Genomic DNA, 72,089 nt, shown 5'->3' on the forward strand with positions numbered 1-72,089 from the left:
ATATATTGTTTATGGTTTTATTTAAAATTTATTATTTGATTGTAATTTAGTAATAAAGTCAATAATAAAGGGTAATTTCATCAACTCAAAAGTTTCTTTAAAATTTATATTTTTATATATTTTAGTTTTAATATCACATGTGTTGCACGTGATTTTATGTATTTTAAATTTAGTAACTAGTCTTTTGAACATAACTAAATCTAATGTTACATGTGGTGCGTGTGATTTTATGCATTTAATATTAATTTTTTAATATTTTATTTTTAATTATGTAATTAGTATAAAATGATAATTCTTATTTGAATTATTGAATATGGTTAAAATATATTAACTTATCATTTCAAATATTATAATATAAAATTTTCAAATAATAATCAAAAAATTTTAACATATTCAACATACAATATAGTTTTACTTTATGTAATTATTGCAAAGTAATAAGTAATTAACATAATTAACTTTAATATTAATTAAATGATAAGTAATATGCTTAGAATTCTATTCAAGGAATAACTCTAGTTTGCATTAATAAAATTAGCAAAACTTTTAAACTAATAATTGTAATTTAAATTCTAATTATTTTTAAATATGTAATTGTGCCAACTTCTATTAAATTATAATTATTTTTAAATGTAAATTTAATAATATGATGGAAAATAAAGGATATTCTAGTTAGTTCAAAAATTTTCCAAACTCATATTTTCCATATATTATAGATTATAGATAAAATATAAAGCTAAAGTGTTTTTTTTTTTCATTTCTAACTTTTGGGTAAATGATGAAAGGATAATAATTTAAATAAAAATAAATTCGATATAAATTTTATTTATTACAGAAATTCATTTAGCAAAAACAGAATTATTTTTTAACCAACTATTTTAGTAAAATTAAAATTCTTATTTATAAATTGATAAATACTATAAATAATAAAAGAAAAATGATCTCATACACTACTTGCAGAGTTTTTAGACTTCACAAAGGAGTTTAGGGTATGAGTAGCAAAAATAATAAATAATGTGACACTTATCACACTTTCAACCCCACTTGTAGAATCTAAAAGAACTCCACAAATGACAAAATTAGTAACACAAATATAGATACAACATATACATATATAAGATAATAATAGAAAGACTGTTATTTTATCTAAAAATTATGCTTAAATTAACCTTTTATTTAATAATTAGTCTCATGTTTCGTAGTGTATTGGTACAAGTGACAGAAAAAGGAATGTGGGAGGGATCCTTGTAATTAGGACTAAATTGAGAAGTTGATATAAAAATGTATATATATTATCCGAAAGGAAGAAAAAGGATTGGAGGACTTGCTTTGTGAATTAAATGCATACACTTTTTCTATTAAATACAGTCAAATTCTTGTGGGGCTGCTTTCCATCTCTGCATTTCTTTGTTTTCATTCATTGTATGCCCTGCTCAACACGCTGCATCTAACCCACCCTCACTCATCCATGGTTAACAATACCAACCTCCCCCTTGCTTTCCCAAAACAAATCAAATTTGATAGCATTCTTAACGTCTGTGAATCAAAACCATTTTCAACAAATCCATATTCAGAGTTCGTGTCACAACAATGTTATCTCCCCAGTTCTAAAACCCCACAGCTTTTCCCGATTATCTTGAAAAGCAAAGCCGCCCTCCCTCTTCTTCAGTCTAAGACAAGGAGAAGTTGTAAGGGGGAGATGAACCTTATTATAAGACCCAAAAGCTTACTCTTGTAGCTATATGTACAATACATGAAATGGCCATGAACCTTATTGTGAGACCCAAAAGCTTACTCTTGTCGCTATATGTGTGATAGATGAAAACATCATTACTATCCTCGTATGGCTGCAAATTCAAAACAATATATATCACATTATTTAGATAAACCTACTGTGTTTCAGAATACGTGAATTAAGTGACGTAATGCATGCATACCCTTTGCTTCTTCTTTTTTCAAAATAAAGTAAGCTAACATGAATCATTTTTCTTCATGATATACTAATTACCAGAAGATTAATATGTTTTTAAATCATTACCATTGAAAACAAAACCCTGCAAATATATATGGACGTGTTGCCCGAAGCTTTAACCAATATCCTTATCCAAAGCATAGCACAATCACTATCCATTCTTGCTGTCCTAGTTTAACGTTGTTGGATCCTTCTATGTAAATATAACATCAATCCGGCCGATGCGCCCTAATTCACTAATGACTTGTTCGACTAAATGAAATGAAATTTGATATTTTTTAAGAAAATTTTAAATTTCGGATAATATAAATATATATATATATAAGTGTTGATTTGGGATTCAAATTAGAATTTATTTTAAAATAAGCGATGCTCAAATATGATTATTGGATATTTAAAAGAGAAATATTTGGAAAAACAAGTGGATCAAAGCCATCAGACTATTCATCACCATGAGTAGAAGGCTAACTTGTCAATACATTTAGACATTTATTAGAAGAAGAAAAAGGAAATTTTTCCTCAAATAAAAATCATTCTTATTTGTGGTATTTACGACCTCAAGGACTCATTGTCACCCAGGTATTTATAAAAACCGCTTTTTGGTTCATTGCATGTGAACTGTTTGGACCACTAGAAAATTCAGTGGATGCTTCCTTTCGATGCAACTAATCACTTTTGGTTTATATTGGATATTTGGACATGAAAGTAGTGTAAACCGAAACCAGTTCATGTGTTCAAGTTCAACGTCTCTTTCCCTCTCTTTGAACATTCCTAATAATTCACAGGGCAGGCGCCTGCACTTAGTCAAGTTGGCGGCACTTTTTTTGTGGGGGTGGGGTTGCATTTTTATGGTACGGGCGAAGATCTACCTCAAAAGTCGACATTTGGAGAAATCTGAATTGGAAATGTCAGGCGCTTCGCTTTCAATGGTTACCCTCATAGATACGGCACGCTTGAGGCGATGGCTGCACTGCTACTATTCAAACAAGCTGCTGCAAAGGCAAGAATGAATTCCCCCACGCTATCAGCTATGCCTATGGGGGTTTATACTGTTCTGTTAAGATTCAATGACATCAACCTCAACCCATGATAAAACTTAGGACTCACATCAAAAAACCAAAAAGGTTAGGAGTAGAAAAAAAAAAGAAAACCAAAAATCGTTTTAAGTTTTACTATATTCAAATCCATTTTGCTTTGTTTTTTTTTCTTTTTAATATAATAGAAATGCGGCTGTACATATATAAATTTTGTAAATTCTCTCTTCCAAAGTAAAATTAAAAATTTAGATTTTAATTAGTAAAACCACTATGGAATCTCTATATTAAGAATCAAATTACATTTTTCTTCTTTACTCAAAAATAGATAAATTACTCTATGTACATTAGATTAAAGAGTAAATTAGTCAAATTTGTTAAAAATTTCATTCATTTATACTATTAAAAACTGACATAATTGACAGACTAATTAGACAGTGACATTCGATGTGCCATGTGTACCTTATGCTAACGTACATGAACCACTTTTTTACAACAGAAATGGATAGAATTTTTAATAGAAGAACCAATTTTTTGTTTGGTCTAAAGTACATGAACTAAATTACCCATTTTTTAATAGAAGGGACAAAATACAATTCGACCCTTAATACAAAAATCTTTATGTTACTTTTATCCTAAATTTGAGGTTTAATTTGTCAAATCAATTTTAATATTCTTATATAATATTTAAACAAATATATATTGCAAGCCTGAATCTTTGTTTTTTACTCAAGTCCAACTAAAATCCTTCATGCAGAGGAAAGACAAGAACATTGATACAACATCACCTCTTCGTGTTTATTCAAGAGAAAAAAACATAACTTACGTAATATGTACAAGAATAGTCGGTCAATTATGTTATTGGTTTTATTTTACTTATCCAACTATTAACTTTTTTATTTAATCATCCCTTCTGTTAGTTGCTGTTTGATGAATGACGAAAAGTTAATTTGAGCTTTTTTTATTGATCTAATAACAAATTTAACTCGGGCATAAATCTGGTATGAAAGACCAAATAAATTTATATATTCTATCAATTTTATCATGTATCTAAAAAGTAGACAAAACTTACTGCTAGAAACTTCAAGAATGCATCCCATCTTCCATGTCTCACTTCCCTCCTACTTGAGCAAACTCAATAAATCTCACCAGCACCTTTGCCTGTTAATCTCATCCTTTCACCTGCTAAAGTTCTTTCGCATCATTGGATCATAGAAGCTGGTGTTCCAACCATACAACTTCTAAAGATCGTCCTTTAGAAGTCTGGAGATTGAGGACAAGAAGCATTTCCAAGGGGCATCATTGAATTTGTTTGTTCTTTTAATAAAATTTCTAGTCTTGTTGTCGCATTCAGCCTGTATCAAACATTCTAGTCGATTCACCAAGTTGCATGTCTCCAACAGTTTTAGTTTTGGGTTTGAGTACCCAACATGATAAGAGAAACTTAATTGAATCATTGTTCCCATGGCTGAAAGCACTTGTTTTAGTTCAATCAGGATTTATCACAACTTATACAACATTTCTCAGTGTCTAAAAGACGTTCACATGTATGCACCATCATCTTTGAAGAAAGTTAGAGTCACGACATGTATAAATACAAACAATAATCCAGGAAGAAAACATGCCAATGCAATGCATTCATATACTTGATATGTTCTTACAGGAAACTGCATTTTACAGCCAGAGACACTGCATAAAGCTTCAAAAAGAACACATCCGATCTATCAATATTTCTGAGGTGGCTGCTGGGTTGGCAATAAGCCAAAACGTTTCTTCAAAAGAACTCTTTGTCTGGAATATTTGTCATCAGGGGAGAATCGAGCTGCACGAATGTTGGGGAAAAAAAAAGTAACTATAACCCATAATAACACTCTCTAATAAGATCTCTACGCAACTTTCACATAATCATTAAAAACAAAAGATCATACAACAACCTAACATGGATTCAAGCCAACATCATCATCCACTATATTTGAGTGCCATAGATGGCAAAATTTACTAGCAACTTGCCAGTAAAAGCAGAGAATGAGTAACAGATGGGTAATGACCATGAAATCAGAACAGCACTTCTGATTCTCGGCCAAAATGGACCTCTTTTCTTGATTTTCAGATTAAACCAGACAAAACAACCATATGCAGATCAAAGCAGCCCTCAGAAAGGCAATTATATATTTAAATGTTAAAGCAACCAATAAGAGTTTGTTCAGACGCCTCATTAAAACATAATGAATTCCTAAACAGCAGTGTATGCCGGAAATTATATAAACACATCAGGCCTTATTACCTGGATGAGCAGACTGAGTAGGCATACCCACCGGTGATTCTTTCTGCATATAAAAATCGATATAAATGTAATTATAGAGAAAAAAAAAACTGTTGGAATATTGATTATACATAAATTAGAAACCAAAAAAAAACAAATACCAAAACCTGATTATATGCTGAAAGCCAAAAGGTAAAGAGATTAAAATCTAATCCTAGTATCAATTTTCACCATTTAATTCATTTTTCAGGACAGGTTAAGTTTATTCAGCCATTAACTCCCTCAATAATCATGGAACAGAAACACTACCAAGAGAAAAAAAATGAATGAAGTTCTCAACATTTCAAAGAACAAGTCTCAGTTGTAGTACTTGTTTAAGATCAAACTAAGCTAAAACCTCAGCTTTTTTTTTTTTTTTAAAGTTATAAGTAATAGTTCCAAATTTGCTTAAACCAAGTTCTTATAAATCTTATTCATAGCTTAGAATCTGTTTCTAAAGGTTAAAACCTCAGCTTTATACGTAAGATTTATCACTAAAACCTTAGGTTTGATTCTTTTTTTAAAGGTTAAAACCTCAGTTTTAGATTTTCATTATGGCATACAAAGTTGTCTTTACCAAGTCTTAATCACCATAAACGATATAAAAAAATTGAGGGATTAACACGAACCTCAGATAGTTTCTAGTTTTAACTAATTGTTATCAGTAAAAAAATTAAAAAACGAAGAAGAAAAATTATGGGACTTTACCTTAGTGGTGTAAACTTTGTCACCATTATCGTTAATGTAGAACTGGAGATACATCTTATCCGAATAAAAGGAACAACAACTGCAGAAAGAGAAAAAGATTAGAACCTTTATGCAATGAATAGAAAACCATGCATAAGGAGAAATTTGTCACTTTGTGATCGGAGCCGCACCTTCTGAGATTGGGGGAGGTAGGAGAAGGAATGAAAGAAATTTGAACTTTTAGGGTTTTAGACTTTCATAGCGGCAATGGGCCATTACAGGCTTAATAACAGCTATCCTTGAAATTGGGCTTGTTTCAATGGTTTATTAGGAGTTTTTTTGGACAAATAATTTAAAATTTTTAAGATTTTTAAAATGTTAATATTTTAAATTTTATTTATTTAAATGTTAGTTATTGTAATTGTTTTGTTTGGAATTAAAATTTTATAAATTATAAAATATTAAAATATTAAAATAAATAATATAAAAATTTAAAATGAATATTATTATATTTATAAATATTATAAATCTTTTAATAAAATAAAATTTAAAATATATATAGTAAAATTAAATAAAAATGATTTTTGAAATTTAAGTTTTTATCTTATAGTGAGACTATTGTATATTAAATAAAGTTCCAAACGACTTATAAATAGGACTTTCAGTTGCTTGCGTAACAGGAGATTTTTAGGTTTTTCTCTCGTTTTTTGTCTGCCGACAATGGTAAAGTTGGAGATTTTCATCCGATATACTAAAATGATTAGTTTTTATTCTAATACATTCAGGATCTATCTGCAGCGTCAACTTAAAAATCCATGTAGGAAGAATTGGCGAATCTAAATATTGCCGAAGAGGAAGAAGAACTAGTCTACGATCAACAGGATGTAGAGGAAAGCGAAGAGGAATTCAATCTATGTCTAGTGGGGAAGGTTCTAACAATTAGTGCAGTCCACTTTCCATCAATGAGAAACATGCTCACTGAACTTTGGCATCCTATTGAAGTAATATCTATATCAGAAATAGAGGATAAAATGGTTCTTTTTCAGTTTTATAACGAGCTGGATATCAAGAGAGTAAAAGGAGGGATCCCCTGGTTTTTTAATAGACATTTAATTCTCTTTCATCGATTGGAAAGAGGAGAAGATCCGGTTCAAGTCCCTCTGATTTTTCAAATTTCTATGTGCAAATTCATAATCTACCAATAGGGGCTATGTCAGAAGGGATGGCAAGATAGTTGGGTAACTTCATTGGGAAATTCTTAGAATATGATGCTACAATAATTACTAGGAGCTTGAAAAAAATTATACGTGTAAAGGTAAATTGGATATGTAAAGCCCCTTAAAAAGAAATAAGCACATCATATATAGACAAGGTAAATCCACCTATGCAATTTTTCAATAGGAAAAACTCTCTTTGTTCTGTTTTTTGTGTGGACGATTAGGGCACGGAGAAAGTTTCAACCCACTAAGATTATCTTTGGGAACCCAAGAAGTAACCTTGGAACCGGACAGTTCATTACGTTCGCAGCCAAATAGGGCACTGACGGTGAAAAGTAGACGGTTACGTGAGGAACCAAAAGCCATGGTTAAAGGTGGATCGAGCGACAAAGAACAAAAAGAAAAAAAGTTAGCAGAGTACACAAGGAATAATTGAACACTTAATTTGCAAGAAAAAAGAATACACAAAACATCATTTGTAAAGGGCAATGAAGAGGCAAGTAGGAAGTCGAGCCTCCGTTTTAGTAGCGACGTTAGTATGGATTATAATAACTTGTCAGAGGAGGAAGCAATTCAATAAGACAACCCAGTTGGATTGATTGAAGGAAAGAAAAGGCAACGGACATTACAATTGGGGGACAATATTGCAACACAAATGGAAACAAAATTTGACAATAATATATCGACAGCTGTTGAAAAGTAGGCCGACCGGTCGTAATAAAAACCCTAAGCTGGAGAGTTCGTAGACTGGGACAACCATAAATGGTGAGACGTCTCAAAAATATGTTGAGACAATATCAGCCCCAACTTATGTTCCTCATAGAAATAAAAGTTAGAACGAGGAGGATGGAAAAGATACGTAGGAAGTGTGGGTATGAGTATAGAATTGACATAAGTGTAGATGGCTAGAGGGGGGACTATCGTTAGGTTGGAAGGAGAGCTTATTAATGAATCTAAGAAGCTATTACAGCTCTCATATTGATGTGGAAGTAGATGAAGAAAGCATAGGAGCAGTATGGAGGTTTACAAGATTTTATGGATCCCTAGCTGAACACTTACGAAAGGAATCATGGAATAAGCTTCGAAATCTAAAGGAAGGAAGCCAATTACCATGGGCTGTTATGAGAGATTTTAATGAGGTGATGTATTCATTTGAAAAAAGAAGGGGGAGACCACAAGAAGAAAGAAAAATGGCAGTTTTTAGGGATGCATTAGAGGAGTGTGATTTAAGCGATTTAGGATTCTCAAGTCAATAGTTCACATGGAAGAGAGGCCGATTGGCAGAAAATAATATTAGAGAAAGACTGGATAGAGGTATGGCTAACTCGGAGTGGTGGACACGTTTCCCAGAGTACTTGTTGCACCATCTAAATCATAGTTTCTCGGATCATTGTCTGTTTCTTTTAGACATGATGGGGAACCGAAAGGGCTATGATTACGAAGGGAATATCCATTCAGATTTAACGAGGATTGGGTGCTAAAGATGATTTTTGAGAAGTTAAAATGGTTTGATATTCGAGCAACATGGAGCTTTTGAAAAAAACTTTAGTCATTAGGAAGATCATTAAAGGAATGGCCAAATCGAATAGAGAGAAACAACATGAAAAAAGAAAGGAATTGACCCTAAGACTAAAACAAGCTGAACAAAAAAGATCTAGATGAAGAATACTTGGCAGAAATCATGAAAGTTAAATTGGCACTGAATATGGAAGCAGACAAGGAAGAGATTTATTAGGAACAATGAGCATGAGCAAACTGGCTTAGAATGGGTGATCGTAATACAACTTTCTTCCATAATTTTAAAAATCAACGCAAAAAGAAAAACTTAGTGATGGGCCTTGAAGACGAGAATGGAAGATGGGTTGAAAGGGAGGAAGAATTAATGGGATTAGCAAGAATGTACTTTATTGATGCTTTCTCATTTAAACTAGTCTACAGTTGCGAAAACTTACAATCGAAAATCCAACCATGCATTTCTAGTAGTCTGAATGAGGAACTTTATGCCAATTTCAAAGAATATCCCGGTTTCTTTTATAAAAAATTCTAACATATAGTGGGGAAGGATGTAACGAAGTTTTGCTTAGAAATTTTAAACAATCATAAAGAACTTGGATAGGTGAACAAGACAAATATTGTGCTCATCCCTAAAGTTTTGGTTCCTAAAAATATAGGATAGTTTTGACCCATTAGCCTATGTAATATCCTCTATAAGATCATATCAAAAGCAATTGTTAACATATTTAGGAATGGACTTAATTATTGCATAGAGGAAACTCAAGGAGCTTTCGTGCCAGGGAGACAAATTACTAACAACATTCTAGTGGCATATGAATTATTGCATTATTTTAAAAAGAGAAGATATGGTAAAAGGTCTTTTGCCTTAAAATTAGACATGGGCAAATATTATGATACAGTTGAATAGGAGTTTGTGGAAAAAATGATGAGAGGCTTTGGCTTTTGTGAGGGATGGATAACTTTAATTATGCATTGTTTCAAAAGTGTTTCTTATTCGGTGATACTCAATGGAGGAAAATGAACTGAATTCAATCCTTCAAGAGGCCTAAGGTAAGGAGATCCACTAAGCCCTAGGACGACGAAAGAAGAATGCCTTTGTTGAAATCAAAGAAAGATTCTTAACAAAAATAAAAAACTAGAGCATTTATAACCTATCAATAGGAGAGAAAGAGGTATTTATCAAATCTATTTTACAGATCATTCTAATTCATGTAATGCAGTGTTTTAATTTTTCGGTTTCATTATGCCGAGAGTTGGAAGTTTTAATGTGTAAATCTTGGTTGCGCAACATAAGAACTAATAAAGGAATTCATTGGTGTAATAGGAGCTTATTGTGAACCCCAAAGGCACAATGGGGAAATGGATTTAGAGATCCATCAAAATTTAATAATGTTTTGTTAGCAAAACAAGAGTGGAAACTAATAACTAGTCCTACCAGTCTATTGGCACAAGTTATGAAAAGTAAGTACTATCCGCGAAGTGACTTCATGATTGCAAGTTTAGGATCTTACTTTTCTTTTACCTGACGAAGCATGTAACACCTCATACCTGGCCTAGACGTTACGATCGAATTATGGAGGTTACATCGTACAAGCAAAAGAAACAAATGTTTAATTTGAAGGAAACTAATTTTCAGCAGAAAGAAAATTAATTTGAATAACGCTTTAAATAACATAGCAATTTTTTTGAAACCATAATATCTAGGGCGAACCTTTTTGTTGTAAGCTCGCATCATTTGCTTTTGGTACATTTGACCATGACGGATAGCTTTCAACATTTTCTCTTCAATCAAATTTAACTGATCATATCGGGTTTGGATCCATTTTGCTTCATCCAAATTCAACTTTGACAAGACTCGAAGGGAAGGAATCTCAACTTCGATGCGTAAAACTGCCTCCATTCCATAGACCAATGAGAAGTGAGTTGCCCCGATAGATTTTTTTTGCCTCCACTGCACCGTTCATTTTGGGGCGATATGATGTTAATCTTGAACAGACTGCAAACTTCTGATATCATTCTGTTGTTCAAATTTAGTGCATTATCAGATATGATCCTTTTTGGCATTCCATACCAACATATGTTTTTCTTTTTTTTTTAAGAATTTGCTGACTGTTGACTTTGTAAAATTGGCATATGAAGCAGCTTGCACCTACTTAGTGAAGTAATCGACGACCACAAAGATGAATTGACGACCGTCAAAAGCTTTTGGCGAGATCGGCCCAATGACATCCATGCCCCACATAGAGAAAAGCCATGGATTCCATTGATTCTTTGTAAGGTAGGATCTGTTTCTCATCTTGCTCTACTATCTTTAACAAATCAAGAGATAAGCTACAGTCTCGGTCATCTTCAAAGTCATGAGATCCCTCCAGACATATATCTCGTTCAAAAGGAGATTCTGGGTCTGTAGCAGCATCGCTCATGTCGTTGATATCTGAAGACCTGTTGTACGCACGAAGGAATATCCAAAGAATAAATGAATCTAAGAACAGTTATTTATGTAGTATGAATATGTATTTTTTTATTGAAATAAAGATGTTGGACACGAGCCTATTTCACAAAAGGATTCTTATTGCTTCTAGGCTTAAAGCAACAAGCGTGTTTTAAACATTACTCTGAACCAGCTCTAAAAAATACAAGAATCTCGTCCGTAGTCCAATTGTTCAGAATACTTCCAGGCTCATAAGGGTAAATGCCTGATAAATTTTCTCTTCTAATTCCTTCTTCAGATATAGCATTGATGCTCTAATTTCTGAACATTCCTTCTGGGCCTTCAGTATATTCAAAGAATTCTAGTTCCTTATTATCCATCAGGCCTTGCACCAAGGCTCTGAATTCATTGCACTTTTGAATCTCGTGACCCTCTTCATCATGGAACTCACAGTAGTTCCTTGCTTCTCTAGGTTTCTCTCCTAAATCCTGTGTGATTAATCCTCCTTCTACCATTTTTTTCCAAACCTCCCTCATCAGGGTTTTCACTTCTGCTGCATCTGTCTTGATTCAGCTCCCGGCACTCTCGATTATCACGTTTACCTTTTTGTCAGAATGGTTGGGTAACGAATTTTCTGCACTAGATGGATCATCGAATTTCACAATACCCATTTTTATGAGTCTTTCGATTATCTTTTTGAAAGTGGTGCAGTTCTCGATTGAGTGTTATGTAATTCCCGCAGGGTATATTTAGGGTATGAGGGCTGCATAGGTTTTAGGTAGAAAGGGGATACCACATGTACATTAAACAAACTTTGGTACAACTCCCCATACGTGGTTGGGATGGGCGTGAACTAGAGTTTTTCTGAGTTCGGTCTTGGATTGGGTTCTTGCCATGGGGGGATCTGATGGCTAGTAGTTGTCGTCCTTGGTTGGCTTACGGTAATCGGCTTTGAATAGCCTTTGTTATACATACTCACATTATTCACCTTATTTTTCCTCTTCCTCGGGACCTTTAAAGTATTGATTTGGGAGCTCCACTCTCGTCCTTTCCGTTTGTAACGATCTTCAAATTGTTTTGTGAGCTTCACTCTAGCCTGTTTTGTTTCTTCTAGATCATCCAAATCAAGGACAACAGGATTGGTTAGATTATCCCCCAGGTTAGAACCTAAACCTGTCGAAAAGTTCACTGGTGTTGAGGTACCAGTCTGGTATTGCGGTCTGATGTTAACAGACACCCTTTGTGGATACATATTTGGTTGTGCTTAGGTGTTTGTTGGGGTAAAGCTTGGAGGATAAGCAGTGTCCTCGTTATCGTCCCCGGAATTGACCATAGGGCTCTTTCCTTTTTCTAACCCTCCAGTCAGCAACTGGGTTAACTGACTCATCACATTTCTTTGGAATTCTAGCATCTGATCCCTCATATCTTGTTGAATTTTAGCCAATTGCTCTTGTATCTATATTTACATTTGCTCTAATCTCTCCAACCTTTGGTCTATTTCTTTAGTTTTTCCTCGTGTATCGATATTTCAGGATAACTGTCAAGATTTTAGGGTCATTTTTGTAAGATTTAATGCATATGATGCAATGCAATGCTAATGCATGAATGCAATGAATGCAAAAAAAGAGGCGTTGGTTTTGATTCAATTATATTAGAACAACTCTTCTAGAAAATAAATCTTTTTATATAAAACAGATATTTATACGACATTGCCCTCAGACTCCAGACAAAGACATCGATCCCTTTCTCCATATCCGGATGTTAAGATCAAATCTCGCAAACTTTTGCCTCTACTAGCTTCTTTTTGCTTGATCCAAGTTGCGGCCCATTGCTCACTCATCCTCGTGATATTCGTTAGCTTCTTTAAGAAAGCTGAGACGTTGACGGCTCTCGAATAAGCTTTGTCGGGTTGAATCTTCGGGCAACGGAGTAAGGTCATGTACTCATTCATCAGACTATCACCTTTCCCTCGTTATGCTTTTTTAGACCATATTCAAACGACCACATTGTCTTCCACTTTATCAAGAAATCCATTTTCCATCGCAAGCTCTCTATTTAGCCACTAAATGTGAATCAACACCTATTTTCTATGATGAAAATGTAATGTAATCATAACTAAAACAAAAGAAAACACGTCAGTACAAAAACATAAATAACAAAAATAGCACCTATTTGGATGACCACTAGGGGTTTGGAGTGGTTTTACCTAGGGTGGGCTCTTAAGGCTCGCTATATGAGGTTCAATTCTAAAGTAAAGGTACCCGAACCGGCAGATTACTCGATCCTCACCCATTATAGATTCATATGGACTGAGTTCAGTTCAGGGGAATACATTTCCCTATGGTTGCACGGAGATGAAAATCTCACGAAGACATAGGTACGGATGTATCCCGAAAGCGATCCACTATCCTGCATGGAGGTGAAGACCTCACGAAGGAATAGTTTCTCACTCCCACTTAAAAGAGTAAGATTGATTGATCATGCGATGCAATGTGCAGAAAGATACCAAAACTTAAACCAACATAGCAATTAAACCATAATGATGAAGATCCTAATAAAGACAGATGAAATGCAACAAAAAGATCGTACATTATAACCACGTTTTCAATTTTCGACAAAAAGACAAAAAAGTAATCAACTCGTGGCTTGACTCTCTTATTTTGGGTCCCCAGTGGAGTCGTCAAGCTGTCGAAACCATTTTTTTTAAAAGAGTCGACTTTAATTTTGGAAATGAAACACCAATCCTTTTTTATGAGGTGTGATCGAGTCACCTCGAAAAGTAGTTATTTTAATAAATGATTTGATTTATTAAAACAACGATTTTGGTCCACAAAATTTAAAAAGATGGGTTCGGGAGTCGGTTACGTACGAGGAATGATTAGCACCCTCGTTACGTCCAAAATTGGTACATAGTCGATTAATTAGTGCCTTAGTGTCGAAAATTGATGACTTTGAAGAGATCTAAAATACAATCCTTTGTTAAAATATTGAAAATTTTCGAGAAAGATGCATATTTCATGTTAATCGAGGAAGAGAATTACGTCCCGTAAGTTAGGACACAATGTCTAAAATTCTCGATACGAGAACGAATGCTGAAAAATTTACTTATTTGAAAGATATTTGATTATCTCGATTTTAGAAAAGACCATATTCCGTAAGTTAGAACACGATATTTTATTAATTCCCGAGATTATTAAAAAACATATGTTTAAAAAGGATTCGTGTATGTGGATTTATCAAAAAAATCAAAACCACATAAGTTAGGGAATGACTTTTTGAATCTCAAAATACGACATATCATTTATTTAAAAATTTATGTATTGAATAAATGTAACACTTAATTGGTAGAAATAAAGTACGATGTTAATATGCATAACAAAATAATAATAAATGCGATAATGTAAATAAAAATAATAGAAGCAAAAACAAAAATAAGATAAATAATAAAAAATAAGACAAACCAATAATAAGTAAATAAACAAATAAAACCTAGCACTTTTTAAAAATAATGGACACATAAATAAATAAATATTAAGTAAAACAGTTTAATAAAAATAAAATATAGAAATGAAATGAAAATATAAAAATATATGTAAAAAATGATAAAAATGAAGATAATTTTAAATACTAAAGCAGCAAGAAATAATAACTATGTATTAAAATGGATAAATAAAAATAGTAAAAATATAAAAATATAAAATAAAACAAAAAAAATATATAAGGAAAATAATAATAGTAATAATAATATTACATTAATTAATTTAATAATAAAATAGCAAAAATAACAAAAAGGACTAAATTGAACTTTAAAATAGAAATTTGGGGCAAATCAGAAATAAATAAAAGGAACAGGACCAAATTGAATGCTCGAATAACAAGGAGGGAGCAAATGGGCAATAAACCCCACCCTCCAAAACGCATAGTTTCAAGGTGGACCAAATTGAAAATCGAATTAAATTATAGGGCAAAATTAAAAAATGAAAGAAACTTCGTTGTAAATAATGAAAAATGAGGAAGGGCTAAACACGCAAAAAACCCATTTGTCAAAAACACGTGGATCCTCCTAGGTGGGTCGGGCCGGCGCGCAGGTTGCCTCAAACTTCCAGGTCGTTTCTAGATGTTTTCCTGACATTTTTGGGCTTCATCTGCGAAATAACTTTAGATATGTCTTTCATTTCCCTTTGAATCGGTATATTATGGACCTAAAACGAATGTTTGTAGCTAAAAACCGCAAAAACTTACCAAAAATAAACTTTAAACTCATTTTTCTCCAATTATTTTCTAAATCAATAATAAATAAAATATAAGTATAAATAATATAAATATAATTCAAGAGAGAAAAGATGACAAAATGCTAAATGTTGGAGTCTAAAATATGTAGCCTATCACCTACGTTATAACTTTTCTGCAGTTATAATCTATGTAAATTGCATCCTGAGTGGAAACTACTAAGCTTTTGGGTGCCTTCAATAGAAGGTTCACTTGGAATGTTTACCATCCGTTTAAGATGGGTTTATTATTTTTGCAGCTGCACTTTGTTTCATCTCAGAGAGCAACTGGGGATGCTCCAATACTAAGGCAAGCCAAATTTATTTTGCTTTTCGGAGAATATAACATTAAGAGTATTTTGCTTTTATGCTATCAGTTGGGAACTTAAAAATGTATGAGATGACACTTTGATTGGCAACTGATGTTCCTCCTGATTTTGATTATCTTATGAATGGGTTTAAGTGATATCTAGGCTGCTACAAATCTGTTGATAACCAATTGTTTAGTGCTGCACACTTGTCATTTCATGGATTTTGAAACTATTTTTTTAAATAATAAATAATAGTTGCATTATTCATAATTTAAATCCGACTTAAATACACCCAATGAATTTCCAGCCGACCATGGTTGACTGAATAGGCAGGCAAGGTCTGCTAACATTGCGAATAATATCAACCTCAGATATCATAATACCAGTTTTCCCTTCCTTCACAAGGCAAGGAGAGCAACTCTTTTGAGTCCTTTCCATCAATGGAGAAAAATCCAACTGACAAATGGCACACACCAGGCTGGTGCCGGCTGAGATCGGAAAAGTGAATATTTGGAAGCTATTGATCCCAACAGAATGCTTATCTGAAAACTATCTCCTTTTCCAATCAAGCTTTGCCACATAGAGATCAAAAGGTCCCCCCACTCTAGACTCATCTCCTGGACACGTGTAAGTAACATCATACTTTTGCAAGTTATTATCAGCAGTAATTGGCGGTACTAGGAGTTAAAATTCCATTAAGAATGAACCACCACTCTCAATGTAAGCCTAAACCTTGTTCTTATAAATCTTATCCATAACTTTGAGTTTATTTTCTTATAACTCATGTTCCTCCTTGGGGTTTCCATGTTTCACCCATTTCCTTCTTCATTAGCTCCTAAACATGGCCAGTTCGCGTCTCCCGAGGTTGTTTATGGAGGTTGCTCCACCACAGTTTGTTACTGTCATGAGGCACAGAACGAGAAAGATGTTGGATACTATCAATGAAGAGGATAGAGATGGTAGCAACGATGATAATTCTCTTTCTCCGACGTTGAAGAGCTCACCAACTGCAATCCCTGTGAGTGCCACCATGGTAGCTGCTGCTGCTGCTGCTTCATCTTCTTCGGCCACTACTGTGATGCCAAGCTCCAAGTATTTTGTCAAAGGAGCGTCAAGTTTTTCAATTTTCAAAGACTAGAAATGACTTCAAAGATGTATATTCCAACAGAGTCCGGAGGGATTGGCCTGATGACCAACACTTTTCAGAGACTTCTTCTACGTCTGTATCTGTACTATAGCCCAATTGCATGATGGGTTGAGTAAGATTGTTGCACTTGATGTTGTAAACAACTTTCATGAATAAAAAACATAAGTTGATAGATTATCCTTGATACTTCACAGTAACAGCTTAACACCTTGAACCAATGAGTCGCAGACAATTCAATAAAAACTTTCAATATCCATTAATGGAACCACCACCAATGCTTCTGCAAGAATTGAATCATAATCATTGAGGTCATGTGCTGATGGAGTTCTCTGAACGACTTCAAGGAAGGTAGCTAGCAAGCCATCATTATGCAGGTTCCATAGCAATTGGGGAATCTTCCAAGCACCTATTGAAGGGCTTAAACAACACACTTCTCTTTTAGATTCTTATCTTTCTAATTAGATTTTAGATTTAGATTTTTTTTAAAAAATTTAATATTCTTACTTTCTAGATTGTGGATTTTACATTTTTTACTTTTTAGCTTTCAAATCTTGGATTTTAAGATAAACTTTAAGATTTAAGTTTCTTTATCTGACTTTTATACTTTTTTGGGTACAAAATCGAAAACATTATGGCCAAGAAAAACTAATAAAAACTTAGGAAGCATTCATAGACTATTGCATCGCTGCTTTTTTCAGCTGATGGTTGTCTGCTGGTTGCATTCATAAACGAGTTGAAGTTTCCATCCTATTTTAATTAGTGTGTCCAACAATGATGTTGGTCCATTTCTTGTTAGAACCCAACAACCTACAAAAACCAATATTGTGATATTTAAGCAAAAGAAGAATAACACGAAGATTTAGGATTCTAGCTTAAAGTTTGATAGCAAATTTGAAGCTATGGATAAATAGCAAACCACTAGAGTTTTGAGCAATGTCAACTCCTCCAATAATGCATATTTTGGGTATTATCATTTTGAGCTAGTTATTTGGAGTCATTTTTAGTATTATTTTTTAGATAAGAAACCCTAATTACTGAACTTCATAGGACTGTCTTTGGACTGACATTATAGGGGTGTTATAACTTTTCCTACATGTAATCATACTCCTAACTTAGATTTTAGTACAGGATAGAGTCTTAATTTTAGAATTTTTCTTTAGAATTAGTCATAAAACTTTAGATGATAAGTAACTAACCGATCTAACTTAAATTGATTAGTGATGACGCTACTTTTATTTTTAAGTTTCCTTGTGTCTAGCTTTGTTAGGTCCCTCTAGGCCTAGAGAAGTTATGATAATATTTATAAATCAACAAATAAAATCAATCCATTAATTAACAAGTTTATCTTGGATTTAAATTAAATTAGTATGTTAATATTATTTTATAGTTCATCAATTTAAAAGTAAGAAATTAGTAGATGGAAATGACAAAAAATAGAAGAAAAAATGATAGTCATGAAATTAATGGGAAAAAAGAGGAAGAGAAGCAAAGATAAGGTAATTCTTGACAAAAGAGATAAGTCATATTAATTTTATTTGTGTTTCAAAGAATTAAGTTAGATATATTGTGGTTGGAATGTATGATATGATAATTTAATCAAAATAGTAGAGATAGAAAGTGTTTTTAGAATAAATGGTATATAAAGACATTAAATTTTATAAGGAAAAGAGATATATGATTTGTATCATGAGAAATGTTAAGGTAAAGAAATAAATATGTTACTAACATTTGAATTTATTTGACTAAATTGAACAATAATAATAATCAAAATTATAATGATTATATACATCCAATTCAAAACCAATACAAAAATCATGGAAAAATAAATATTTTCACTAAAACACTTTCTGGATAGTACCACTAGCTCAACTTTGAAAATTAACCAAAAATTGTATAAATTGAGTTAGAGGTTGAACCAAATCTGAAATTAAAGTCTATTGAGTATAGTCTTGTATAGAAGAAACAATGTAAGCAAAGTAATTGTAGATCATGAGATAAATAAATTTAAGTGAGACAATGTCGATTAATTTGAGTTCTCTTATTCTAACTTTGAAAAAATCATTAAAAATTGTAAACAAATATTTAGGAGATGAAATTTATATTTCTAAAGTCTTAATGAGTTTATTTTCACGATAAATAAACAACAAGTGGCTTATGTGAAAATTCTGAAATTTTATGGTAGAAATTTCATTGACTTTAGTATCAAAAACAACAAGTCGATTTTAATTTTGAATTTATTGGGCAAAGTTATGAATAATTTAGTAAATGATACTCAAAGTAGACGGCTTTGTTAAGAGTGTCAATATAATTAGTGAAAGAATAATTAATATTACATATATGCATGCTATACTACAAACCAAATATTCTTATATATATATATATATATATATATATGTACATATAGGATGTGAAAAGAAGATGAGGAGGAGGAAAATAATAGAAGAGTTGTAATGCTAAGAAGTTAATATAAGAAATGAAGTTGCTAATATGTAAGAGAAGTTTAAATGAAATTGACAGAACATTAAGTTAGTAATTGTTATAAGATGAATTAAAGAAGTATTTTTCAATAAATTGAAGTATTATATGGATTTAAATTGATTGATACATGCAGTGGATTATGTGGTATTGATCTTAACATAAATATAAAGAAGTTTTTACTTATTTAGCATAAGAAGATTCAAGGTGGTGACACTGGTCACAAGATGTCGCGACACTGACCCTGTTTTACCCTGCCTTGTTCTTTTTTATTTGAAAGATTCTTGAACAAATCTCAAATGCCTTAAATTGACTTTAAAATGATATTAAAGGAGTGAAGAACTTGAATAATAAATTTAATTTTTGAAATGTAGTATTCCTTCTTCAAGCTTAGGAACTAATTCTATTCAAATTATTTGGATTAAATTTAATATCGTTATTTACATCTTTGTTTTACTTTATAAACAAGAAATTTATTTTAATTATTAAAATCTTACGTATATTTTTCACCAAAATTAGTATTCAGTAGCATGTAATTGTTGACAACTTTTAAATCTCGAAACATATGCTCACAATTATTTAAAATAACAATTAAATAATATGATGCATGTGTAAAAAGAATTAGTATATTTTACTTCAATTTGACTTTACTGGTTTAGTTAGATTTTGGACATTTGGCAATTGATTTACACATTTTTTAAAATGTAATTCAAAAGTAAAAATATTTTATTGAAATTATTATTGAATTTTTTAAATGGTTAGTTTAATTAAAGGCCAAACTGTCCAATGCTAACGTTTCGATTTCTTATTTAAACAAGCTATCTAGATAGATTTCTAAACAGCAGTTTAGATTCAACTTTAGGATAGCTTGGACTTTCGTGATTGTCTTTCCTATAAGTAAATGAATTTTAGATTTTTATTTTATTTTATCTCAAACTTTGATGATGGAATATGGTTGTTTGTGGAAGACATGAGTCCATATGCCTCATCAAGTCTTGTCCTGTGGATGAAATTATGTTAGATAATCTGATTGTATTTTTGGATAAGTTTAGAACACCAAATTGAAGTATTTATCTCTATAAAACTGATTTGAAAGGTTGTCTCATTTGCCCTATCTTTAAAAATGCTTGTGCTTACTTACTGTCGAATTTTCTTGTATTCTTGCACTCAGTACGTAGACATTATTTGTGAGTGTTAAAATTGTTTGTAAGTGAGCTATTTGAGTGAGTGGCTGTAAGAAGTTAAGGTTGTTTATTGGGGTTGCAATTGCATCTTGTGTAATGGTAGATTGGGTTTTAGCTAATAGTTGGTTGGGTCAATTGTTGAATAAATCATTCACTGAGTGAGACTCCATAGAGTAGAACTATTTCTAGTTAGATAAAAAACTTGCAATTTAGGCACTACCATTAAAAATCATTTTCTAAAATAAAGAAAATTAAAAAGATAAAATAAGTGACCAAAATGAAAACTTACTAAAAGTTGGGTGCATAAAATGAGTGTAGAATAACACTGAATTAAGGATAGGTGAGCAAAATCAAAATGGTTTTTAACAGCAATACATAAAAGCAAAACTTTTTCTATGCCCAAAATAAAAACTTATGAATGTTAGATGACGAAATGTATAGTCTACCCATTATTTTATTTCGGTGAATCCCATCATCTAGCACGTGAAGGTGTCATTGGTAGTGTATGCTATGGTGGAGATGCATGAATCAGATAGAGTTATGCGACAGTTTGAGTTTAGGCAAACAATTCTATCGGCACCCCAAGACATCGAAGATCTGCACCATATCGAATTGCAAGGGAAAACCGATGAAAATTAGCCTACATTCCACTTGGAATATATCAACATTTGGAACCATAGGTGCGAATTTTTACCTAATAGCAAACCCATTATCACTCGGGAGTTAGCCTGCGATTCGGCGTACATGCCATGGTTTAGACACCATGGCAAGTGATATCTACTAGCGGAAGAGGCAAGGGGTAGGCAACGTCATGCGAGGAGGCCACGATGGGCGTCTAGGCATCCAAGGTCAGGAGTAGTTGCTGAGATAGGTCCATCATCTACACCAATGCAAGAACAGACACTGATGGCCACACCACCCTCTAGTCAGTATGGCTCGACTTATTCTAGTGTTTTCACTAACCTCGTCATTTTTACACAAGCACCACATCTTGCACGACATTTTTCTATTTATACATCAACTCTAGGTATTATTTTTGGACCACCACCTATGTCTCCAACATATTACACGCCGATGTCATCGACGTTTCAAACGACGACGATTCCTTTGACGACGTATATGTAACACCCCTAACCCGTATCCGTCACTGAAATAGGGTTTCAGAGCATTACCGAGTAATCGTAATCTAATCATTCATTTCAAACATTTCAAAAATCATAAAGTGATTCATCATTATCATCCATAGAGTCTCTTATTAAGCCTTTGAGGGTTTGAAAACACTTTAGAAACGATTTGAGACTAAATCGGGAACATTCAAAAATTTTAGGAAAAAGTCAGAAAAATTTTAACTGCAGGATTCATACGGTTGTGGGGTCAAACCATGTGACTCACACAGCCAAGTCACACACCTGTGTGTCTGGCCGTGTGGGCATTTGAAGTAGGGACACACGACTGTGTCCCAGCCCGTGTCTGTGCCCGTGTAACTCTTTAACTTGGGTCACACGGCCAAGCCACACGCCCATGTGTCAGGTCGTGTACACTTCAAAATGGCCTCGCATGCCTTTGTGTTAGCCATGTGTCTCACACGGCCAAGTCACACACCTGTGTGTCTGGCCGTGTGGACCTAAAATGTGCCTTAAACAATAAATCTACCATTTCCTACAAGCTTGGACATTAAACAACTCAAAAACCATTCGTTTAACTTGTCCTAGACACGATCAAAAACATTCAAAACATGCTAAAATAATCATCCTAGGTGCCTAACCAATGTACCCTCATTGGTACCACATTTATATCATCAAAACATCAACTAAATTAAAATTATAAACATGTCAAAATTCATCAATTTGGCCTAACTCAAAACTACTTAAGTTCACATGCACATATCAAGATTTGGTTCAATCTACCATACAATACTATGGCTTCAAACACAAACACACGTTTATATATATACCAAACCAACATTACATTTATAATCTATCCACAAAATAACTATCATTAGACGTCCTAGGTACATGTCGACACAAAAGATAAACATCACCACATTTGAGTTCGGGATCGTTGGTGGATGCTGAATCGATAATCAAAAGTGAAGTACCTAATCTGTGCACGGAAAAACAAATCTGCATGCTGAGTAAAGCTCAGTGGTATTTCTATAATCTGAATATTTAAAGACAAGATAATATAATATGCATAATTGACTTTTAAGCACATATTAATATCCAGTATCATGACTATCATATGCTATCATATTTCATTTGTTAAACAATGTCTCAATTCACACAATTGCTATATAAATAGTTATTCACATATCAAATCACATTTATTTGTACAATGGCATTAGCCATTCAATACTCAACTCATGAATACATCATTTCATACCATACTCAATTCTCATCACTTGCTATATAATAGCTTTTCACAATTTGATCCACATATCATTTAAACAATAACACTATACATTTCATATCCAATTCATGAGTACATAACTCATGTATCTTATTTTCATGTTTCAAACCACTATCCCATTTTCAATTCACATGCAATATCATCCAATATCAATCATAGTACCGTTTTATTTAATTACCCTTATTAACATGACTCGGATTCGGATGGATACACGGATCCAACCAACACACCAGTTTGGCACCTAGTGCCTCATCGGATAAATCCGAAGTAATAACTATGTCCAGCGCTATATAAATTTGACACCCAGTGTCTCATCGGTTATACCGAAGTAATTGGCAGCCAGTGCCTCATCAACTCGAAGTCGAAGATATCCCTGAACTCTTCCTATCCTATGGCATACCATCTATATCCGACTCAGCCCGATACAGTTAATAGGGTTTAATTTCACATTTCAGGTGTAATCAATATCCAATACTAATTTTTCATATAATCACATATATACACATGAATTAAATTCAATCTATAATAATCAATATCCAACTTTCACATTAACACATATATCCATTTCAATTCAATAATCATTACATTCAATATGTATCTACCAATTCAATCCATTTCAATCAATTATCAAAATGTCAATTAGTCACCTCAACACTTGCCACATGCATTAAATTGAATTATAATAATTAACAACTAAGTTCGGATTATAGAAATACAAACTGTGAATTCCGAGCTATTCGATGTCAATTTTATCTTTCCCATTTTTAGTCGAGGATGCTGGTACGACGTTAGCTATGGAATTAAAACAATTAAAATTCATCAATAAAAAAATTTTTCAATTTCATATTAAATATTGAATATTTAAATTTTTACTATATTGAATATTTAAATTTTTACTCAATATTTGTCTAAATTCCAATTTAGTCCCTAAATCGAGACTAATTTTATTCTTCACATTTAATTCTATATTTTCATACAAATTCCACTTTAAACTAAATTTAACTCCTATTTTCACTTAAACCCTAAATTTTGAATTTGTCACAATTTAGTCCTTAATACTCAAATTTTACAATTTATTCTACAATTTAATCCTTTTTCATTTCTAGCTTAAAATCTATCAATTTAATCTCTAATACTAAAATTATTCAACATTGAAAACACTTAAAAACTTAATAATTGCTAAAATTTCAACATGGGTCGGGTAACCCTAGTACAGAGATTTCAAAAACATAAAAATTGCAAGAAATTGACTAAATTGACTAACCAATTAAACTTTGAACCTTAGAAGTCCCTAAGGTCGTGCGTGACTTTCTTTTCTTCTTTCTTTTTCTTTCTTTCTTTTTTTTCTAATTTGTATGGCTTTATCTTTTCTTTCTTTATTTTTTTTATTATACTAAATTTTTTTATTATACTTTAATTTATTATTATAATATATATACATTTACTTAATTATTAAGATAACATATTTTAACATATTTTTATAACATAGGTATAATTACTACATTGGCCCTTTAATTTATTTTTTAATCTATAATTCAACTTTCACCCTATACGCAATTTAGTCCTTATACCTAATTACTTTTAATTCAAGTAAATTCACTTAACCGGAACCTAATTAACTACACAACTAGCTTCGTAAATATTTATTAAAAATATTTACAAGTTCGATTTACGGGAACGGAGTTCCGGGAATGCACTTTCTGATATATCTGACTATTGGGTCATTATAGTATAGGCCGTCTATGTTTGAGGCACTGACCAAAAGTCTGATTATTCTGCCATTGGTGTATGAGACACAATATGGTTATACGCCTACATCGATGGTGTCGCAAACACCTCCGGGATCATTGTTCTACCAAGGTGGACCAACTTCGCAATCACCTGTTCCTAGAACAAATGATACATGATGGCAACCAAGAAGTACTCCGTAATCAACCACGGATGAAGGTGAAGAAAATGAGTGACCAAGACCACAACGTGTACCTGAGGGTAGAGGTGACTATAAAGACAGGAGGCCAGTATATAGCTTGAACCAAAAAGAAATCTGACTTGTAACCGATGACCACCCTGTTGTGGCACACATTCTGCTCGACAATATGAATGATTTATTTATTTTTTGTTCTTCTCATGTATATCTTAATTGTGTTTAGCTAAGTTATAGATGATTAGATTGTACTGATATTTGATATGAAATGCTTTTAAATAAATGTTTTTGAATCAAAATTGGTATTCGTTGTCATTTTATATTTTTAAACCAAGTTTAATTTGGTTTGCACGAGAAAAATGGAACAAAGTTTGTATATTGTATTGTTCTTTATAGTATAATAAAAACTTATATTTACAAATTACAAAAAAATTGAGTATGAATAAAAAAAATCAACAAATAGACTTCAGTTAAAAAATTAATAAATCGGTTAATGAGGTGTTATCCTTATAGTATCCCGTCTGTGTGGACTTGAAAGTATTCTATGCCCTGGGTTTATACAAAATCCAAATAACCTCGGTTGGTTTGTCTTCTTCTGAATATTCATGTTGCCACGTATCCAAGTAAATTTTGATCAATCTTTTGGTTCACGACGTAATGAACTATTGGGTAACAACTTAAATGGAGCGCTCGATACCGACAACCACATACGTTCATTTAGGACCGGTGGAAATTCATATCTCTACATGTTATACATGTGTTGTAGTTTGTACACTTCGTCCACAAAGGTCATGTGATCCAAATGTACAAAAGAACTTGCTGTAATTGCATGAGCGCATAGAAAATAGAGTGCATCAAATCTCCCATAGTCCCAGGTCTGGTTTGTCAGGTGTATGCGGTATGCTCCCCTGACAATACCTTGGTTGGGTCTGTCAAACTCCGTAACTTGAAACGATAGGTCTTCACACAAGTGACACATTGAATCCATACAGTTGGCTCGTGTTGTAGCTTTCCTAATTTCTTTCATAATGTCCTTACACCAAAAGTGATTGCCCTTTATCTATTCAACATATTTTTTTCGCTTGCTTTGGAAATAGTGTTGCCTAGTAGAAATATGTTTCTTTCACAGTTAAGGTTATCGAAAAATGACGTGTCCCCTTCAATACGAAATTGATGCATTCCGCCAGGTTTTTCGTCATGTGTCTATATCGTAGACCCTAGTCATACGATTTTGTCCACTGGTCAAAGGGTATGTTGGAGAGGTAGCCCACACCTTCCTCGTTAATGGCCTGCAAGTTTTTCAACATTTCGTGGAAACAATGTTTGACAAGCTCGTACCCTGTCAAGAAACGTAAATATTTTATCCATTAATCCCAACATCTGCTGGCCGGTTAAATATCAATCAACTGAAATAGTGGCGAATACATACCTATGTTAATCACTTGTGTACACTAAGCTTCAGATTCATGCTGTCCGTAATAGTTCACCGCAACATGTCTTAAATAATACCTATAGTTTGTGCGGTCTCAAAGGCTTCCCTATTGTTCAATTACAACTAGTATTTCAGGTCCCTTATCGGAGATGACACATATATCAGGTTGGGAGCAAACATGGCTCCTCAACTTGGACAGAAAGAAATTCTAATCATCTGCCTTCTCCAATGGCGTTATTGCAAAGGCAATTGGCAGGATTTTTTTATTGTTATCTTGTGCTACAACCAACAACAACCGATACGCATATCCACCGTACATAAGGTGTCATCGATTTGTACTGGTGACTTATAGTACCAAAATGTCTGTCGACATTGCTTGAAAGTCTAAAAGAAATGATGGAACACTTGACATCCATGGACCAACCGGTCATTGTAGTACGCAGACATCGTTTCTAGATCGATTACGCAACCTAAAAGTACTTCTCCAGTACATGATACCACTGTCACAAATCCTTGTACGATACGTCCCACCCATTATGCATCTTCTCTAATACCTTTTGCTTTGCGATCCACACCTTGCGGTATGACGACGTGTAATCGTATTGGCAACATATATTTGCAATTAAAACTGGCACAACAATCCTAGAACTTGCTTTCACCATAAGTAGTATTATGTTCGTGATCATCTTCGAATCCAATTTCAGATGATCTTGTGAAATACCTGCAACAACACGAGTACGTTAAAATTAGGAATTCAATACCCCAAATATAAGAAAGTCTTGACACAGTACCTGCGATAACATACATATGTGGAGCGGTATATTTCTTTATAGTCCACAACCTCGTCTTCTTCTTAATAGAAGTCATAATTCTTCATGCATATTTATTGTCTCGCATTGTGCATTTCGCCTTGAATTTGTCAAATCAGGATTTAACAATATGGAATTTAGCTCGTTCTTTATGTTGTATCACTTCACTGCAGCAATAAAACCATCTTATGAGGAAAACTCCTTCCCCAGTTCTAAATCACATGAATCCAATGAAGAACTCTCATAATCCTATTTTCTGTGTGGTAGTTTTGCAAACTCTAACCTATATTTTACTGAGAGTTCCATATTATGCATGTGGGTTAGAGGTGAGTAAGCCCTAAACTAGGGATCTTCTTCGACATCTTCGCCTGGACATTCACCGTCTGAACCTCCATCTTCTACTTCAGTTGGAACCGACTCTAGTTTAAAAAATAATGTAATTTTCAAACCATCCACCTCGGGCTCCCGAATTGGACCGACATTGAATTTAGTGCTTTTTTCATTCTCAACCGCACTAGTATCTCCAAGGTTGAATCTCCCTTTACTGGTGGAGGTCGTAGAGAGTACATCATCCTTTCTTGTATAGTTGTTGAAACAACCAAAATCACCTTATGATTGCCAATCGTTGAAACTTGATGCCATACCCGTGTAAGTGTTCTCAGTGTTAAACATTGACTAACCAAAGTTCAAATCAAAACCACTAATTAAGTGTCGTGTCGGAGTCCAGTATTCTAGGTTACTACCAAAGCCCGACTCCTGGACGTTCTGCTTGCTGCAGTTGAAATCTAAGGCTAAAATCGATAAATTTCTTCCCATTGATGATTCCAGGATATCATAATAGGGATTTTCTAACAAAGCAGTGAACCCACCGCACAACTATGTTGTTGGACTCTCAGCTTGTTCTTCCATTTCAGCCTCTCAAATTGGAACATATGTTAACCTCCGACCGTCTTCATCTGTGTTTGCAGACTCCACATATAACTCGAGTATTGGTGATCCACTGGTAAAATGCGTCTGCACCATTGCCTCCATCCCCCTTACGCCTTTGATATCGAAAGCGTCATATTTGACGGGGTCGACCAAAGCACAAAATAGATATTTCAATGATGATACTCTCATCTAGTTGGATCCGATAATTTTTTGTCTAATTCTTGCACGTAGCTTCGACAATTGTATGTTAGGCTTGAAAGCCAACCGCGCTGTGTTCTCCAATGAAAAAATTACCCCAATGTCAATGTCACAGACTTCACCGTCATAATAAACAATAGCATTAATTCATCCACTCATTTTCAATATGTTCAAAACAAAAACATTATGCAAAAAAATAGAGTTGTAATTATATATGAACAATAAAAATCGAACCTTACTTGATGCAATTACGTGTTTGCTCCAAATTATGCCTTATGAAACGCCTTGCGAACTTCCTCTTTTTGTGATTCTTCTTACAATTTTGTTTGCTCGAAATTGCCTTATGGCACTCAATGCTGAAAGTCATCCTTTTATAGAGTCGAGGTGAGTGGCAATTGATTTAGAGAATTCTCCTGAGTGAGTGGAAAGTTTGCACAGGTTGAATTTGGTAGAGGGAAAACACTCCATGTAAGGTGCATTTTTAGTGACATGTCAAAAGCATTCATTGAAAATTTGCCCAGCTGGATGTGTTTTTAGCGCACTTCAGAAAAATACACTGAAAGTGCGTCTAGTGCACTGAAAACGATCCCTACGTGGAACGTTTTCTCACTACCAATTTCAACTCCTACAAATTTCCCACTCACCCATCAGATCTCCTAAGATTCTCGGGATAATATTTTCTAAAAAATTCTGATCAACCTCAACCTGTTATAAGCTACAGGTGATCAAAGCTTAGTTCCATTCAAAAAAGTTGAAAAAAATACAAACTAAGAGTTAATCAAATCGGGTAATTTGAGTTTTGATTTTGAATCGAATTAAATTTTACAATTCGAATAATTCGAATATATAATTGATATAAATACGATTATTGTAAATACCCTTTTAGTACTGTCATTTTAAAAATTACACCAAATTGAGCCCTAAATAATTTCAAAATTTTAAAAATAATATTAACTTTATAACCCAAAAATTATAAAAGTTTAAAGAATATATAAAATTTTAAAAATATAAAAAAACCTAAACTCTAAACACTAAACTCTAAAATACCACCTTAACAAAAATTTAAACTCTAACCCTAAAATAAAATAAACCTCGCAACAAAAAATCGTTTTCATTTATTCAATCTAATCCCGTAATTTTTCGAAAAATCGATTTAATACAACAATTTATAAAAAAAAGGTTAGCCCATTACGTGATGTATAAAAAAACACCATTATTGACCTTTATTTAATTATTTTCTAAGTCAATCTCCCTTGCATTTCGTGCAGGATTAAATTTAAAATGAGAAAATTTGCCAATGCCAGATAAAAAAAGATTTACTTTCAAATCTTCACTTCTCTTGAGCCCTTTCTCAGCTTTTGATTAATCTAAAAAGTTTCATCCATGTTTGATTCCGCTCCCTCTGCTTCTACTTTCTTTCTCTTCAACATTTTCGCTTTAATAATCGGGCTTTAAAGTTTTCTGCTTTTGATCTTTACATATAGGAGTTTATTTTCTTGAATTCGTTTTATTAGAAGAGAAAAGAAAATGAGGGTAGCCAAGTCTCGGGTATGGCAACCATGCAAGAAGAAGAGGTATTTGATTAATTGCAAGCTTTGAAAGAAAGGTTTTCTTGAAAAGACAAGGGAAAATAAATTTAAGAGAAATAAAAAGGAATTTTAGAGGAAGCGATGGCGAATCGCACTAGTGCAGCGAGCAAGACACGTGTGGGGAAGTACGAGCTAGGGAGGACGTTGGGAGAAGGATCATTCGCAAAGGTGAAATTTGCGAAGAATATCGAGGCGGGAGAAAATGTAGCAATCAAAATTGTTGATAAAGAGAAAGTTTTGAAGCATAAGATGATCGGTCAGGTAGTTTTATTTTCTTCTAATTACTCTTATACATCTCGTTTGCAAATGTACACTAATTGATTGTTGATATGATTTGGGAAGTTTTTTTTTATACGTAATCTTAATTTTATGTTAATTTGAATTCTCTTTTGTATGTTTGGTTGATTTCCTACACTAATTACTGTCATCAGTTACTTGAGTGATTTTTCTGTTCCTAATTCAGATGCTAAACATGTTTTGACTTTATGATTTCATTTTCTTGACAGTTTAGTATTTTTATTCATTTTGTTTGGTTTTGGTAATCTTTTCTTTTTTTTTTCTTATGATTCAATTAAGAATTGCGAGAATAAGATGATTTAGTGAGCAGATTGGGACGCCATATAGATAGTAGTTAAGGATTAGCAAACAAATGGGTATGTGGAAAAAAATGAGTCAAATTTAATTTGTCTATAAGAAACAGTGTTAATAGTTTTTCAGTTGATTAAGTTTGGTCTGTTCTATTTTTAGAGTGAAAAAAGATGATTCACTGTTTCAAAATCTGCAAATTTTCCATATTTCCGGGGATTGGCTTGTAAAAGAAGGTAGAATTCAGCTTTATAAGTCAATGAAAGTTGATCGGTATTTTCTACAGGGTTCCGTGCTCCAAGTTTTCGAAATTATACATGTTGAAAAAACTTATTTTTGGAATTGTTACACACCCCTTGATTTTTCTCCTTATTCAGTCTGACAGATTGAAATCTTCTATTCCCTGTCTGAATCTCATTTCTGTTTTACTTGCATATGCTACATTGTTCTTTTTCTTTGTTGTTGTTTGCAGATTAAACGTGAAATCTCAACAATGAAACTCATCAGACACCCAAATGTCATCCGTATGTATGAGGTTTGGCACCAAGCTTTTCTGTGGTTAGCTTAATCTAGTTATTTTGGTTTATCCTTTTGTATTTCTTTGTTGTATCTTGTATGTGCTCACATGGCAATCTGACTGTTTATTTGTAAGTAGAGGACTCTACTTGGCTTTATAATGTAAGTATGGTATGTCTATACTTCTTGTTAACTTCTAGCAATGTTCTTTGTGTAGGTGATGGCTAGCAAGACAAAGATATACATTGTTCTGGAATTTGTAACTGGTGGTGAACTTTTTAACAAAATTGTAAGATCCCTCACATACAGTTTTATGTTTTACTTTGGGAAAAGTAAAAGTGGAACTAGGAATAAAACTCAGCTGTTCATAAGCATTTGAATACCATACATTAATCTGACTTTTGTCCTGCTTGTCTTCTTGTGCCAGGCTAGCAGAGGGAGGTTTAAGGAAGACGAAGCTAGAAAGTACTTTCAGCAGCTTATTCATGCCGTGGATTATTGCCATAGCAGAGGTGTTTACCATCGTGACCTGAAGGTGTGTATATTTTTGTGTTCATTGCCCCTTTGCCCATAAGAGTTGCATGTGTAAATTTCTTTGATACAGCAAAACAGTGTTTTGTAATTTACAGCCAGAAAATTTGCTGCTGGATGCAAATGGAGTTCTTAAAGTTTCAGATTTTGGTTTGAGTGCTTTACCTCAGCAAGTTGGAGTGAGTATGCTGCTTTATGTGTTGTGATCTCTCTCTCTCTCTCTCTCAATGATAATGTTCTCCCAAGATTTTATTTTGATTATGAAGTACTTTTATGGCTGCTTGCTCCTTCTTGTATTATACTACGCCTTGCCACTTTGCATGTGTGTGATTTTTGGTTTGCTTGAGTGCTAGAAGTTAGTGGTCAACAAAAGAAGATAGCAGACCCCAAAAGTGCATTACATTTGGGTTCTCCATTGCCTACCACATTGGCGGATGGCTATTTATCATGCAACTGTTTTTAATACACTGATAAAATAATTTAAAACAATCTTCATATAGGATGACGGGTTACTTCATACAACATGCGGAACACCAAATTATGTTGCTCCAGAGGTATGTCTGCTTTTTTTTTTTTCAAACAAATTTCTGTTTCTTTATTCTCCATTAGCTTTTCTTATTGTTTGTGCTATCACTTTTTAGGTGATCAACAATAAAGGCTATCATGGAGCTAAGGCAGATCTTTGGTCATGTGGTGTGATACTCTTTGTCTTAATGGCTGGCTACTTGCCTTTTGAGCACCCCAATTTAATGGGTTTATATAAAAAGGTGGCTGTTCTCTCATCTTTCAGATTTATTTTTCTTTTACTTCAAAGTAAAAGCTGTTGTGTTTTTACTTATCAAGTCACCATTGGCATAAGTTAATTGAAGAATCAAATGGTATCATATTCTGAAAATAATCAATTTCTCCTGGTAAATATTGATTTGGACCCAATATTCCATTATCCCTATTGTTAGCCAGCATTTGCTTCCTCAATCATTATTGTTACTTTAAAGAATAAAATGAATTGTTTTGAAGAAATATAAATGAATATTGAAAGTCTAAGTTATCTGTGGTAGTTGGCTTGGGAAACCATCACTACTCCATAAAGGTAGTTTAAGTCATAGCTAGAAAGGACAGTACCTTGGAAATATAGATAAGAAAAGTTAATGTGCACACAAATAAGCTCAGAGAAACAGATGACTTTTGTGTTTGTATCTACTCACAACAATGCTGTCATACTGCTGATTAATGCTGATTAATGATTTTGTCTTCTGCATTTAAAATGATTTCTCTAATGAAGTTTATGTAACTGAAGATATTTAAGGCTGACTTCGATTGTCCTCCATGGTTCTCCTCAAGTGCAAAGAAATTAATCAAGAGAATCCTAGATCCTAATCCATTAACAGTAAGTTCTTGTCTCTTGCCCTTTGCTCAATGCTTTCTTTCTCCCATTTTCAATTTTTTTTTGTTTTCGGTAGCATTTTTAATTCAATTTCCCCCAAAGGTTGCAGGCCTTGACGTTCTCTTTAATTTTTTTGGGTCAATGCAATTTTTTGGCCTTTGAACTTAGCAACTAGGTCCATTTTGGTACCTGCACTTTTTTTTCCACTTTGGTAAACTTCACAGCTTTTCCTATTTTGATCCCTGAGCTTGGATTTCGTAAAAGTATGATGATAATGTGGCACTCTGAGGTTGTGCAATGTCATCATATTTTTTTTAAGTTTTAGATTTTATATATAGTTTTTAAAATTTCAATATGATGTGGTAGAATCTCAGAGTTTAGGGGCCAAATATTATATTTACCCGTTTTTTCTTGGATATGATTTTCACTCATTATTTGTGATTGAACCAGAGGATAACAGTTGCTGAGATTATTGAGAATGAGTGGTTTAAGAAAGGATATATCCCACCTAGGTTTGAGCGTGCTGATGTTAGTCTTGATGATGTGGATGCCATTTTCAACGAATCAAGGGTAACAGTTGTGTTTTTCACATATTGAATGTGGTTTTGTGGCATTGATGCAATGAAATGAGTCTGGATGCATGATTTTTGTTGCAGGATTCTCGGAACCTTGTTGAACAGTGTGAAGAAGGGTCTGTCGTACCTGCTACTATGAATGCATTTGAACTTATCTCAACATCGCAGGGTCTCAACCTCAGTAGTCTGTTTGAGAAGCAAATGGTATGTTAGCTAGTTATACATGACTTTCTATGTGATATATTAAGCACAAGAGGGAAACAGCCTGGATAATCTCACATTTTGATTCATCCAGTGAAGTGAAAGCCCCTTTGGTGGTAGACATGAACTAGAATTTTCTTGAACTCTGAAGTTGTGCATAAAGTGTTTTAACTGTCTTGAGGCATGTCATTGATAATTCACCTGTTATATCCCATTGTTTACTGGTCCTATTTTGCTTAAAATGAAATTTTAGTTCTTGATGCAGCATGGTTGATATTCACTATACGATCATACAAAAAGTTTAGACCGTCAAATCTAATAGAATATGTTTCATTTTGTGGAAGTCTTGGATTATGCGTCAACTTACAAAATACATAACCTTGAAAGTTAAAGTGGTTGTAATTTCCTCTAATTACAGGGACTTATTAAACGGGAAACAAGATTCACATCAAAATGTCCTGCTAATGAGATAATCTCAAAAATAGAAAAAACTGCAATGCCCATGGGTTTTGGTGTGAAGAAAAATAACTACAAGGTTTAATCTCTTCCCAGCCTCTTCATTTTGACTGCTGTTTATCGTCTCAAGAAATTAGATGGATCAATTTGCAGTTAATATTCATGCTTGCTAATCATGATATTTGATCATTTATTAACAACTCTACACCTGCTCAGTGAAGCACTGATGCTATTTCTGATGGACACATATTAAACATGATTCCATTTTTGTTTGTGTTTGTCACTAACTCCATTTGGTAATTGTCTTGGTATCAAGCTCTTTCGAATAGAACTGGAGTGTTGCATAGAGAGACTCGGATGTATCTAAATTGAGATGATGTGTAGTTAGTTTAGAACTTTGACTAGAAAATCAGTTTAATTTCCCTGTTTTTTTACCCATCTCAGATGAAGCTTCTAGGAGAAAAAACTGGACGTAAGGGTCATTTGGCTGTTACAACAGAGGTACCTCTGTTTCAGTCATAATTTTTTTTGCATAATTTCAGTTTCACCTTGTCTGAAATTGATTGAACATGATTATTAATGATCCTATCTATAACATGTCCCGTGACACTGCCTCTTTTCTTTTTCAGATTTTTCAGGTGGCTCCTTCCCTTTTCATGGTTGAACTTCGAAAGTCTGAAGGGGATACCCTGGAATTTCACAAGGTATTACCCTAATGTCAGTGCTGTATCATTAATGCGGTGGGCACTTTTGTTTAATAATTTGCTGATAACCATGGTCATGTAAAGCCATGCAAAGCATGTCAATTTGATGTTTCCCGATTCTAAGTACACCTGGTACATATATTTTCCTCTTTGGTTTGATATTACCTTGAAATAACACTGTTTCCTAAATTTACAGTTCTATAATAATCTCTCTACTGGGCTAAAAGATATTGTTTGGACAACTACAGACAGACGAAAAGTGGAAGAAAAGGATGGTTAGTATATCGTTCCATCTAGCAGAGCGTGCATCTCTTCTGAATTGTCAATCACGTATCCTCCTATGATTTTTATTTATTTATTTATTGGAAGGAGAATCTAGATTCAACGTATTTTTGCTGGACTAAGACATAGAGATGTTAATCCCATGAGCTAAGTGGAATCTTATCCCTTCTTTAGGGGAAATATTGGTTGTCCTCTGATAGCTTCAGGCTTGACTCTTTTGCAAAATTATTTCAAGTGTGTACAGTATGAATTTAACGTGGATGGCTTGGAGTATGTCAGCAATTAGCAGTTGAGAAAATTTAATTTCTGTTGGAATGATGCAACAATCAAAATAAGTTGTATTAAATCTACCTTCCATCATATTGCATGCCTGGGTATTGGATTTTATCTTTATCTATACAAATTTACATTCAATTAAGGTTTGAGATAATATGTTACTTGGACTCGAGCAAGAGTGTTGTTGATATTGTATGTGTTTGACCATGAGTATGCTTAATTTTTTAAAATTTTGGACTCTCCTTGGTTTTGGGTTTTTATTTGAGTCCTTCAGTTATTGCAGGGTGTGCTGCTGGGTCTTCTCCACCCAATGACGGGCATTCCCAGTCGCAATGCGCTATCCGTTGATTTCTATTGGGCGAACTGTCAGTCACCGGCGGCTACTCAAAAAAACAAATATTTATCTTGTTCTTCGATAGACGTTGCTAGAAACTTCAGCTTGTGTAAAAGAAGGCACTATATATACGCATACCAGCTATATATTTGCTTCTGTATAATATGCCTTAAATGAGATGTTCCTATCAATTGAATTTGTGAATAAATAAACTGGGGAAAAGAAAAGCAAAGGAAAATCTGTTGTTTCACTTTATTTCTTTCTTTAATTCTTTTTCCCAATTATCTTTCTATATTTATCACATGACAACTATTTTTACAGAGTTTTGACCCAAAATCTGATCGTAGCATAAAAACGTGTAAGCCTTTGAAGAAGATTGAAGTGTCCTTGATATCCTCCTAATTTTTGCTTATAAAATAAAATGAAGGCCTAAACAAGTAAAAGCGAGGTTAGGGATTGAAGCCCATACGCTCGCGTTACGCGCGTCTGGCAAACTATATACACGATATAAAAGGCAGCTGACAATGTCAATTATTCGGGTTTTCGAGTTCGACTCACTTGGTCTCTGCTTTCGAAATCAAATTATTGCTGTAACATATACTTTTTCTTAGGCCAAAAGGAAGAGGAGGGAAGGGTCTGCAATGAGAGAAGAGGTTATTAGCTCTGGTGGCACCATGGATCCCACACCTGCTGCGAGGTACCAATTCTCACCTCTCTTTCTCCCTCCCCCATTGTCATCTCAATTCTCAAATTAGGGTTTTCTTTCGCAATCCTTCATTTTTCAGGTGAAAGTAGGGGTTTGTTTTCTGTTTTTCTGTGTGATTTTTAGGGCTAAGGTTAGGTTTCTATTGGGTGTGTTTGGCTGCCGGGAAAAGCGACGCGAGAAGACTGAGGAATTAATTGTTCTGGAGAGTGGAAAATTATTGAGATTTAGTTAAAGCAACGTTTTTGGTTGCCGGGAAAGTGAGGAACAAGTAATGAGAGGATGGGTTCGGCTAAAGATATCCTAATTTTGAGCTTAGGCGCATTTTCTCTCGAACATGAAAATGGAAAAAGAAAATTGAAAAGAACTGATTAAAGTCTGTTTTTGGTTTTGACGGTTCACTGGGTTATTTATAATTTTTGTGCTCAATTTCATCCCTTCTATCTTGTTTTTCAATTTTTCTCTCAAGCTCAACTAAATGTATTTTGAAGCTGTAATTTTGAAATAGCTATTAAGGACCTGAAATAAATGAGGGTATTTTTACTGTTGCAAAAATTGTTGCTCTAGTTTCAAGTTATGTAAAGGAAGAGCAGAGTAGAAAAGCCTTGATGATCTAGAAATGATACCGTTTATCATTTCTATGCTTGTTTTGCTACGTGCTAAGTCCTTAATTACCTTGTTATGTGGCTACTTACCTTTAAGGGTGGGGCCAATAGAGGATGGAAACTGGCTCGACGTCCACTAGGAATATGCCATTAACTATCAGGATAGTCGTTTCCTGTTAAAGAAACTGACTTATACGAGGGATTTGTTAATATACAGTATGAGGAGGTATGGATATGCCTGTTCCATTCATTTTATATGAAACAGTTATATATATGATGTTCCATTAGGAGTTCAAAATATATATATATTTATGCTACTTCTCCTTATCAGTTCTGCTGGTGCATCCTCCCCTGCTGTTCCAACAAATGTCGGCAGTGTTGATTGGTCTGGTCATGGCCAAAATTCCAAAGCAGCTTCTCAATCTTGTGTCGGATCCCAAGCCCAATGGATTTCACTCTATTCTACTGCTGGTGGGTCTGCTCTTGGATCATCAAGAACTTCATGTCGACCATGGGAAAGAGGTGATCTTCTCAGGCGATTGGCTACATTTAAGCCTGTGAATTGGTTTGGGAAACCTAAGGTATGCTTTTGATCTGGGATCTCCTTTGTGTACATTTACTAGTGGATACACTTTCAGATACAAAGTTTCAAGTTTTTGCTTAGAACTAATGTGATTTCATCTGTGTTGAGTTTAATACTTACGAGATTCAGTATTCTTTTAGTTATAGAGTCTGATTAATATGATCTTAAGGCATACTGCTCCTTTCAAATGAATTGTAGGTTGCAAGCTCATTGTCTTGTGCTCGGAGAGGATGGATAAACATAGATGTTGATAAAATTGCATGTGAAACATGTGGGGCATGCCTGAATTTTGCTTCCTCCCCATCCTGGGCTACTTCTGAAGGTTAGCTGCTGTAATTCCATTATTTGCTTTTTGCTAGTTCAGCTCCCTAGGAAAATATAATCATTGTAGTGTGATCATCACAAAAACTCAAGCATTTCAAGGTATTTGATGCTTTGAGATATGCTTAATGATATATAGAAAATAGACGAGCAATACTGTGATAAATGGACTGATAAATAGAACTTAGTTTCTGGACAGTTATGATTTTCTGTATCCTTTAAACGAATTGTGCTATTAGGAACTATAATTCATTGCCTTATGACAATAAATTGACATTGTTGTAGCTAAGAAACATAAGTTACAGGAAACATTAATGTTTATTTGTTTGTATATTTTTCTAAGTGATTGCTTCTAAATGCTTGCTTCTGCTTTCATTCACTTTCTTTAGATCAGCAACGTGAATGATGAATTGAGCCATTTATGCTTGTTTTAGTCTTACTTGATGTTAAATTAGGTTTTACTTATTATTATGGTAGGTTGATTGCTTAACAATTGTTCTGGTTTCTGTACCATAGAAATAGAACTGAGCATTTTGGGTGGTTTGCTGTCATGAAATTAATATTGTGGATGATGAAATTGATACACACTGCTTTGATCTCTCCTCTTTGCCTTCTCTCAATTGCTATTGATATTTATCTTTTTCTAGGGGGTTTTCATTTCTGAAGCTGAGGATGCTGGTCAGGCCTTTTCCAAGCAGCTGGATGTTGGGCACAAGGTTGCTTGTCCTTGGAGAGGAAACAGCTGTCCAGAAAGCTTGGTTCAATTCCTCCAACACCTCAGTCTGCTCTAATTGCAGGATACAAGGATAGGTGTGATGGACTTATGCAGTTCCAGTCTCTTCCTGTGGTAGCAGCATCTGCAGTGGAGCATATGCGTGTCTCTCGAGGTCCACAACTCGATCGCCTTCTATATCAGTTGCAGAATCATATGGCAGAGTTTGAGTCCAGATCAGAGAGTATACTGGAAGCTGATAGTGCTCGAGATGGTGCATTTTGTCTGTACTCTCGTGTAAGATATTCTAATGATGTTCTATCTGCTGGTAATTGGTAATGTTTCAATGTTCTTATGTGCTTTACCTTTTTGCAGTCACAGAAGCTCATTAGCTTGTGTGGATGGGAACCAAGATGGCTTCTAAATGTTCAAGACTGTGAAGAGCATTCGGCTCAATCAGCTAGAAATGGATGTTCTTTTGGCCCTAACACGACTAAGGTCCATCGTTCGCAGGATCCTGGACCAAGCAAAAATGCTCTCATTGCTTCTGGCAAGGATATTGGAAAAAATAAATTGATAGTTGTGGAGGCTAGATCTGAATACAGGTCACCTTTGTTAGACTGTAGCTTATGTGGTGCTACTGTCAGGATATTGGATTTCTTAACTGTTCCTCGACCTGCTCGTGTTGCTCCCAACATTGATATCCCTGATACAAGCAAGAAAATGGGATTGACTCGTGGAGTAAGTGCAGCCAGTGGAATTAGTGGTTGGGTTGCCATTGATGATCCAGAGAAAGAACCAACTGAAGACCGTGATGAAGTGGGAACAACTGATGAGAGAAATTTGATGCAAAAAACAGATGTTGAATTGAATCTTACAATGGCTGGGAGTTTGTCTTTTAGTCAGTTGGGTAGAGCCGCAACATCCAGAAATATGAATGATGCAGATATGGGACGGGATTTAATGATTGGGCAACCATCAGATAGTGAGGTTGGTGATCGAGCTGCTTCTTATGAATCACGGGGTCCTAGTTCTCGCAAGCGAAGCTTGGAGATAGGTGCCAGTTCAGAGGACAGACCACAGTTACGCCCGCAGCAAGCTGATAGTGTTGAAGGAACTGTCATCGATCGTGATGGTGACGAAGTCACTAATGCCCGACAATATTCTGCTGGGCCTTCAAAACGAGCTCGGGATTCAGATATTTTTGATACTTACTGCTCACCATATCCAAGAGACTCATCTGATGCAGGTCCAAGCCATGCAATGGGCTGTGAAACTTCTGTAGATGGCAACAAAGTTGCTCTGTTTAGGCAAGGAAGCAGCCATGTTATTGGAATACCGTCAGCCAGAGATTCAACGCGTGCGTCCTCTGTCATTGCAATGGATACTGTGTGCCACAGTGCAGATGATGACTCCATGGAAAGTGTTGAAAATTATCGTGGAGATGTTGATGATATCCATTTTCCCTCTTCTAGTATATATGGCCACCTTGATGTGAATGACACATCAGAGTTGAATTATAGTAATCAAGCTCAGCAGAGTATTTGTTTCCAACAAACTGCTGAAGCAGTTCCAGGTGAAGTAGGCATCAGCAGTACAAATGATGGTGATGAAATTTTCAATGCTGAAACTGTGACAGCTCATGCTAGGGATGGGCTTAGCTTTGGAATTAGTGGGGGGAGTGTTGGTATGTGTGCCAGCCATGAAGCTGATATCCATGGAGCAGATGTCTCTGTGCATAGAACAGATAGTGTAGTTGGTGATATAGAACCCAGAATTGAAGATGCTGAAAATCAGGGTCAAACTGGTGAATCTGCTCCAGATCCTGGGTTGATGGATGAGGTTGTTCCAGATGAAATAGATAGAGAGGATCCTCTTGGTGACTGCCGAGAAATGTTGTCTCGCTCTCTAGGAAGGGATGACAGCGGATCAAAAGTTGATGGCTCTGCCAAGGCAGAGTCTATTGAGAGTGGTGAAAAGATAAGCCAAAGCTGCAAAGTAATCCCAGATAACAATGCTCTTCCTTCTCTTTCTTGCAATGCAAATGTGTACTCTGGTAATGAAACAACCAAGGAGATAAAAAATGCTGGAAAATCATCTTCTATAAACAACTGTACGTATCCAGATCCAGATTCAGATCTTGCTGTCGCAACTGGGATAGGTAAACCCTATGTTTTTTTTGTGGATCCAAGCCATAAAATTTTCATTGATTTAATTTTAACGCACTTTGGGTAGTTTGGTCTTCATATTTATTTACTTATTACACTTCAATAACACATAAATATGATGGCAAAAGTAGTTCACCAGAAAACTGGCTGTTAAAGAAAAGCAAGATTCACCTCTTTGGCTCGCAGGTGTTCTTAAATTTATGCTGTTATCTGTAGGTTTTGTAAGTTTGCCATCTTTATCTTTGTAATAATTCTTTTCCTTCCATTTCAAGTTATCTTGATTCTTGAAAATTGCTAATGATGTATTGTATATAGTACTAAATGCTTCTTAGATTTAATCTAAATGTGTTCTTAGGGTTGCTTTGAGAACTATTAGCTCTATGGTTCTGAATTCTCTGATTTTGAGCAATACTTCCCTTGCCTATTTTTAGTAGATTGAAAAATTTTAGCATCTATGCATAAAATGAATAAGTGGAATAGTTTTTTGCCAACTGAGTGAAATAGTTTGAAATATCTTTTTTTGGAAGTGTAATAGTTTGACTGTATTGCATTTAGAATAATAATGCTGCATGAGCTGATTTCAACCTTCTCACTTGTGAGTGGAATAGTTTTTTGCCAACTGAATGAAATAGTTTGAAACATCTTTTTCTGGAGCTTTCTGAGATAAAAGTCTGTTGCGCTCTGAATTGATATGATAATTTTCTTCAAATTATCATTAGTTTTCAGTGGTAACACCTTTAGTTTGGTTTGGAGTTGCTTTCATTCAGCCTGCTGAAGCTGTAAAAATAAGATATTCTCTGGATCATAAAGATTTGTCTTCTAGGTCATAATTAATTCGATCTTCTGGATTGTGTTCTTATTTCTGTTGATATCTAGATCTCTATGTAATTAGCATTTAACAGTGTGCCATACGTGCTTTGAAATATGTACCAACTTCAATATTACTGATATTGCCTTCATTAACTTGGCTTGCATTGCCTTTAGATTGTGTTGGAACCATGTGTTAAAATTCATTTTTATGAAAGTACAAAGGTGGACTCTCCATTTCTATTTCCTTTCTTTTTCTCTTCTGGATGCCTTCTCAAAGCTGACTTGATTTTTAGGGCCACCAAAAGGAGAAAGCAATTATGAAGAAGCTATAGAATTTGATCCAATTATTCATCACAACCAGTTCTGCCCCTGGGTGAATGGAAATGTAGCTGCTGCTGGCTGCAGTGGCTACTCCAGCTCCTCCTCCTGCTCCAATGCTGATGTTGTTGCACTTTGTGGGTGGCAGCTGACCTTGGATGCTCTGGATGCCCTGCGATCACTGGGGCATATTCCTGTACAGACAGTACAGTCAGAGTCGGCAGCATCATTGCATAAGGTTAGTTGTGTTAAAACTAAAATAATGGTGGATCTGGGGCATAAGGTTAGTTGCTGCTGTCAAGTCTTGAATTTGGTTCCATTTCTTGCATGGTTTTGTGAATCTTATTGATGTATCCTTGCCTTTGGTTCTTGGTGAAGAGTCCAAACTTGTGAAAATCTCCTCTTACTTCCAAGCCATGGCCTACTGCTTTATAAATGACAATCATGCTTTATTGAGGGCTTTAAAGATATAATCTATGTGGGTTGGGGTACTTTGACTGCCCCTCATTCAGTTAGTTCATACTCGTTTAAATTGATGCTGTTGTGGCTTACCTTAAGCAATGGAGAGTGAAAGAAAATGACAGATCATATCCATTTAAATTAATACTGCTGTAGCAGTTATTATATCTTAAAAAAAGGAGAGTTCAAAGTTTTTTTTGGGGATTTTGGTGGTCATTATTTTTGCATGGGTTGTCAGATGCTGATTAATAGTAGTCTTTGGTTGAACTTGTTTTCTTTGGGGAAGAGCCAACTCATCTAGTATCTAGGTGGTTATGGTTCATGTTTCATCATTTGACAATTATGAGAGCAGCTACTAAGGCTTCTGGCATCTATGATCTGCTTGGCACACTGCTACGCTAACCCCTCATTTTCACAACTAATAGTCTATTTCTGTATGCAGGATGATCAGCAAACTCCTGGTAAAAGGCTCCTTCAACGGCATTCTGTGAACAAAAGTCATGGCCAACATTGATAGTCGAACATGAAGTGCAAGGAAACCTGCAATGAGTAAGTAACTTTAGTAAAATGATTGTTGTAGGTCCCTCTAATCTTGCATCTTTGTTCATTTAGTTCTAGTTTTAATTGGATTTTGGATCATCTTTCTAGAACAGGTTTAAGATAACCATTAACGTAAGCAACAAATTTTAGTTAGGAGGGTGGGGCCGAGCCTGCAATACACATCCCCCCTTTGTTTCTTCATTATGAAAAATTAGTTGAAAAAAATCTAGGAATAAACACAGTAGGTACTTGTATTTTAGGGTTAGAAGCAATTTAGTTTGGAAAGTGCACAAACCTGGACAACTGATGGCGGCATTAACTATTTCTTATAATAAATTATACGTAAGGAGCAATTTAGCCCCTATGGTATTTGAAATTGAGCAAATAAAAACAATTGAAGTGGCATTAACAATTTAAGTTAATAAAAGCTAACATGGCCAGAAGAAAAAAAACTTTCTTAAAAAAAATATAAATGCAACCACGGATAATGTACAGTTGGTTGAAATTTAAAAAGAAAATATGATATTCATAAAATGTTCTAAAAATAAAATAATTTATAAAATTAAGAAAGTTCTAAAATTATTGGGGAAAAAGTCCAAAAATATTATTTTATAAAATTCAAAAAGTTCAGTGAATAATTTTTTTCTTTTTCTAATTTTTCAAAATTTTTGAATGTTTATTATTTTTTATATTGGAAATTCAACCAATTGAGGATGAACGTGCAATTGTTTTTCACAACTGTACTTATATTTGTTCTTTCCACCACGTTTGCTTTTACACACGTAAACAATTATTGTCGTATTCAATTGTACTTGATTGCTCACTTTTGAATAGTATAAGGATAAAATCACCTCCATTAATTTGAAAGGGGCTAACTTGCTCTTAATATAATAGTTTATTAACCGAAATAGTAAATACCATTATCAATTGTCATTTTTTTCTCACTTTCTAATAATATATGAACTAAACTGATCCATTTATTTTGAGAGGGATTAAAATGCTTGTAATCCTATAGTACAAGGACCTCGTGAATATTTATTCCAAAATTGTACATTTTCTACAGTTCCAAATCTACAATGCAGTGTATAAGAGAAATCAGATTAAATGATCATAGGTTGACAAAACTATAATGAAGTTCTACTGTTAAGGGGTGTGGTTGTGTACTAGATTTAATGTGGGTTGCATAGCTGACATTATAAACTGTTGATTTTCTTCTATATTACAACTCCGTGAAGAATAGGTGGTTTGGAGCTGAAGTTCTGAAAATAATGCAAAATTTTGGTTATTAATGCGTATATTAAAGAAAAACAAATACAGTTGATAATGGTCAAACCCAAAAGAATACTAGGAATTATATTGAAAACATAGAAATATATTTTTAGCATACTATGCATTTGGATATCCAATCCTTGAATGTAATTGCAATTATCTCGACAGAACCTGCATGGAGCAGTGTAATTACGATTTCCCTCTGGCTTTCATGTATGCGCCAATGTCAGTGAAGGGTTGGATCAAATTTGAAGCACTTTGAGCTGTTGCCAGAGTGAATGGTTTTGTTGTTAGTAAAACATGATCCCATGGTAAGGTAGTTTGTGTTATTCAGGTGAGATACTATACTGCATAAATTATCATTTCTTGGTTTCTTTCAGACTATTATTGCGAATATAATTGTCTTCTATTATTATTCAATTATGTGACGGTGAACAATGCTGTTAAAGAACAAATTGTCTCTATTTCTACAACTTTGGTTCTTCTGGATTCTCATTTCATGGATGACACTGCTAATAAATAAAATGAAGATTTTTGGTGATGTTGCTAAATGACATTGTCATCAGACACTTGTGACATACAAATAAGATTGAAATAGGATCAGCTTTTGGGATCATCTCTTCTCAGAAAACCAAAGCTTTCCCCTGTCAATTTCCCAAATTTTATTCAGTGATTTTCAGATCACAGGCTCCTGAGTATGTCTGGAATAAAAAGGAAGCGACAGCTAACAGCAGAGGCAGCTGTTATTTCTCCGCCTCAAAGTACTGTAAGCAATGAAGTTATTGTAATTGATTAATTATTTTTAAAATTGATACATAAATTGTATGTTACTTTTTATAATTTTTAATGTAAATGTAGATTTTCAATTGGGTATACATATAAAAATATAATTTTATACTTATGTTTTTAAGATTATTTATAAATTTCAGCATTTATCATCAAATTATTTATTTTATGTTTCGTGTTATTTGCTATTATTTTACTTTTTGTCGCAGTAGATATACTTAGTTTCGATGTTTATTTTGGTTTTATGTTTTCTTTGTTCAAATTATGTTTGGTTTTCCTGCTTAACTTTTTGTGTCGTTCAATGGGTAATGATGATGTCATAATAATGTAATCATTTGAAAATTATATAAAATATTTAAAATTAAAAATATTTTTTATAAAATTAAAATTGTTTTATAATGTTTCACATAAAAATATCAAAACTTTTTTTATTTATAATTTTCATAATGTTTTATAAAGTACAGTTTTTATATAAAAAAGAGATTAATTTATGTTTTGGCCTTGAAACACATTTGTTTTTCCACTTTGGTACTTTTAATTTTTTTAGTCCAATTTGATGCCTAGGTATACTTGTTTCTCTATTTGGTATTTGGTACTTAAAAGATGCCTCCATGTGTTTTTTTAATCCAATTTTTAACAGACAAAAAAAAAAAGAAGAAGAAGCTAGCGACCAATCGCATACTATCGTGTGGCGTGTTTTTGTAAACAAAATATTTTTTCTTTTATCAAATGAATATGAATATTAAAAACTATATAATTTGAAATATATATAATCTAGAAAAACAAAAAAATTATAAAAATTACAGAAATACGAGAGATGAAAATAAATTAGTTAAAGTTAATAATGATATTATAAAAGATGTTAAAAAAGTGTAAAAATTATTTTTTGAACATTAATTTTATTATAGGTTCTTTATCATATTTGTGTTTTTATACAATACTTAGAATTAAGCATAGCTTTTCCTCAACTTTTAAATAGAAAAATAATACGCTTTAGTGCATTTAAACCCATGTCTTCTTGAGTGACAACAATGTTGATTCCAATTGAGCTAAAATTCAATTGATAGTTGTAAAATTATTAAAATACAAAACATTGTAAAAATAGTTAAAATTTTTAGAGTTCATTAAAAATTATAAAAGAAATAGAAATTATAAAAATCATATATAAAACCTTAATATATATGAAATAATTAAATATATAAAATTCAAAAATATAAATATTATGAAATCTATTTTTTCTTTCTCATTGATTCTAAATGTTTCTTAAATCAAGCTCATTAAATAGTCAAAAGTTTATATTTTCATAAAAAAGGTTATTTTTTTGTTAATATATTTTTCTTAATGAATGATTACCCGTCTTTTTCTTCGATTAGCTGTTCAATAGTCATATTAGGCAGATATAATATCAAAATATTATTGCGTTGATCTAACATTTATCTATTAGCTTGTTGCAAATAAAATAACGGGTAGTGAGTTGGAACGATTCACCCTTACGAGGAGCAGATCCATTTGTAATGAATGGAAAGTGTGGGGAAGTGCTTCCATTCTAAAATTCTTAAAAACTTCGATTTGTAGTTCAATGGGAGATATAGTGATTCCCAAGTGGTCTTCTCCTCAAGGAGGGCATATGTTCATAGCGAATAGCTTAGCAATGGGTTCCTGCAAATGGTTAAGGATGGATTGTCCTTTCCATGGGGGTACAGGCATACAGGTAGTCGATTATTAAGTGACCATTCAGATTGTAAAAAGATGGAAATCTATGTTCTTACTAGTTGATTAAGATTGCTTCGCTCCAATTGACCACCCGTTATTTTATTTGCAATAAGCTAGTAGACGAGGAGACTCTTTGCAGATGGTCTCAAGGCACAATAACTTTATAACCTACCTCTCAATTGGGGGAGACTATTGTTATACCCCTACCTCAACTTGGACCTAATTGGGCCACCCAAGGCCTACTGAAAGGAATAAATGGATATGAACTCCCATTCTCCTATAAATATCGAAAGGTATTAATATTGTAGAGGGACTCCTCTCCACTAAAAACCCTAATACACTAAGCACTCATTCTAAGTCCCTCTACTTGTTCGACTCTCGACCCTAAAACAGGTGAACCGTCCTCCTTTAACACTGCCCCTCTCCTTCTCCACTTCCATTGGTATTGTGTATCGACAAAAAATTATAAAAATTGAAATTTACTCTTTAGTTATAAATTATTCTTGGTTTTTTCTTGGTGGTTGGGTTTTTCGACTATTTTTGGTGTGTAATCTTTGAGGTTCGGGTAAAAGGAAACTAGTGAACACAAAATAATTTCTTATATAAATTTAAAATTTTAATTTAAATATTAGGTTTTTTAAAAAATTTAAAATTTCTATATATATATTTGAATTATTTATATCTAAATATAATTATATATAGTATAGAAAATTTATTTTAGAAACTCTATAGACTTCGTATGCGATAATTTTCCATAAGATAATAACTAAATTAAGCTAAAATATGGCATAGGTGTTTGTAATCTTTATAAATTTAGAATTTAGTTTTTATACTTTTATTTTTAGGATTTTAGTTCATCTATTTTTAGATTTTAAAATTTAAATCTAATTGTTAACATTGTTAATTTCATTAAATTGATTGGTTTGATATTTTTTTTAAAAGTACTCACTTGGTAGCAATGTATCTAAAAAATTACATTGCAATTAACCTGAATTTAACTAAATAATTTTAATTATGTTAACAATTGGACTTAAATTTTAAAATTTAAAAATAAAGTAAAATAAACTAAATTTCAAATTTAAAAGAGCACAAAGAGTTATGACATATTTTAACCACAAAATTTATAGTAATTTATTTTTCATAATGAGCAAATTATAGTGCATTAATATTATTATGATTTTTAATTAACTGAAAATTATAAAAGTAAAAAACCTCACCTCGTTTTGATTCTAGTTAAAGAGAGAATGCAAAATGGTAAATTACCTAGTGGGTCATTCAACTTTTAAGGCTCCTTGCAATTTGGTCATCCAGTTTTTAGAGCGCTTTCATTTTAGTTATCTAAGCATTAAATCTCTAATGGCGAAAAACTGTACACGCCATATTATGTTTACACTTTCATTTTAGTCACCCAACTTTTAGGTCGATTTCATTTTGGTCACCCAAAAAAATATTTTTTAAAGTATTGGTTGGGGTAAAAAAACCAACGATTAAAGTGAAAAAGCGGTAGAAACTAAAATAATGCACAAAAATTGCTAATTTGTACTTGTTTATCCCATTATCGAAAATTTAAATTTTTTAATTTTAATTTTTAAAACATCAAAATAAATTGAATAAAATAATCCAATTGACCTTTTCCCACCTAGACACGCCAATTTGTTCGCGGGAATTCGAATATAGCACGACCGACTCGACTTTCCAACTATACGCCAAACAACTCCAATCCAACATGCACTTTTTGAATTAAAATTGAATTAACTTTAAGTGACGAAATTGTACTATCTCATATTCTGGAGAGATAGCGAATACCGTGTTGAGAAAGTCTTTAGTGCAGGCTCATATCTCACGATTATTTTGTCGGAGCGATAACTAGGATAAAGCTAAAAGGGAATTAGTTACGCATGAGATTAATCATGCTAGTTGGTGTATAGAAATTATTTTAAATGGAAATGGTGGAAAGTGGAAAGGAGAAGGGACTTAAGAAGCAATTTAACCAAAATAAAGAAATGGCCACCAACACTAAGTATTTATACACATTCGTCATGCTAAATTTAGCAAGATTTTTTTTCTAAAAAATATCAACTAAAAATCAACTGATTTTAACTAGTCAACCATTAATTCTTCAATTCTTCAACTTCGTTCTCCTCTTCGCTTTTTCGTTCAACTTTAGCCCATTTTGTTTGATTTTGAATTTTGGTATTCTAATTTCATCCTTGATAAGAAAGACATGAGTTTAGTAGCATTTTAGTCAAAAATTAGCTAAAAATAAATACATTAAAAGTATAAAACTAACTTGCTATCAAATTCCCCTCTACTTGGCCAATATTTGTCTTCAAGCATATTGTATGTTCCTACACTAGAAACTATCCGATAATTTATCAAAAATCAAGTCTCTCTTCCACAACCATGATCAATGCAAACAATTTAGGAGAAAATTGAATAAGAATTCAAACATTCAGTTTAATTAACAAGTGTCCATAAATTTTAAACATGTAAATTCAATCATTTCACTAAATTGAAATTGAACCAAAATTTGCAAGGTATTTATTCTCAATTAATTATGCAGCAAATTTGGGACATAATCAAACCTTTTTGGGTAAAATGAGATAACAACCCAAGCACCTCATCCCGGTTACTCAATTAGACACGTCTCCAAACGGACTATTATTCCCTACTCATGGTAGCTTGGTTAGCTGAGTGTTTGCAAGTTTCTGGATCGTCACCCGAACCTTTTTACGCGAAATGAGATGACAATCCAAGCACCTCACCCCGATTACTGAATTCGATCACATTCCCGAAACTTCACTTATAACTCAAGCTACCAACGGAGTAGATTTTTTATTTTATTTTTTATTTTTTGACATTAGAAAATACATTTAAAATCAAATAACTAAGAATGACATACTTACATAGCAGATTTACAAAGAATCAGTTCTCATGAAATAATCTAATTACAATGTTTCAACCTTATAACACACATGTCGATTAAACTAGATAATGAACACTTCAATTCACGGACCACCCAACTATTTAAATTGACTAAGCATAGGAATTAGAGGCTCAATGTCAAACAAATTAACGAATAATTCCAGCATAAGAATTAACACATGCGAAAGCACATTGCCTTCAATGTAAGAATAAAAGAATAAAAAAGAAAAAGAAGGGTCAAGTGTATCCCCGTGTATGTTTAATGAGGTAGAGGATGGTGGAAGTGACCATTTTGAAATATTGTGAGGATGTTTGAGATGTTGGCTTCTATTGCTTCTAGGCGAGCCTAAATGCAATTTAGTTGCTCTTCCACAGCTAGATGGGGCTGCTCTTCTTGCTTTCTAGGAGTCGGATCGTGTGTAGGTCGGAACACTCTATTTCTTCGAGCAGGTCATGTACCTGGGGGGAACAAAATAAAATGCAATAGGGGTGTCGACAAGCAAACCCATAGAATCCAAAAAATATTCATCTAAATGATCCATATTATAAGCATTGCTAGAGATGAAAAATCAATTCTGGATGGAAGAATGTTTGTAGCTAAATGCATGATGTATGGGCCAAGTATGAGAGGTCGGTGGGCTTGAATGACGGTATGAAAACTACGTGTAAACTAATATACTAAGTTGACCCTAAAACTAGAGTGCATGCACCACAAGAAAAATAATTTTATCTTAGTTAAGACAAATAAAGAATCATTGCGGCCCGAATAAATAAAAGCAAGAAACCTATGAATATATCTTAGGGTCAATTCATGCACTAGCAAGTCTTTAGAGGTCTTGGAATTGTAAGAACGTGATATTGAGTTAGTCAAAGCCGAGTAAGTTGAGTAGGCATCAAAATCACTAGGTATCTAGAGTAAAGTAGTATGGTACGAGTCAATCTGAACATCGTCAGGGTCAGCGAAACCCATGGCTATGTTAAGATCCAAAATAGACATACTAAATATATTACTAAGAAATCTGAATTGAATTATGTTTAGGGTTTCAAAAATCCTAACGACAGTTATATCGAAACTAAATGTTGCATAAAATTCGAATATGAGCTCAAAAAATGCAACAAAGTAAATATTTGCATACGACATCCAACCAATAGCATCGAAATAATTAAACACAGAATCACACATGTTGAGTGTATCAAGGGTAATATATATACGAGAGTATAATATATATACAGCACTCCAAGACCATCTCCACTCCAATCCTCGATAACACACCAAATCACAACTGTACTCTATCATACGTTCAATCCAAACCGAGCATCAAATTCAATAATATATCTCAAATAATCACTCATCATCAATAATTAAATATATATATGTTGTGCCAAGCTATTCTACTAAAAAAATCGTATAGATGATAAATTCTAAACCGTACAAACTTACCTGGACTGAATTGTAGTAGTTGTAGAAGTTCAGGGACTATTCTGTTATTTTTTCTTTTCCACGAGTATCTACAAGATCTTGATCTAAAATATGAAATTTATCAATTATTAGCTTACATTTCACATTTCAATCCACTTTAAAATGAATTCCCTTTTTCTTTTTCTAATTTACACAATTAACCTAAACTTTTACAATTTTTACAATTTAGTCTTTTAAACCAAATAATCAAATTAACCATTTTCTCAAATAAAATCCTATACAAATACACTAGGCCCTTAAATATTCCGTAATTAATATTACATTCACTATTAAACCCTAAAATTTTGTCATTTTCACAATTTAATCCAAAAACGAAAATCTAACAAAAAAATCACTTTACAAAATCATCAAACAACACAATCAAAGCTTCAAACACATGGTATTCATCAAAATCATTCAATATTCATCAATGGAAACTTCCACAATTTTTAACAGAATAAAAAACGAAGGTACGGGCTAGTTGGACCTAGTTGCAACGATCTCAAAAACATAAAAATTACAAGAAACGGGCAAGAATTTCACTCACATGCAAGATGCTATTATTGGACGATTCTCAAAGCTTAATTTTCCATGGTTTTTCGGCAAGTTGAAGATAGAATGAAGAAGAAAGGCTTAATCTTTACTTAATTTTGTTTACACTTTGTTTTAATTACAAAATTGCCATTATACTAAACTTTTATTCATTTTTTCCTTAAATTTAATATCAATTACTATCCATTATCCAAAATAAGGATTAATTTCCCTAATGGTCCTCCCACATCTACAAATTAGGCCATTAAATCATCCTAATGCTTTAATTAATAACTTTTGCATCTTTTACAACTTAGTCCTTTTTCTTTAATTAACTAACTAAACGTTAATATTTTCGAACCAAATTTTAATACGACTCAAATGACTCTATAAATATTCTAAAAATAATATTTATGAGTTGACACAATAGAAATTTGTGGTCTCGAACCATTGTTTCGCCACCACTGAAAATTAGGCTGTTATAGTTTGTGGGTGATAAGTCGTGGCCACATATTGTGTTACCCCATACTTTTTCAATAGTGCATCGATTACCTTGTTGCATAAATATGTTCCTTGATCGTTTATTAATGCTCTCAATGTGCCAAACTTAGAAGAAAAAGTTTTTCAAAAAATTCCCCTAAAGTTTTAGTATCATCACGATGGGTAGTTTTAGCTTCTACCCACTTAGATACGTAATCTACAGCGAGAATAATATAAACATTATTAATTGATGAAACAAATAGACCCATGAAATCGATGCCCCATACATAAAAAATTTTGCATACATGTATAGGTGTTAGGGGCATTTCATTCATTCGACTTAAAGTACCCACTTAAAGTAAGTAAGCATCACGAAAAATGTGTGGCCAAAACATTTCACATTCAAGTACTTTATGTGCAGTGCATTTAGGGCCGAAATGCCCTCCACAAGAGTAAGAATAACAAAAAGTTAGGATAGATTATACTTCAGTTTATGTGACACATCATCGAATTACCTGATCTGAACAGTGTTTCCATAGGTATGGATTGTCCCATATATAATATCATGAGTCTCGGTTGATTTTGTCCTTTTCAAAACGTGATAAGTCAGAAGAAATAATACCTGTAGCGAGGTAGTTTGCCATATCTATGTACCATGGGTAAACTGCTTAGGCTTATAGTAGATTTTCATTTGGGAAATCATCTTTAAGAGGACTGACATCTTTGGGTAGGGGTATTCGGCTTAAATGGTTAGCTACCAAGTTCTCACACCTTTTTTTTTGTCTTTAATCCCGACACTGAATTCTTGTAAGAGTAGAAACTATCGAATCAACCTTGGTTTTGCCTCCTTCTTCCGATCAAATATTTTAATGTTGTATGGTTAGAAAAAATAATAATTTTAGTGCCTAACAAATATGATCTAATTTTTTTCAAAGTAAATACAATAACTAATAGTTCTTTTTCAATGGCTGAGTAGTTGTTTTGGGCGGCATCTAATGTTTTAGAGGTGTAAGATATGACATGGGGTTCCTTTCCAATTCTTTGCCCAAGGATGACTCTCATACTATGGTCACTTGCATCGTACATGAGCTCGAAGGGATAATCCCAATTTAGTGGCTATACTATAAGAGCTGAAACAAGCTTATGCTTGAATGTATCGAATGCATCGAATGCGTCCTTGCATGCTTGATCAAATTTGAACTCTTTGTCTTTTTGCAAGAGGTTGCAGAGCGGTCGTAAAATCTTCGAAAAATCCTTTATAAAGCACCTGTAAAAACTGGTATAACCAAGAAAAGAGAAAATTTCCTTACAGTTGTGGGGTACGGAAGTGAGTTGATAACATCAATTTTGGCCTTATCGACTGTGATCCCTTCAGTGGAGACAATATGTCTTAAAAATAATCCATTAACTACCATAAGATGACATTTTTTGTAATTTAGAATGAGATTAAATTCAAAACATCTTTCTAAAATTTTAGTGAGATTTGATAGACAGACATTGAAAAAATACCATACACCGTGAAATCGTTCATAAATACCTCAATTATTTTCTCGACATAGTTGAAAAATACGTTTACCATACACCTCTGAAATGTGGCTGACATATTGCAAAGTCCAAATGGCATCCATCTATAGGCGAACGTGCCAAAGGGATATGTAAACGTCATCTTTTCTTGGTTCTCCGGTGCAACTAGAATTTGGAAAAACCCTGAATAACCATAAAGACAGCAATAGTGAGATTTTCCAGCTAAACGTTTTAACATTTGGTCAATGAAAGGAAGTGGAAAGTGGTTTTTTTGAGTTAAAGAATTCAACTTCATGTAATCTATGCAGACTCTCCACCCGATTTGGACTCGAGTGAGAACTAATTCACCTGCCAAATTTTCTATTATATTGATTTTCTTGGGTACTACATAGGCCAGTCTAACCTAGTTACTGTCAGAAATAGGATAGATCATCCCAATGTCTAGTAACCTATGAATTTCCTTTTTCACGAACTCCATCATTGGTGGATTGAGGTGTCTTTGAGCTTCTCTCTTTGGGCTCGCATTCTCTTCAATCGAAATTCTATGCATACAAGTTGAAGGACTTAAACCTTTAATATTGGTAATCGTCCACCCGATATCCCCTTTGTAGTCCCTCAAGCCTCGAACTAAAATCTTCTCTTCCAATCTTGAAAGTTTACTAGATACTACCACTGGTAAACTGTTCCCATCACACAAAAAGGTATACTTTAAGTGTTTTGGTAACGGTTTGACTTCCAGTTTCGGAGCCTACGAAATAGAAGGCAAGAGTTTAGTTTTAGGAGATAGTTCAAAATATTTACCTTGACTTCTAGGAACTCGTAGAGTCTCTATAAAGATAACAACTTCATGAGTTGACTTTTCGAACGTCATTAATTCCTCTAGTTTATCCATTGCATCAAGGTCTAAACTCCTACAAAACACAGTTTGTAACTCATCCTCTTCATGATATTCAAAATATAATTTTGTTAGTGGTTCAATAATATCAATACTAGAGACATTCGACATTGTACTCGGTCAGCTCATCGTCTCACAAAAATTAAATTTTACCGTTTCACTGTAGAACTCTATTACAAGTGTTCCACTTCGAACATCAATCTTCGTACGTGCAATACTTAAAAATGGTATCCCGAGTAAAATATCAAAAGAATTTTTTGAGTTTTTTTTCCTTTATGTCGATGATGTAAAAGTCTACAGGAAAAAATACCTCATTTACCTTGACGATGACATCTTCCAACACCCATTCTGGATACATACATGACCTATCTGCCAATTGAATAATCATTCCTGCTTCTTTTAAAGGACTCGTGTTTAAAAATTTAAAAATAGATAACGGCATTACGTTAATAGACGCTCATAAATCACACATGGCTTTTTTTATGCCAATATTACCTATTTTGCAAAATACAGAAAACATACCTTAGTCCTTACACTTAGGTGGGATTTTCTTTTGTAGAACCGTAGAGTTTTCTCCCACATTTAGCTTATCGTTTCCTTGGAGTTTCTTTTTTTCAGTGCACAAATCTTTCAAGAATTTTACATAGCGTGGAACTTGTTTGATTGCGTCGAGTAAGGGAATGTTAATTTCCATCTTTCAAGACGTCTCAAGGATTTCTCTTTCTTCTAGCTCTTTTTTTCCATTTGGCGAGTCTTCCAATGAATGGAGGTGGTACCAAGAATTATTTCAATGGTGCCAACTCCGTGAAAGCTTAGGTTTCTATTCTTCCCATTCAGTGTCTTGATCACGACTCGTGAAATGTACTAGATCCGAAACCGTTCCATCTTTTACGACTACAACACTTGCATTTTGGTTCGGTTCAATTTGATATGGCAGTTTCCCTTGGGTTTTCGAATGACTAACTGTAAGTGCAAGCTTACTTATTTGCTTATCTAATACATGAAACTGTGCTTCAGCCTTTTGTTGGAACTTTTTGATGCCAACAACTAACCTCTCTATTATGGTTTCAAGAGATGACTTTGAAGGTTAAAACTGTTGAGGCGGAGGTGGCCTTGGTTGATATGGTTTATTGTATTGAGGGTTCGATCCATAACTTAGATTCCGGTGGTCTTTCACCCTACATTATAAGTATTCAAAGGTGGATCATAACGCCTTTGAGGTGGGCTTGGGAAGTTCCTAATGGCATCTACTTGTGTTGTTGTGTCATCATGTAAAATTAGACACGAGTCTATTGGATGATCAGTCATGGTACAAATCTCACACAACCGAGCTAGGTTCGATTTTCTTATAAGCAAAGTTTGAGCAACATTAGTGAGTTTACCAATTTTTTCTTTTAAGGATAGAGCTCATGAACCCTTCTTGTGGGTTCTGTAGTTGGTCGAAATTGTTGGGAATTCGCAGTCATCATCAAAATTAACTCGCTTGCTCTTTGAGGCATCATATTTATAGTTGCCCCTCCACTAGCAACATTTATCATCTTCATTTCCATTGGGAGTAACCCCTAATAGAAATATTGCATAAGCGATTTTTTAGTCTGACCATGTTGCGGGAAACTTGCACACAACTTTGTGTACCGCTCCTAGTAATCATAAAGCGATTCAGTCTCCTTTTGTCGAATTCCTATAATGTCTTTTCTTAATTCGGTTGCCTGAACTACTGGAAAAAATCTGTCAAGAAATAAATGAGACATATCAGACCATGTATTTAACTGAACTAGAAGGTAGATAAATTAGTCATACTCTAGCAGAGTCGGCTAATAAAAAAGGAAAAGCTCAAAGTTTAATTTGATCCTCGATTACTCCCTATGGTTTCATGCTTAAGCAAACCAAGTGGAATTCCTTAAGATGAGTATGAGAGTTTTTTTTTTCAAACCGTAGAAAGTGGACAATAAATGAATTAAGCTCGACTTTAATTCAAATGGTGTTACTCCCTTCGGATAAGTTATGCACAACAGTTGTTGCTCATTCGGTGCCGTAGCGAGTTGTCGAATTGTTTGATTAGTCATTTCTTTATGTACACTGAGTGTATCATCTATTGCTTCTATGTAAGATAGAGTTTCGTATTCATCCTCTCTTACTTGTGGTTGTTTTCTGTGTCAAGTAGCTTCTTTGTGTAGCGTTCGAGCTAATTTCTCGATTTCCGATTTAAATTCTAACGTTCTTGGTTTTGACTTGATCATAAGGAAAACAAACAAAAATTAGAAAAAATATTTCCAATCCTCGGCAATGGCACCAAAATTTGATCGATGTCGAGCCACCAAATATAAATTTCTATGAAAAAATAATACTAAATAGCAGTATGGGGTAGTAGGGTTGAATCCATAGGGATTGGTTATTTGATTTCGCTTTTTCTCGCGACTAGAATTATTGTCATTGCAACAGTAGTGGCCATGAACTATGCATTGCAAAGCTGAAAAATAAATAAAAATGGGGGTTTAGTTGATAAATATAATAATATAAAAAAACAAATATAAAGTGAAGTAAAAATAGAATTATGGTCGCAAAAAAAAATTTAAGTGCAATAAAATAAACCAGTGAATTCAATATATTAAAGCTTAGCCTCAGCCTCGGTACACTCCAAACTTGAACCGGTCCTTGAAAAATGAGTTTTCCCTTCCTAGCGATAAGTTGGTTATAGCGATCAAGAGCGTCCCAACCACCAATTCTTCCTTGTGTAGTCGATTCCGGTACGACATGCAAATCAACCCTTACAGATTATCTAACCGCGATACACGCGTTCAATTCAAGACCTCGACAGCCTTGCGTTCTGAAGAGCCCAACTCAAATCAATGGCCTCAATCGTGTGGGTCGTTTAATTGGGCTAAAGATAAAAAGGAATTAGTTAAGCATGAGATTAATCATGCTTGTTGGTGTATGTAAATGATTTTAAATGGAAATGGTGGAAAGTGAAAAGGGGAAGGGACTTAAAAAGCAATTTAACCAAAATAAAGAAATGGAAAAAGAATGACAGAATGCCTGCACTTAGCTCTGTTGTTGAAAGAAAAGAAAGAAGTAAATTTCATTCAATTTCCAAGTGCATTCCAATCCGTTTTAAAAGGCCACCAACGTTAAGTATTTATACACATTTGTCATGCTATATTTAGTAAGATTTTTTCCTAAAAAATATCAACTAAAAATCAGATTCATACTATTCATAGAATTTTGACAATTTCCAAATAAAAATATGATTTTAACTAGTCGACTACTAATTCTTCAATTCTTCGATGTGGCCCTCCTCTTTGCTTTTTCGTTCTAATTTAGCCCATTTTGTTTGATTTTGAATTTCGGTATTCCAATTTCATCCCTAATAAGAAAGACACGAGTTTAGTAGCATTTTATTAAAAAATTAGCTAAAAATAAATACATTAAAAGCACAAACTTAACTTGCTATCAATGACCAAAACCAATTTATTCAAACAAAATGACCCTTTTGAGTATCTCTTTATCTACTAATTCAAACCAAATGATAACAAATATTTTACAATGAGAATGTACTTAGAACAAGACTATGAACATAGGAAGAAAATGTAACACCCCTAATCCCTTTCCGTCATTGGTTTAAGAGGCATTACTAACAAATCAAAACAAGTAATCAATCATAATTAAACATGTAAGCTAGCCGTTAACATTATAATATACAAGGGCAGGTCATGTCAAACTAATACTTTCATATTAGACTCTTATAAAATCAAATAACACATCATGCTATGCAATGTTAAACTTGGTCTTCTACTGTCTACACTATTATCACTATTTATTCCTTCTTGAATGCTAAAAGTTGGATACATAACTAGACTATTCCAATTATTAGCATCAAAGTATTGGTCCATACTCCGACTATTTATTTATTTTTATCTTCAATGATGTTAGTAGAATGCACTTAATTTAAGTTTGCTAATTCATTCCAATTCAAAGTAAAAGTTACTCTTACAGCCCCTATTTCGAGTCTACGAGACCCTAAAAATAGTTTAAAAATAGGCAGGGACTAATTTGAAAATTTAGGGCCATTTTCGAAAATTCCTAGAACATGGGACACACGGCCGTGTAGCCAGACCGTTTGGAATGCCCCAGGCCGTGTGACTCTCAAATTTGAGACACATGGCCGTGTCCCAGCTTGTGTAACTCACTGACTTAAGACACACAGTCGTGTCCCAAACCATGTTTCAGCCCGTGTAACTCACTGACTTGGGTCACACGGCTGTGTGTCAGCTCCTATGAAAACTACACCTATACTATTTTTCAACACGCCCGTGTGTGTTGCTTATGTGTGACATACGGCTACGTGGCAAACCATGTGCACCTAAATGTACCTTAAAACTTGACTTTACCATTTCCTACTTACTTGGGCACTAAGCAACTCAACTAACAATCATTTAACCTACTCAAAACACGATTAAACATACTCAAAATATACCAAATCTATCGCCTAATATGCCTAACCAATGTACCCTTATTGGTACCACATTTTATATGTTCAAACATTTCAACAATACATCAACCACTCAAAACTTTCATCCATACCAATTTTGCTAATATTGAACTAACATCTAGCTACTTAGGATATCAAGCTTTAAAACTAAAAACACATACCACAACCTAACTTCGACCACAACCATATATACATATAAACATCAATTCACTTGAAATCCAAAATTTCATCACACTATCAACCAAATGACCTCCTAGGTACATGCCATTACAAAATATAACATCACCGCACTTGGGTTCGAGATTCATTTTTGGATGCTAAGTCGGTGATAAGTTGGAAAGTACCTAGCCTGCGCACAAAAAATAAAATCGCACGCTGAGTATAACTCAGTGGTATTTCTATAATCTGAACAATTTAACTTAATATGAGTAATCAAAATGTGAGAACATATCAATAAATGTTATGCACTTATGTTTCAAATCATTAATACAAATTTTCTCATTCTTTATTACATACACTAAATTCCACATGTTCAAATATATATATCAATGACATATCGTATAACATTTGAATGCTTCAAACCATGCAATGGCATGATTCACCTCTTTAGTGAATACTTGAATTTATTTCAAGTTTTACATCTCATTTCATCATTTCATATTTCATTTGTCATCTTTGACACCCAGTGCCTCATTCAATAAATCCAAAGTAATAACTGCGCCCAACGTTATATAAATTGACACCCAGTGCCTCATTAACTCAAGGTCGAAGAAATCCCTGAACTCTTCTTATCCTATGGCATGACATCTATATCCAACTTAGCCCGAAACAGTTAATAGGGTTCCATTTCACTTTCAAATATATCCAAGGTCCAATTCTCATATATGCACATTATCACATATAAACACATATTCAATTCAATCTTCATATATTCAATAAATTCATAATATACCAAATCAATCCATTTTAATCGACTATGAATTCAATTCAATTCCAAAGTACAAAAGTACTCACCTCAAATGCTTACCATATGCAACAATTCAAAATGCAACTTAGTTCGGATTATAGAAACACAAACCGTGAATTCCGAGCTATTCGACGTCGATTTTATCCTTCCCCCTTTTACTCGAGGATTCCGGTACGACATTAGTTACGGAATAAAACAATTAAAATACATTAATATTACACAATTCAATTTCATATTAAATTTCAATTTTCACACTATATTTTGCTTATTGTTCAATTTAGTCCCTAAACCAAAACTAGTTTTTAACCTTCACATTTAATTTTATATTTTTATACTAATTTCACTCTAAACTAAATTTAGCTTCTTATTTTCCAATTTGACCCCTTAATTTTTCTCAATTTAGTCCCTATTGCTCAAAATCAACAATTAATTCCACAATTTAGTTCTTTTCCACTTCTAACTTAAAAATCTATCTATTTAATCCCTAATACTTAAACTATTCAACAATGACAACATCAAAATCTTAAACAATACTAAAAATTACAACATGAGTTGGGTAGCCCTAAGTGTCGAGATTCTAAAATATAAAAATTACAAGAATGAACTAAATTAAACTAACCAATTTTAAGTTTGAACTCAAAAATTTCCTAGGCCGTTCGTCTCACTTTTTCTTTTCTTTCTTAAATTTTGCATGTGATGGTTTTATTATTTATTACTATTATATAATATATAGGCATACATTAAATTTTTATCTTATTAATTATTATATTAAAGTTATATGTCATATATAATATACACATACAATTTCAATAAACCATGACCCGCCACCACTCAACATTTAATTAATGGTATATTTGCTAATTTAGTCCCTCCTATTTATTTCAACCTATAGACTAACTTTTAACTCACACGCGATTTAGTCTCTATACCTTAACAACTCCGAATTTCACGAAATTTACTAATCCAAAAATTAATTCACTACTAAAATAGCATCGTAAATATTTAATAAAAATATTTACGGGCCGATTTACGAAAATAGAGTCCCAAAAATATACTTTCCAACACCCCTGACTATCGAGTCGTTACAAAAAAGAATTCAATAAACATCAATACTAAAAAGTACTCAATAACCCTTTGTTTTTTTTCTTTTTTTCTTTTGCTTTTGTACTAGCACTACCAAAAATTTGCTTACACAAGAATGAAGAAATGGAGTTGTACAAACAATTTGCAGGCTTGCAACATGCCCAAAATGTCAACATCAATGGATGAAGAAATAGGTATTCTAGGCATGAGTTTTATTCCAAAGAATCTGATCTATTCTCGAAACGGTAAAGAGTAGAAATTTCTAAAATTTTATTTGTTAAACATGAGAATCAAATTGAGTTGAACAAGTGTAGGGAAAACAAATTGAATACTAAAACAAGGTCCCATGAGAAAACCAAATGATTGATACATTTACATTCGACATGAAAAATGAATCTTACCTTGAAAATACAACACAATGGAAAAAAATCAAATTCTGGAGAGAGTTCAAGTCCCAAACCAAGTGATCAAATCTGATGAAAAAAACAATAAGAAACTCATTAATCAGATCCAAAAATATTTCTATAAGGTTGATAAATGATCCAAAAAATAGAAAGAGCAAATCAAATAAAGTCAAGATTTAAGTATGAGAGTCAACGTACCATTCTACTTAGCTCCTTAAATGTCTTGATTTCTGTTCTATCTTTGATCCTATATAAAAATTGAAGGTACCTTCTTAAGAGATGAAGACTTCACTGCAAAGTTGTAATCAATTGAAAGCACATTTTGATCAATTTCTGATCAAAGGTCCATCAATTGAGTTGAGTTATATATATGTTAGACTTGTCATTGTAGCTATAAAAGGATGAAATTGCAGTAATGGTTAAAGAATAGAAAGCATGATATGTAGCATTGATTGTGAGTAAGGACTAGGTTTCATTTCTATACATTTTTTTTGTTATTTTACTAATGAATTAGATGGTTCATAGTTGAACATTAATCGATCAACTTATAAATCCTTGAATTTTATTCGAATTCAATTGATTAATTCATACATTGATATGCATAATTGTTTATCTCAAAATATACTGTCCTTATCTTCAAGAATCTTCATCACTGTTCTTTGTAGTTCATTCTTTAACTCTGTTTCTTCCTCTGTTTCAACAATGACAGGATCTTTAATTAGGAACATAAAGGAACAATATTTTGACACCCAATCAAGAGAAACAAATATGAAACCTGTTCTATTAAAAGATAATGGCAATGGAATTTTGAAAATGGAGTTGTATGCAATTCTTTCCGCCATTATCTAAGTTAGATACATTGAAATAATAAAAATCCAAAAAAAAAAATCCACAAGCGCAATTATACAATAGTTCCATTGAAATCAATTTTAAAAGCAACAAATCCATATACACTATAAAAAAAAGTAACAATGAATAACATAAAATAGCAATTTCAATAGAAACTACTGAAAAATAAAAGATTCATATTAATGCAAAAGGCTCACAATTTAATAAAAAAGTATCGAACAAATTAAGAATTAGGAGATTAGATCTATAAACCAAAACTCATTATAAGAACCTGTACAGATCTAGGGGATTTGAAATTTGGGTCTCAATTAAAACTTACCGAATCTTGGATCTTGCGAGACATCCAAAAAACGCTTCACTTCTTTTTTCAGTGGATTAAGCTATCAGGAATTTCCAATTTTGAAGAGAAAAAGGTTTTTGGTGTGCGAAGCAGGTTGGGAGGAAATGTGATTAAAAGAAAATTAAATTAAGTATAGAAGAGATAAAGTTGAGGAAAAAGCATGAAAAAATGAGAGGCCTAAATCACCATTTAGTGCGGAGAGCACTGAATGGTATGATGCATTTTGAGCTGAATAATCCCGTAATGGAATATGACTGTAATAGCTTGTTACAACCAACCAAACAATGGTTTAGTAATAGGCCCACTGAATTAGGCTGTAATACATTACTATTACAACCAACCAAACATAATCTTAAATTTTTATGGATTATATAATCTTCTCTACAATACTTAAATCTTTATGGATTATATAATCTCAAACCTTCTATGCTAAACTAAAATAAATGAAAAGATATTTGAATTAATTGCATGTTCTTCATTTGATAAAAAAAGTGATGAAATAATTTACGAGTTTTGTTTGAAATAGAAGATAAAATTAATTAATTACAATGATTTTTCTTTACTTTTAGCTTAGCATGGAAGATTCAATACATAATTAAAAGAAATTTGGTTTCATGAAAACTATTAAAGATAATAATTTTCATTGATAAATTTTTAAATATTAATATTTAAAATTTTATATTTCAAAATTCAAATTTAGAATTTTGGCAATGAAATAGACACATACAATTTGTTTATTATTTTAGTTTTTACTATTTTTTTATTTTAGTATTTGATTTTTTAACTCAATCAATATTTTACAAAGATATTTTTTGGGTGATCGAAATGAAAGCGACTTAAAAGTCGGATGACTAAAATGAAAGTGTAAACATAATATGGCGTGTATAGTTAACGCTTAGGTGACTAAAATGAAAACACCCTAAATGTTGGGTGACCAAATTGGAAGGATTTCATATAGGTGACCAGAATGAAAGCATCTTAAAAGTTGGGTGATCAACTAGTTAGTTTACCCTAAAAAGTTTTGAACAACTGTCACGTGGCAAAAAAGTAAAAGGGCAGGAGCTGTTAAAATTTTCAGGCGGATTATTCCCTATAAGTGCCCTCCAACTTTGGTAAAATTACTTCCTTCCTCTTTAACCTTCTCCTTCCCCATTCATCCTCTCTTTTCTGCACCTCAAATTTCCAATAATAATAATAATGGAAAACCAAAACCCGCTCCAAAATGGAGCTCTTGAGGGTGCCGCTGGAAACGGTGGTCGCAGTGGTGATGGATCGGCTCTGATCTTTCTTGGAACCGGCTGCTCCAGTGCCGTCCCAAACGCTATGTGCTTGATTCAGCCCTCTGATCCTCCCTGTCAAGTCTGCTCCCAATCCCTCTCCATTCCCCCCGATCGTAACCCTAATTACAGGTCTCCTTTCCCCTTTATTTTTTCCCTAAAATTTAATTGTGCATACAATTTCTTCTATACCGCAGATCTAAACTTTTCCGTGCATTTTGTTCACTAGTCATTCTTGTGTGATATCAACATTGTCTTGATATTTGTTAAATAATTTATGAAATATCGTTAGTAACTTGTTGCTGTTAATTTAGTAGTTAAAGAAAATAACTTAGTTTAAGTTTGGTATTGATTATCTGTCATTTGTTTATTATACCCAATTCCTGCACAAGTCCTCACAATTAACGTGCAAAAGTAAATTTTTGACAATGACAAAAATATTGATAATTCAAGTACTATAATAACTGATATAAAAATATTTTAATACTGTAATTTCTTGGATAAAATGCATTTTATAATAGATTCTGTTAATTGAAGAAATCTTAATGTAAAATAAAATATTTTTGCGATGCGATTTAGGAATATAATTAACAATCTTGTTCATTTTCACAAGTTCAAATGATTCTCCACATCTGTGCTTTCATTATGTGATAATTTCTGGTTATAGTTTCTCAAAGAAATTTAAGGTTTTCCAGCTTTGATTTTTTTTATCCTTTCAGGTGCAATACATCTTTGCTTATAGATTATTGTTCCAGCGATGGTATACGCAATTATATTATTATTGATGTGGGCAAGACATTTAGGGAACAAGTTCTTCGGTGGTTCACTTTCCACAAGATTCCTCGAGTAGATTCTGTGAGTTTAAGCTTGGCATAGTGACCATCTTATATTTAGTTTATTGACTAGTGCAATTCCAAACTAGTACTAATTTTCCTTTTGTGAACTCTAGATTGTTTTGACTCATGAACATGCTGATGCAATTCTTGGTTTGGATGATATTCGTGCCATCCAACCTCATAGTCCTACTAACGATATTGATCCCACCGCCATTTACCTAACTCGACATTCAATGGATAGGTATAATATGAATTTTTATTCTTGGTTTTATTGTGCATAAATACTTTTCTATCTCCAGTTATGCAGATACATTACCAATATATATGTTGTTCATATATTTGTATAATATGAGAGGTTATTGGTATAATATGCTCTAAATAGCAAAGTCAAAAGTAAGGTTTCAAGACATTAGAATTGGAGCTGATTGTCCAAACTGGCTGTAAATTGTAGAAAGGATGTCTTACGTTTTATGCTGTCCTATCTCAAGCAAACCTTGGCTGATGTTTTCTTTGTTTGTGTCCAACAGCATTGCCACAAAATTTCCGTATTTGGTTCAGAAGAAACTTAGAGAAGGCCAAGAAGTAAGGCGGGTGGCACAGCTTGACTGGAAGATAATAGAGGAGCACTATGACAAACCGTTTGTTGCATCAGGACTGAAATTTTTTCCGTTGCCAGTCAGTCCCCTGTCTCCTTAGATAATATAACATCTCTGCCATCTCTAATTCATATGTCTAAGTGCTTGATTGTACCTTTGATATAGGTGATGCATGGAGAAGATTATCTCTGTTTAGGTTATCTTTTCGGTGAAAAGTGTAAAGTGGCTTATATATCTGATGTTTCACGTTTTCCTTCAAACACGGAGTATGGTAGGTGCTGCATTTTCTCCTTTTCTTGTGTGCTAACATACATTTACACCTTCAAACATTTTCATTTTATTGGTGATGTTAAATGTAGAGGTGAGACTTCTATCTGCTACTTTGTCATCTTGATGAGCTTGTAAATGTTAGCATTGTATGCATGTTAGATTTTTTTCATGTGTTAATAATCAAGGAAATATATGTATTGCTGTAAAGCTAGCTTCACACATCAGTATATCCTTCAAGCTTTTAATTCTTTTCTCTTTCTTTTACTGATAATAGGTTGTATTCTTAGTGAGACCGCTTTCCAGCAAGTTTCACAAACAGGAAACCTTTTTATGACTTGACCTAAAAATGAAGATAAGATGCTTAGAGATCATCCTTTTACTGAGTGTTCTGGTCATCTTTTACGTTAAGAGGGACTTGGTGAAAGCAAAGCACATGTTCTCTCACTTCTAAGTTTTTGGTGTTCCGAGACTTTTCCTTTTTTCTGAATGATTTGCTTTTGATCTGAGTTTTCATGGTAAATAAACTATGACATAAATTGTATTTGATCAGTTATTTCCAAAAATGGTGCTGGACAATTGGATCTTTTGATATTGGATTGTTTATACAAGGTATGTCTCTCTCTTGATTCTTTCCTTTTTATAATGTTGACTGCCTGCATTTTGTTGGTGAATTGTCTAGGTCTACTATAACTAGAGAAATCTTTGACAGAATTTTATTCATGCTGATTCTTACATAACTTAGATCTGTCTATATCTCTGTACTGCAATGCATCTTAACCTATATCTGTCTCTCTCTGTGCTGCAGTGCATCTTACATTCTTACATCCTAGTTTGGTACCATAAATGATTATTTAATATAGTTGACATGTCAAGTGAGGTTGGATTCACTTCTGGGTTACCAATGATGGTCTGTTGATTTGTAAGAGTTGGGAAAGGGGGCATGGTTAAATGGTAATGTTGTCTAATATTGTTATTAACTTAATTTTTAACCACTGGTTTGATATAAAAAAAACTATATTATAAATGAATATAAAAAAACAATCACATAGTTTGATATAACAAAATTTTGAGAATAAACTATATATATTACCTTAACCTAACCGTTGAAGAATTCTTGTGTTTTTCTCTCTAATCAAGAAGATGATTGTTATATGCTCCCTCTGTCCCAATAAGAATGTGGTTCTCATTTTTAGGCAAATTTTTTAAATTTTGACCTAAATTACTTTAAATATTTTAATTAATTAAATTTAACAAAAATATTTAAAACTGCTTCAATGAAAGTTTTATAATATTTTTTTTCAAATTTGTATCCACAATAAATTTTACATAATAAAAGGTTAGAGTTGAAAAAAATTGACCAGTAAAAGTCTAAATGTGAAAATTTTAATGAGACAGAGTGAGTACAATCTGGTGCATTAAAGTGTAATTTCCTCAGCTTAGTTTGATCATGGCCGGCTTATGGATTTCTTACTAAATTCATTTGAAGAACTTGTCTACTGCAATTGAATTGTTCACTCTATTAATTATTGTCTTTAATGATATTTATTGTCCTTTCAGTGATATATTGCTTTGCTTGCTATGTATATTCTTCTCTGAAGTAATGTCTTCTGTTTTCTGCATACCAGAAAGGATCTTTTAATGTTCACTTATGCTTACCTCAGGTTTGTTCGACATTTTCCTATTATTTTTCTTCATTTTAGTTTTCAATGGTCACTGTCACTCATATCTATCCACTTATTTTTGCAGACTCTTGAGGCTATAAAGAGGATATGTCCAAAACGAGCTCTATTAATCGGAATGACACATGAGTTCGATCACCACAAGGATAATGAGTTTCTTATGGAATGGTCTGAGAGGTACTCCGGTTTCCAATTGCTTTACAAATTTTATGTAGTCTACTGAGTTCCTCAAAAAGATAATAAAAATGGAAAAGGAAGAAACTAATATAAGATGCTATTTTCCATGTAATCTCTATGTAGGGAAGGAATCCATGTACAACTTGCACGTGACGGTTTGAGGGTTCCCATTGACCTATAATGAGGTAGGGCTTGTCCTCAGAAAGTTGTCTTAGTGCTAGATGAGAATATCCTACTCACTCCTAATATATTATTTCTTTTCTCTGTTTATTTTAAGAGGAGTATCAGATTTCTTTAAATTTTATTAGGGATGCCATGTTTTCTAAATAAATGCGATTATTTTTAAGCTGTTTGCTGGAAGTTTATTTGCGTCTTCAAGTCCTGCAGAAGAAAAGGACTCCTCTTGTTTATGCAAGTTTGAAATAGTGGATCCGATACTTGAAAAACATTCATACCATTTGATGGGAGGACAATTATATTGTGTTCACAATAAAAAATATTTATGTTAATCAGACTTGAGTGTGACTGTTGATATAGGTATGTGTGTTTAATCTTTTTGAAGTTTTTCTTTGATCGTATTTTCATACATACCGATATCTAATGGGACAGATACTTTTAGAAAAATGAGGAGTCTTCGTAACATAGAAATTATTTGTAGCTTCAATCAGGGTTTTATCAGAATTGTCATGCTATGGATCTGAGTCACCGGGTGATTCTCGAAAAGCTAACTTTGATTGAGGAAGCCTTTTCCATGTTGCGGTTTCAACCGCATGAATAACCTATGATTAATATATAGAACTCATAGAAATGACTTTAGAACTCGTCAAAAGGACTTCCTAACCTTATACTTGTTAGGAAGGGTGAAATGGAATAATTTGTCTTATTTATAGACTAAAGTACAAGTTTAGTCACTTATGTTTGTTTAAAATTAGTTTTGGTCATCGAACTTTGAAAAATTATTATATAACCAATGGTATCATCATTTCATACGAATTGTACAGCCAATCCTTGTACCTTTTCTTAATTCTTTTTTTCTGTTGTTTCTTTATTTTCCTTCTCTTGCAACGTAAAACAGGTGTACAATTTGCTTATGTCAAAATTATTTTTTTGATGGTTCCTTTGAGCCCATTTTCCAAATAATCCCAGAAGCCTCTCAAATGCAAGTGCTGAGAAGATAGCATCCATCCAAAGAAGCTCTTTACCAACCCAGTACATGTCAAACAGAGATACATGGTGTGCAGGGTGAGGAAGTCAAAAAGGGCAAAAGGATGATGCGATATATTACAGGAACACCCCTTCCAGAGCCCCTTGTGTCAAATTAAGGCGGCCATCTGTTTGCTTCAGCTCATTGAGAGATTTAAAAAGCATCTGCAGGCCATTTGAAGAAAAGTAAAAAAGAAAAACAACATACTTTCGTTGTTTAAGATTGTCACTGCATGGAATAGGGGAGAACTCCATCTTACACAATTGATAGGACTGCGATCTTGCCCTAAGCATGTGTTGTGTCCAGCCATTGCATGATACTAAGCAGCAGCAAAGAAAGACAAAAAAAAAATGGAGGTGGACAGGGAACAAACAAAGACATTAGATGATATTACTTGGAAAGGGGATAATGATAAGAAATTAGAAAAGCCAATTCCTCCACTACGAATAAAAGAAGAGTAGGAAAATAAAAGAAAATATTCCTCACAATCTGACGGAAAGTCACATTCTAATCTTTCAATCACCAATCATGTATAAGTTGAACTTCACTATAAATGTTGCTCACTGCTAACTCATTTTGTATGACGGAAATCAATATAGCATTATCACTCTTGATCTCCACTTGGCGGTATCCTTTTGCCAAGCTAACTTTAAGCACTCGAGTAGTGTCTGAGCTTCAACTTGAAAAATACCGGGCAATCTTATTACCATTTGAAAACCCCCCATCCATCCTCCATTCGGTCCTCTCACTACTCCCCTATGGAGGCCCTTGGTCTAGTACTTGACACAGAACCATCCACATCCACCTTAATCCATTCATGAGGCGGAAGCTGCCACCAACCTTTAGTCATTGAAATACTACAATTATGAGGCCCACTTGTACCAAATAAAGGTCTCGTCCAAGCTTCCATAGATGCTAGCAGAGTCTGACTACTACCACTAGTCTGTATGAAAATGAAATCATTTCGGTTCTTCCAAAGAAACCAACATACAATGGAAAAGGTAGGCCTGTAATACTCTGAAAATTATTACAGTAAGAAAGTAAGATAATACTCCTGATATAGTAAAATAAGGAAATAAAGTGATAAAAAGGGTAATTTTGAGTTATGTCAACATTGGGAAGTATATTATGACATATTAATTCAAGAAAGGATTAAATCGCAAAAGTGAGAAAAGTTTTGTTGCCCAAGAGTAAATATTCAAAATTTGAGGGGTTAAAGTGTAAATACAAAAAGTTGAAGGACCAATAGTGTAAATATTTTAATGGTGGAATAATCTAGAAACTAAGGAAAATGGATGAATTAGGACCAAATTGAAAATGTGTAGAATTTTAAGGGACTAAATTGTAATTTTACCTAATTAAGTGATGACTCAAGGATGAATTTTTAAAAGATTATAAAGGGCAAAATGGTCAATTAGAGAGAGAGAATTCTAGAAGGTAATGATGATGTCGGTGATATTTTTAATTAATTAATTAGATAAATGTTATTTAGTTAATATTTTATTAAGATTTTTAGTATTATTTTATTATTAAATGATTAATATAAAAGGGAGGAAAGATGAAGAGAAATCATCAACTTTCCCATGCATTTCACGTTAGAAGGGAAGAGAAGAAAGAAAGTTTTGCTTTCTTTACAATTTGGTCCTTCCACCAAAAATTTACCATTTTCACCTAGAAATCAAAAGAATTTCCATAGCCATCAAGAGAAAAAGATAACAAGAAGACTATGGGGAGCTAGAATATCAAGTTAGATTCAAGTAATAGAAGCTGGAGGAGAGAGAAAATCAAGTTAAAGGTTGAAACCAATAGGACAATGTAAGAACATCAAGATTTCAACATATTTTTAAGTGTGATATTATTGAAAAAGTATAGAAATGATGTTATAGTAGAGTTTTCTTATATAAGTTCTTATGTTTTTGATATATTAGTGAAGGAAAATAAGATAAAGTGATGGAAATATTATAGAGAAAGGGAATAAGCGTGTTATAAATTTAGTAATCAACATTTTGCACTAAAACAGTTTTGGACAGCAGCAGTAGGTTAACTTTGAAAAATCACCATAAATCGTGGAAATCGAATTAAAGTATGAATAAAATATGGAATTAAATCTTATTGAGCCTAGTTTCTCATAGAATAAACGTTGTAAGTGATGGAATTGTAAATCATGAGATATAATAAATTTTGTGAGACAAGGTTAGAATGAATTCGGGTTCCCCTGTTCTGAATTGGAAAAATCATTAAAAATTTTACAAAAATAATTATGGGTTATAATTTATATTTTTAAAATACTTAATGAGTCTATTTTCAAGAAAAACAAACAATAACATCATCCGAATTCTGTACAAAGAGATAATTAATTTTTAGTGAAGAGGGGTCGGAACTGTCAAACAGTGAAATAGTGGAAACTTTAAAGAATAAACTGTACTTATTGGTTAAACCAAAAATTTTTTTATAGTAAAAAGACTTGTGAGTCTAGTTTCAGAGAAAATTAACGGATCTCAATTCGGAGTTATGTAGCTTAAAATATAAATAATTTTGTGACTATGACTCAAGTGGACAGCTTTGAATGAACAAATAAATAAATAGTGAAATTATAGATAATGTTACATATAAGCATGTTATATACATTAAGGATGTGGAATGGAGAGGAGGAGGGTAAAATATATGATTATTCAACTAGCATGAGTTTTCATTAAAATGGCTAATTTGCATGTTTTAGGTTCAAGGACTAAATTGAATGAAAGTAATATTTTAAGGGTAAATTTGTAAAATGTCAAAAGTAACCAAATTGCATGAAATGAATTTTTATTATTTAAATTAATAAATTGAATTAAATATTAATTTAGATCAAGATTGGGTGGAAGTTCGAGGAAAATAGAAAATTACTAAAATGTCCCTAAATTCTGGTATTTTTGCAATTTAGCTTGGTAAGTTCGTGTAACTTGAATTATATTATTAAATGCTTGAAATATATTTTTCTTGATGTGAATATGATTTGGATGTTTATTGTATGATAATTGATGAAGTATTGATATTCTTGATGAAAAGAGAAAATAAATCCTGATTGAATGAAAGGAAAATTCGATGGATCTCTGAAAAGGAATTGACGGTAAAAAGGATCTAGCCCGGACGGGTGATCCTATTCTGATATAGCCCTCCCGAAGAATATGTGGAAAATTGATTTAGCCCGGACGGGTAATCCGAATTAGGGTTTGAATTTAGCCTGAACTGGTAATTCAGATCCAAGCTCATTAGAGTAATTGTCATTGCAGGGGATTTAGCCTGGACTGGTAATCCCGCTGTAAGGATGAGGTTCGCGGGAGTGTGCTCTCTGAAATGGAAATGCGCACATGAATATGAATTGACGGATCCGGATTTGTACACTAAAGCGTACCCCTGAAAATCCATCAAAATTCCAAGAAGTTCAACGGGGTAAATA

At 33.3% G+C, this 72,089-nt stretch overlaps 4 protein-coding genes and 1 long non-coding RNA gene across 13 annotated transcripts; 3 read left to right on the forward strand and 2 right to left on the reverse strand.

Annotated features, from left to right (window-relative positions):
* Positions 1 to 4,471: 4,471 nt before the first annotated feature.
* Positions 4,472 to 6,328, reverse strand: LOC105774549 (H/ACA ribonucleoprotein complex subunit 3-like protein). 2 transcript variants are annotated; one of them, XM_012597082.2, is made up of 4 exons: positions 6,187 to 6,328; positions 6,017 to 6,095; positions 5,291 to 5,333; positions 4,472 to 4,828 (listed from the first exon to the last, which is right to left on the reverse strand). In XM_012597082.2, exons 2-4 carry the CDS (start codon positions 6,068 to 6,070, stop codon positions 4,731 to 4,733), a joined length of 195 nt encoding a protein of 64 aa, XP_012452536.1. In that variant the 5' UTR covers positions 6,071 to 6,095; positions 6,187 to 6,328; the 3' UTR covers positions 4,472 to 4,730. The 2 variants fall into 2 exon arrangements, with proteins under 2 accessions (XP_012452536.1, XP_012452537.1); XM_012597083.2 differs by having other exon boundaries at positions 6,168 to 6,209.
* Positions 6,329 to 29,503: 23,175 nt separating this feature from the next.
* Positions 29,504 to 35,933, forward strand: LOC105772618 (CBL-interacting serine/threonine-protein kinase 23). Of its 3 annotated transcripts, none has more exons than XM_012593996.1 (15): positions 29,507 to 30,095; positions 30,892 to 30,954; positions 31,153 to 31,224; positions 31,363 to 31,470; positions 31,565 to 31,645; positions 31,967 to 32,020; positions 32,108 to 32,233; positions 32,764 to 32,853; positions 33,301 to 33,420; positions 33,507 to 33,629; positions 34,045 to 34,161; positions 34,527 to 34,583; positions 34,712 to 34,786; positions 34,983 to 35,061; positions 35,619 to 35,933. In XM_012593996.1, exons 1-15 carry the CDS (start codon positions 29,916 to 29,918, stop codon positions 35,690 to 35,692), a joined length of 1,419 nt encoding a protein of 472 aa, XP_012449450.1. In that variant the 5' UTR covers positions 29,507 to 29,915; the 3' UTR covers positions 35,693 to 35,933. The 3 variants fall into 3 exon arrangements, with proteins under 3 accessions (XP_012449453.1, XP_012449450.1, XP_012449451.1); XM_012593997.1 differs by having other exon boundaries at positions 35,628 to 35,933; XM_012593999.2 differs by lacking the exon at positions 34,045 to 34,161 and having other exon boundaries at positions 29,504 to 30,095.
* A 146-nt stretch (positions 35,934 to 36,079) lies between these two features.
* Positions 36,080 to 45,032, forward strand: LOC105772616 (uncharacterized). The gene is given in 9 exon segments (XM_012593994.2): positions 36,080 to 36,375; positions 37,318 to 37,567; positions 37,768 to 37,891; positions 38,557 to 38,652; positions 38,655 to 38,899; positions 38,978 to 40,763; positions 41,874 to 42,136; positions 42,800 to 42,906; positions 44,335 to 45,032. Coding segments are annotated over 8 exon segments (2,892 nt in total). The 5' UTR covers positions 36,080 to 36,319; the 3' UTR covers positions 42,872 to 42,906; positions 44,335 to 45,032.
* Positions 45,033 to 57,622: 12,590 nt separating this feature from the next.
* Positions 57,623 to 62,042, reverse strand: LOC105772619 (uncharacterized). The gene is made up of 4 exons (XR_001126837.2): positions 61,691 to 62,042; positions 61,420 to 61,491; positions 59,260 to 59,317; positions 57,623 to 57,843 (listed from the first exon to the last, which is right to left on the reverse strand). It is a non-coding gene; the product is annotated as an uncharacterized LOC105772619 (long non-coding RNA).
* A 1,683-nt stretch (positions 62,043 to 63,725) lies between these two features.
* Positions 63,726 to 69,270, forward strand: LOC105773597 (putative hydrolase C777.06c). 6 transcript variants are annotated; one of them, XM_012595609.2, is made up of 10 exons: positions 63,727 to 64,020; positions 64,608 to 64,743; positions 64,838 to 64,965; positions 65,252 to 65,399; positions 65,486 to 65,591; positions 66,141 to 66,199; positions 67,216 to 67,251; positions 67,337 to 67,446; positions 67,570 to 67,631; positions 68,522 to 69,270. In XM_012595609.2, the coding sequence occupies exons 1-9, from the start codon at positions 63,809 to 63,811 to the stop codon at positions 67,625 to 67,627; spliced, it is 993 nt and encodes a 330-aa protein (XP_012451063.1). In that variant the 5' UTR covers positions 63,727 to 63,808; the 3' UTR covers positions 67,628 to 67,631; positions 68,522 to 69,270. The 6 variants fall into 6 exon arrangements, 4 of the variants coding, with proteins under 4 accessions (XP_012451063.1, XP_012451064.1, XP_012451065.1 ...); XM_012595610.2 differs by having other exon boundaries at positions 68,593 to 69,270; XM_012595611.2 differs by lacking the exon at positions 68,522 to 69,270 and adding an exon at positions 67,794 to 67,958.
* Positions 69,271 to 72,089: the final 2,819 nt, after the last annotated feature.

Source organism: Gossypium raimondii, chromosome 6 (genome assembly GCF_025698545.1).
Source record: "Gossypium raimondii isolate GPD5lz chromosome 6, ASM2569854v1, whole genome shotgun sequence".
NCBI classification, from domain to species: Eukaryota; Viridiplantae; Streptophyta; class Magnoliopsida; order Malvales; family Malvaceae; genus Gossypium; species Gossypium raimondii.

Bases quoted from the DNA above. Each gene is read 5' to 3' on its own strand.
- LOC105774549 (XM_012597082.2), bottom strand. From the start codon at position 6,070: ATGTATCTCCAGTTCTACATTAACGATAATGGTGACAAAGTTTACACC. The intron at 5,334-6,016 runs GTAAAGTCCCAT...TTTTATATGCAG, and splicing joins ACAAAGTTTACACCACTAAG to AAAGAATCACCGGTGGGTAT. The intron at 4,829-5,290 runs GTAATAAGGCCT...ACATTCGTGCAG, and splicing joins TACTCAGTCTGCTCATCCAG to CTCGATTCTCCCCTGATGAC.
- LOC105772618 (XM_012593996.1), top strand. From the start codon at position 29,916: ATGGCGAATCGCACTAGTGCAGCGAGCAAGACACGTGTGGGGAAGTAC. The intron at 30,955-31,152 runs GTTTGGCACCAA...TTCTTTGTGTAG, and splicing joins ATGTCATCCGTATGTATGAG to GTGATGGCTAGCAAGACAAA. The intron at 33,630-34,044 runs GTATGTTAGCTA...CTCTAATTACAG, and splicing joins GTCTGTTTGAGAAGCAAATG to GGACTTATTAAACGGGAAAC.
- LOC105773597 (XM_012595609.2), top strand. From the start codon at position 63,809: ATGGAAAACCAAAACCCGCTCCAAAATGGAGCTCTTGAGGGTGCCGCT. The intron at 65,592-66,140 runs GTAGGTGCTGCA...GTATTTGATCAG, and splicing joins TCCTTCAAACACGGAGTATG to TTATTTCCAAAAATGGTGCT. The intron at 67,447-67,569 runs GTACTCCGGTTT...ATCTCTATGTAG, and splicing joins CTTATGGAATGGTCTGAGAG to GGAAGGAATCCATGTACAAC.